A 60,948-nucleotide genomic window follows, 5' to 3' on the forward strand; every position below is an offset into this window, starting at 1 on the left:
TAAATTTTGACACGATAGATTAAAATATTTTTAAATATGTAATTTAACCGTTACATTTACAAATTTTGCGATTAAAATGGAAAGCCTGTCCGGCCAAGTCCTTATATTTCCCTCCACTACTGTATACTCTCGTAGAGCTCCTCAAAAGTCAAAACTCAGACCTTTCTCTCCCTCTCTTGCCTCAGAGAGTGCAGAGTCTCTTTGAAGCCATGGCTTTGGTAAAGCTCTCAGAAATCTCTCTCTTCTGCCCCCTTTTTTTTTTTTTTTTTTTTGAAAAATTTCCACTTCCAGTTTGCATTCTGATGCCCATTTAGATCTGCATTCGTGCTTATTTTGTTGGGTCTTTGTTGAATCCAATTGGGTTTTGTTTAATCGGTTTTTCTTTGATTCCTGTATATCTGATTGGCTAATGAGAAAATAATCAAAGAGAGGAAAATAATTGACTTTATGAATTGACCTTTGGATTCAAGTGTTGGGTTTTGTTTAGTTTTTTATTTTCTTCATATTTAGTCATGAATTTTTTTTGTTTGTACTGTTGTTTAGGTTTTAGATGGCAATGTGGAAATTTTGGATTGATAAATGGGGGAAGTGTATTTGGTTCAAATCTTTGGATTTCAATGTGATTAGTTTTCTTTGTATGATGAACTGCGAAATTGGAGACATGAAGTGGAAATCTAGGTTCATATCGGTTCATTTTTTGGATGAAGAAGAATTGAATCTAGATTCGAAGAGTAAACAAATACGTGATTGCGGGTTTTCTCTTTGTAATTGTTTTTACTTTATTTGTAAATGAAGGTTGTTAAGAACATGAATCAAACTGATGTAGATGTGACATTTATTAAGAGCCTTTAGTTTTAGATTCAAAGGATATGATATCCTTCGATCAAGCATTTGTTGTGAGGATACATGGTAATAATCAACATCAGAATTAACTTGAGTGCATGATGTAACTTCATGCTATAGAAATTGGTTTTATGTAATGTATATGTTTGGTTAACTTTAGGTCCTGCATGCGGGGAGCACCAACAAGTATGCTTTCAAGGCACTTATTGCTGCAGAGTATAGTGGAGTCAAAGTTGAATTGGTGAAGGATTTTGAAATGGGTGTATCAAACAAAACTCCTGAGTTTATGAAGATGAACCCAATTGGAAAGGTGGGCTTCTTTAGTATAGACAATGTCTTATACAAGCCATTTTTTTCTTGTGTTTCCTGAGAAAAGGTCTCTTGTTGTGTAGGTTCCTGTGCTCGAGACACCTGATGGTCCTGTATTTGAGAGTAATGCCATTGCACGCTATGGTAAGGCTATCTTCTAAACTACATTTGTTACAATTTGAAGGCTGTTTTAAGATTTGAATTTCATTGTTGGTTATTACTTTCTGCAGTGACACGCGTGAAGGCTGATAATCCTCTCTATGGCTCTTCACTGATTGAATATGTAAGTGGTGTGAGGATTGTCTGGGTATCAAAAGATTTGTTTGTTGCTTCCTATGTTCTCAAGTTTGCAGGGTTTAAAATCTTATGTTGGTATATAAATGGCTTGTTTGGTTCGGATATTTAAAGGTGATTAAATCTTAAAATTTGATTCAATTAGTTTTTCCCATCAAGATACTGCTTGGTAAACTCAAATACAGTATAGGATTGAAAGTTTTTAAAAGGAAAAGTAATAAGGACAAAGTTTCCCTACAAACTCCCACTAAAAAATTACTAAAAAATTAACTTGACTATTGTAATGACCCCACCCCAACTGTATAAATATTGTCTACTTTGGGGCCCATACGCCTCATGGTTTTGTTCTCCCCTAAAGCACATAGCAATGGGGGAGAAGGTAACTACTCAATAAAGGGAGATCACTCTTTATAAGCACATCAAAGGAATCAATATTTACACAATTAGGGTGGGGTCGTTACAGATGGAATCAAAGTGTGCTTATAAGAAGTGATCTTCTTTCAATGTGTAGAGGCCTTTTCCCCTACTGCTGTGTGCTTTGGGGGAAGAACAAAACCATGAGGGGGTATGTGCCCTGAAGCAAAAAATATTTACACAGTTGGGGTGGGGTCTCTATAGCTACATATTTTGAAAATTTAATCTTTAGATTACATATTCTCAATGTTCTTAACATACATGTCAAATTTTGTTTAAATCAGATGTTATTTACCATTCGATCCATAAACTTATTTTTTATTCATAATTTAAGACTAAAAAAACTTGAAAATTAAATATTTGATTGATGACATAACTATTGATCTTTATTTTTCTTGAAAATTTTCAAGTATGGAGGATATAATAAGAAAATGCAATCTAATAATGAATTTGTAAAAAGTCACATCCAATAAAAAGATATAGAGGGAGTTTGTAGCCATTGCCTACAAACTAGTAGCATTATAAGATAATTTTGTTCCATAAACTTTGTTCAATTAATAATTTCATTATAAGACAATTGTTTACTCAAAAATGAAAAAGTTTGTGGATTTGGATTCTAATTCTTATAAGAGCACCCATATCACACAACTAGATTCCCCCCCCCCCCCCCAAATATTATTGCTGTTGTTTTCATAACGCTACCATTCTTGTAAATTTTTTTATGTGCTTCCTGTTCAATGGAGACACTTTTGACATTTCTGTTTTGCAACCTTGTTTTGGCAGGCCCATATTGAACAGTGGATTGATTTTTCTTCAATGGAAATTGCTGCTAACATAGCGCGTTGGTATTACCCACGACGGGGTTTAATGGCGTACCTTCCACCGGTTAGTCAAGTTCTGCTTTTGCTTATTCTGTTCTCTTAACATACTTAAATATATTTTCATCTATCTGGAAATAGTGGAACTTTTTCATTTATAATTTAGCTCGTAAATTCCTGTTATCTGCATGAAGGCTGAAGAAGCTGCAATTGCTGCACTGAAGAGAGCACTAGATGCTTTGAATACGCATCTTGCTTCCAACACTTACCTTGTTGGACATTCTGTGACACTGGCTGATATCATTACGACTTGTAACTTGTATACCGGATTTGACCTGATCTTGACTAAGAGTTTTACCTCTGAATTCCCTCATGTAGAGAGGTACTTTTGGACCTTGGTTAATCAGCCAAATTTCCAGAAGATATTGGGTGAGGTGAAGCAAGTTGAATCTATTCCACCTGTTCAGTCCACAAAGAAGCCTTCACAGCCAAAAGAACCTGCAAAGCCTAAGGAGGTCAAGAAAGAAGCAGCACCACCTAAAGCAGAAGAGGCTGCTGAGGAGGAAGAGGCACCCAAGCCCAAAGCAAAGAATCCTCTTGATCTTTTGCCTCCTAGCAAGATGATTCTGGATGAATGGAAAAGGCTGTACTCGAACACAAAGACTAATTTCCGTGAAGTTGCAATTAAAGGTATGTCCCGTATATAAGCCTTTTTCCTGCCTGTGCATATAAGTGGATTCATTTTAATGTTAGTTCATGAATGTGGTTGCTTTTGGTAAGAATAGTTATGAGTGTGCTGGTGTGAAGTGGTTTGTCATTTCTCTTTTGTTTGTTTTGTTTTTTTGTTTTTTGTTTTTTCAATTTTCCTTTACTTGTTTTTTTATTCAGAGCTTTGTCTTATTAATTTTATTTTGGCTCTGTATTTGTAAAATTATACTTTCTTTGTCCCATGTTGTTTGTCCACCTTAGTAGATCACACTTTTTAAGGGGTATCATTTAATTCATATTGTTTATATTTAAAAATCATTAGTTTCCAATATTTCCCTTCTTAATATAAACTTAAATAAAGCATATAGAAAACAAATATTGATTTTCAACTAAAGCAAAGGGTAAGTTAGGAACATATTAGAGTAGCTGATTATTTGAATAAAATTGTGACTTGGCCAGAAGAATCTACTGCAGCCGTACCTTTATGAATTCTAACCCAACAAGCATGATAAGGCTGAATTTATTAGAACCTGTCATGCATGATATTAAGGAAAAAAAGTTTGGATGCATGTTTTTTAAGAGATGTAATGGAGGTTATGTAAGAAGGTTTAGTGGGTAGTCTCCTTGTGCACTTCCAAGTAGACCCCCAAATGAAATGCCGAAGTGGGATTTTGGTTGGGCTTCAATATCTAATATAAAATTTTAAAAGTTGACATTTTGGCTACTTGCAATGTTTTATTCCCAATTCAAAATTCCCCTATTATGATTTTTATGTAGTTTATGGTTCAGAGATGTTCATACTTCGTATCATGCAATTTCATTTTACTTATAAAAAGAAAAGGCATTTTATATCACTTGTGATTTGGAACTTCCATCAATCAATCTTGATCGTTTCTTGAACCTATATATATATATATATATATTCCTTTGTTCTAGCAGTTCTGCTTTTTCATACTTCCACTATAATTTATTCACCTGTTCTATAACTGTTCGCTTGGTTTATGCACTTCTGGGCCTTCTTGGTGTATGAGATTTAATAATTTAATCCTTTTTCAGTCTTGTTAGTTCGCATTTGTGTGTGTGTTAGAAGTTAGAACTCCGGTTATTTAGTGCTGTTAAGCAGTGCATGTGTCTGTGTGTGATATCTAATAATTGGGTTGCTGTACGTGTTTTTTCATCTCTGCTTCCTCCTGCAGGGTTTTGGGACATGTTTGATCCTGAAGGCTACTCCCTTTGGTTCTGTGATTACAAGTATAATGATGAGAATACTGTATCGTTTGTTACATTGAACAAGGTGGGTGGTTTCCTGCAACGTATGGATTTGGCTCGTAAGTATGCATTTGGGAAGATGCTGATTATTGGCTCAGAGCCTCCATTCAAGGTGCAGGGGTTGTGGCTCTTCCGCGGAACAGAAATTCCTCAATTCATTATTGATGAGTGTTATGATATGGAATTGTACGAATGGAAGAAGGTTGACATTAATGACGAAGCCCAGAAGGAGCGTGTCAGTCAAATGATTGAAGATTGTGAGCCTTTTGAGGGGGAGGCTTTACTAGATGCCAAGTGCTTCAAGTGATAAGGATATACTACTGAGTATTGAGAAGTAGATCTAATGTTATATGGTCCTCTTTATGACAAGCCTCAATTTCAATTTTCTAGGTTTTTTCTCCAGACAAAGTTGGTTCTTTTCTTCTATGTTTGCAGTAGTTGTTAAATGACACTAGTATCATCTTATGTTTTGGTCTGACAATGTAGTGGGATATCGATAGACGCATTGAATTATATTAGGTAATGGTGTTAGCTCATTGTAATAAGCTTAAAAGCATTAATGGTAAGCTGTGGATCAGAGCACACTGATCCAAGAGGTCTTACCAGTTCAACTCTAATTTTATGGGACTAGCACAACGCCCATCTTCTTTCTAATTCTAGCATTTGAAGTTATATTGCCTTTTTACATTTATATGTGTTTTTTTTTTTTTAGTTCATTTGGCAGTTACTATGTGTTAATGCATCTGGGAGAGCAAGCTCAGGTTCTTGTTCCTCCATTAATCATGCTGGAGCTTACGTTGCTTTCATATAATTGCATTGAGAGGGTGCAATGACAGTCACTGAGAATTCTGCACGAGGCACGCATATTTATGATTAAAAATGAGGCCTTTTTCTCTTTTATGTAATCGTTTTACATTTTTAATGTGGGTTTCTCATAGATACTATAGCAGTTCTTTGTGGTGCCTCTATGGTTGTTATGAATACAGGGTTACATTGCGAAATAACATTTGCAATGATTGAGATGCAGAGAGGATCGAACTTTATCTAACTAACTAAATAAAAATTAGAAATTTCTGCCTTTGTAAGAGATGCTTTCATTACAAAGTTTAAAATTTCAAATGAAACCCTACATTCTGCATTCCTAGTGAAGTTAAAGGTATCTATAAGAGCAACCATATCAGAAATTTTTCGTCTATTTTACACTAAAAGCCTACTTTTTCTATTTTACACTACCACATTCCCAAAACAACCACACTAGTTCATATATTTTACACGTCTATTCTAATTAAATAATATTGTTTATTGTTTTATTATTATTATTATTATTTATTAATACTCACTCTCTCACTGGTTCCTCTACCTTTATACTTTTTCAGCTCCCTCAATCTCACCCGTTCCTCTTCTTTCCTCATTCTCTCCCTCACAGCCGCCTCACCCAGCCCGCTGTTGCTGCCGATCCAGCTCATCGCCTCAGCCCTCCACCAATTTGGCCTCCCTCTTTCCTTCGTCCCTCCCTCTCTCCTCCACCACCGACCCTTCGCCTCCCACCCCCCAACCGACAACCCTTCGCCTTCCACCCCCAATCGACGACCCTTCGCCTCTTACCCCCAACTGACGACAGCAATGGAAGATCCGACAGCAGCAATGGAAGATCCGACGGCAGCAAATCAGGTGGCAGCAGTGGCAATAGATCGGGCGACAAATCCAACTTCGTTGGGCATTTCACATGAGTTTTCCGTTGAGTATGGTTTGGGCTTGGTTTTCTGATGGGTTTGGACTGTTTTTGGATTGGGTTTACCGGTGAGTTTTGATTTATTTTGAGTTGGGTTTTTAGTGGGTTTGTTTTGATTTTGAGTTGGATTTTCTAATTGCTTTTCTGTTGATTTTGGGTTAATTCTCTGTGCTAGGTTGTGGGTGTTTGGTGGTGGCGCTCGGTTTGGTGGTTATTCTGGCGTGTTGGGTTGTTGTAATGGTTGGGGAAGAGAAGTAGTCTAATAGATGAGAGAGAAAAAAAGAATTAAAAAATCGTTTAAATGTGAACAGTAACCGTGTATATATACACGGTTACTATTCATTTGCACAACCGGGTGTATATTTTGCACAATTTTACACCCACTGATGTGGGTGTTTTTTTAATCAAAATGTGTAAAAAGAGTTTTTTTTGCATTTTACTAGAGTATCCATGGACTGATGTGGATGCTCTAAGGCTTTTAAATGGTGCCCTACATGACGTTAAAGGAAACTCATAAGTTAGGCTAATGGATGTGAATACCTTCTATTTGTCCTTGATTATGCAGGATTTGAATAGGAGAATTGTTCTTGTACAGTTATATTCATTTAAGGAAAATGTTAACAAAAGCTGTGAAATGCTCATTAAGGTTGAGTTATTGTGAGATCTAGTTAATAAAAAATTGGCATGAATGAATGAGAGGGGCTAGAAACAGCTAAAGTGACAAGTTTGGAACTCAAAAGCATAATTTTAAAAACCAGACTGGCCAGTCTGATCGGTTTGGACACTAGTCTAGTTCGGTAAAAACCTCAAAACCAATGAAAATCGGTTATAAAAAAAAAAAAAACCAGTCAAAATTGGCCAAAACGGGGTTGAATCGGGAACCAAAGGCAAAAATAGTTTTGCTCCTGATAAGTTAATGTGTTATTCTTTGGACAAAGTTGCCTTTTGTAAGAGATGCTTTCATTACAAAGTTTAAAATTTTAAATGGTGCCCTACATTATGTGTTCTCATAAAACTTAAAGGCAACCCATAGCTTAGGCCAGTGGATGTGGGTTCCTCATCTTTGTCCTTGATTATGTCGGGATCAGAATCATCTAAAATTTCAAAAACAATTATTCTTGCGGAGTCCTATTCATTTAAATCCAACTTAAACAGTTTGAATATAACTATATCAACATCTATTTAAATTATTAATCACATAACCAAATCCAATAATTTATGTATTTTTCAATATAAAATAATGTTTAAAAAATGCAAGTCACAACTTGAGCTTTGAAAGCAAAGGAGTATGTATGCAATATAAATTCCAAATTTTTTTACCATTTATTGAAATAGGTGAAATATATATGGTTATTCTATTACCATAATTTTATTTACACAATAATAATAAAATAAATTAAACATCTATCCAAAATATACATATATATATATATATATATATAAATTATACAGGTAAATAATAACATATATTTACTCCTTAGATGCTGCCCACTAGCAAGTCAGATTCACATTGTTGGCAGCCAGGTAGAGTCAACATTGTAACGCCGAGATTCATCACGACTTTGCAGTTGCAGTTGTTGTGCATAACGTAAATGGGCACATAGGTCTTTTTCCTTTTTTAATTTTCTTTATTCCCAAACAGAGAAACAGAGAGAAACAGGGAGAGAAAGAGAATGATGAGCAGAATTCCAAGCCTAAGATCTCTGCAATCCCTCTTCCTCTTTTGCTTGATCTCTCTGCAATTCATTTCAGGTCTCTCTCTCTCTCTCTCTCTCTTTGTTATTATTATTTCAATGTCTGAATTTCACAACTTTGTTTCAAACATATTTTGTTTTGTTTTGTTTTGGTTTATGTTAAAAAAGACAAAACTGTACAAGAATTAGAAACCAAGGAACATAGAGAGTAGTGGGTGCTTTTATGTTGTTCTGTACAAGAATCTCTCAGTTGGGTCTCAGATCAATTTACTTTTAGCTTTGCGTTGGCCAATTGTTTTTGGGTTTCTTGGAATGAATAGAAAAAGTAGGAAATGCATGGTTATGGAATTGAAAAGTTTTGATTTTTTTTTTCTTCTTCTCTTATTAGTTCTATGTAATTAGCATGTTTAATTTCATTGCTTTTCTGCGCAAATTTGCTTGGGAAAACAGAAAAAAGTTAGCTCTAGAATTCGAACTAACTGATGCATAAAACTGCAAGATTTGGTTTTTCTTTTTCTACTTTTTCTTTGCAACCAAATATATAGGTGGGGTGTTTTGCATGTTATGGAACCTTGCCAATTATGGGCAATATAACTGGCTTTTTAGTTGTTTTTAATTTTGATTTTATTTCCTGATAGATATGATAGGATTTGAAACTTATGGTTCCATCCATGATTATTGCCTTTTATCATCAGGCCATGGACGAGATTCGAACCTAGTTCCTCATTCAATGATAACAGATGTTACTAGTTAAGCTAATTGGAACCAACTTTAGTTTGGGAAAATGAATGTAGACGTATTAGATATAAAATAAAATTCCAGTTCAATTATATTTTTGGTTCAGCTTATATCAGAATGGAACCAGTTCCGTGGTTTACCAGACATCACCTAATTGCTCATTTTAGATACAATTTACCTAGTAACATGACTTGGTTTCATTCTTTTACTCTATAGTTAGATGGGCTTGGTTCAGGTGATATGTATTGTTTGGAAATGAAAATTACATAAAAAGAAGTCTAATTTGAAACTCAAAGTTGTTTTCTTTGTTTTCAGTTTCATCAATATCTAAACAAAGGGTTTAATTTGTTATTTTGTGATTTATCTAACAATTTGTGTGTATTTGAAGGCTTTGCGAATGATTCTCCAAGTACAAAAGATGAAAATAATGCTGGGAGTCATGGTGCTTCGGGTAGTTCTGTAGGTATCAAGATAGTTATTGTATGCCTGGGTTTGGTGGCAGTTTTTGGTTTTGCTGTGTTTTTATTCAAGATATGGCAGAAAAAGAAGAGAGCAGAGCAGCATGCTCGTCTTCTAAAGCTGTTTGAGGATGATGATGAGCTTGAGGTTGAACTTGGTATTCGGGACTGAGATCCTTTCTCATTCATGTATTGACTGTAATCAAGAGGTGGGCCTCATGGCTTTTGTTTTTCCTTTCATTAGTAGCAATCACTGCTTTGTTGATATAGGTCGTTTGAAACTTTATATTTATAGCTTTTTCTGCATTATATCTTTATTGAATACTGGTTTGTAGATCTTATACTGATTATGCTTATAGGTGATCTATTCCAAGGGATTGTTGGTTTTTCCAAGAAATGAGTTTTGTTGTGAACTTAGATTTTTCAAGGCTTTGGCATTACAGTTCTACTAGCTCCTCCTCAACACCCCCCCCCCCTCCCCCCCTTTCTCATTCTATGTGTTAATGTCATTTTTGTATGTTATCATTTCCTGCCTCTAGTACATCTTACTGTGAAACAATGATGTTATTGCACCCCACATACTTGCACCATGATAGCAAATCAGCAAGGTCTATCATTTTATACTTATACAAATTAAAATACAATGTAAGAATATAAATGCACCACCTCTATCTAGCTTGTAAGAATAACCCATGAACTGTATATGGACATTGGACAAGGAGGGTAGAATTAGTTGTTGGAGAACACATTGGATACAATATAAACACCTTCCAAATTTACATCCCAGATAATGGATGATTTAACCCCTTTTCACTAATTGGTCAACTTCCAGATACATTTTCAGCATTTATAATGTAAGATATCCTCACCAAGCTTTTGGAATACATTGCATGATGATGATTTATAAGCAATTCTACTTTCAACTTGCATTTGAGAAGGAAATGGTATATTCTGTCATATGATTGAGAGTATTTAAGACTTTTTAAGGATTTTGATCATTATCTGTGGGGACCCTGAGTTTATATTATATCTATGAACATTGCCTTTGAAGCAGAATTGTGTTTTTGAAACAGATTTATGTGTGTAAAAATCTGGAGGTGACATGTTTGAGAACAAGATGATTGGAAGTTGTCTGAGATAGTTTGGCATGTATTAATTATTATGAAGAAAATGAATGTCATGGTTTAACTTGAATCAAACGCAAAGCCAAATAGGATGTGGGCCAAGTTGGTTAGAAACAATATGACAGTCTATGACTAAATGGAATAAAATAATGTTGATGGCACTGGTTGTTAATTGGTTGTGCTGTCTATGATTCCATGGAATAAGAGTGTTGCTGGAGTAGTTAGTTAGGTGCAATATCTATGTTTTGATGTGGAAATTAATATTTATTCTGATTAGGACATCCTTTCTCTTCCTGTTGGCATGATTAGTGATTTTGATGATGTTGGTGCCCCTTCACTATGTTAGTTTAAAACGTCAACTAGTTTCTTTCTCTTTGTTCTGCATTTAAATGGGGGTAAGCGGGTCTGGTCTTGCTGGGAAAAAAATAGAGAGATAGTATTAGACAAACAAGAAAAAGAGTAGTTATAGGAAAATCTGATGCATATTTTTTATTTTAAATTGGTTTAATGAGTGATGATGATGTTGGCAGTTTGCATTTTCATTTTGAAAGTTTAGGACTACCATAATGAGCTATATGGTTTGTCTTTGTTTTTTTATTCAGTTGGATGATACTATAGGAAAGTCAAATGAGTGTTTTGCTATATGTTCCGTAATTAAATTAAACGTAAATATAATTTTTTAGTCAGTGTGTTCAAGATCAAGTTGGAAGGCCTTTCAAATTATTGCTGCTGTAGCTGCACTAGAGCACTCCCGTGAGATGTAAATAGCCTCAATACATATTTTTAGAAGTCTGCATTTCATATCATTTTTACTCATTCTTAGGGAATTTTAGAAACTATTGACTGACCAATGGAGAGGACTATATACTTCAAGATCTAGCTCACCACAGTAAGAAGCTGCAGGGTCTGGTCTCCTGCCACTGGTTGTGTAAAGATCAACTTTAAAATTAGGCCCAAGAAATCAGTGAGTACATGGGAAGTCAGCCATTCTGATGCAGAAAATTGGTGGTTCATAAGCTACGTTGGAAACCCTGTGATTTCTGAGGGGAAAGCAACCTGTTATTAGCTTCCCTAAATGCAAGATTCTTTGCAGGCCTCTGAGATTAATCTCATGGAATATGTGAGTTTCAAGCAGATTCCCTCCTGGGAGGTTGTTTTATTCTCATCATAGATCAAGTAGGCTAGCCATTCATATTTTATATTAGTTTTTCAGGTTCTCTTCTAATGGACAGTCTGTTTAAAATGCATTCTGTAGTTCTCTAGAATTTGTAGCTATTACATTCTTCCAGCCAATGTTCATCCTAGGCTTACAAAAAGTCTTACCTTAATTACTTAGCTAAAAAATATGATATCCCTGGTTGAAGAGAGACTAAATTTTTCTTGTCAAGAAATGACATTGGGCAGAAACAACATGACGCTAGACATAAACTGAATCTTGTATGGCATGCTTTTCGGGGTAAAATTTGTCAAACAGTATAATTCTGAAAAAAATTTAGGCGAATAGCATGCATTCAAAGTTTATTAGTTAGTTAGACTCTTTTTTGAAAATCGAGTATAGCAAAATCGACTTCTAGACAAAATCAAGTTTAATATACTCGACTTCCAACCAAAAATCAGCTCTGAGGTGGATAAAAAAGAAAGTCGAGTATAGTAAACTCGATTTTGGCTGAGATTTTGGCTGAAAATCGATTTTGCTCTACTCAATTTTCAAAAAAGAGTCCAACTAACTAATAAACTTTGAATGCATACCATCCGCCTAAAATTTTTCCAGTATTATACTGTTTGGCAAATTTTGCATGCTTTTTGGAGTGAAAAATGACATTCAACAACAAACGCCGTGTTGAAGTTATGTTTTTCTCTTATTATTTTAAAAATGTCACGTTGCTTCATGCTTGCATTAAATGGTATATTTAAAAATGTCATGTTGTTTGCATAAAATAGTGTATGTCGTTTAACAAATAGGGAATGTTGATCTTGTCTTAAACTTACATGTTTAGCCCCATGCGTTTCTCAATTGATTTTCTGACACAAAAGAGGGATCTTAATATATTACTTAGAATCAACATGACAATTCAAAAATACTAGTCCACAAGCAAAGTCAAACACTTTGTTTAATCAAAGCTAGCCGTTGGAGTATACATTTTATGATATTAATGCCTTTAGGGAAAATTATTTCATATTAGATGAGCAATTTTTTATCCCTTCTTATAATCTATCAAAAATGAATATATTTTTTCTTATAGTAATGCACTCACTATTACGTGGGGGAGGATATATTACATTTAGTGTACTAAATAATTACTTCTAACTTAGTTATTAAATGAATTGATGAGTTCTACATTGGTATTGAGTCGATGAGTCACTGAGTCAACTGATTCACCACCAAATTGGGAGATGTTTAAGCATTAGAGTAGCAGCTTGGTAAGAACTATAGCGGACTAAGACCAAATTTTCATAGTTTCAGAACTCATACAAGCTCTCCATGATTCTAAAAAATTATGATCACCGTACTTTCAACAAATAAGCAAAAATTATTAAAGCACATCCAACCAAACTTTGGTATTTTAAGAGGAAAACTGGGGTTGAAAGTGATTCATTCAGGTTGAAGATGGCAAGTTTATTTTATGATTATTGAGCTAAATTGACAAATAAAATTATGATTAAGCAAATTGCGCCAAACAACTTTGATAGTTGAGATAGACTCACATACATATCTTTTTTTTGTTTGCTTCAAGAGGAAGTGGATATTTAAATAATAATGTCTTTGATTATATTGAGCATCAAAAACCAATCTATCATCAATTTGATTTAAATAGCCCAAATTTACTTTAAAACTATCAATCCTTTGCATTATCCATTTTTGTATTAATCGGTCTTTCAATTACTTTGGTATTATGAATTTTTGGAATCAAATAAAAAAAAAAGTATTTGAAGTTCTGGGTATATTACTCACAAATTAAATTTTACTAAAAAGACTAAAAGTGAGGTTTCTGTAAATTTAATAATTGATGATCTAATATAATAGCCAATAAGCCATACACTTGGCTTCAAAACTGTTCTAGCTTGAATGAATAGCATATTTTGTTTTACATGCAAGGTAGTATACTCTTGTGGTATATTTGGCATAGGAAACATGAAACCAATAAATTTCTTGTAATAAATACTCCAGCACATTTAGAGCTTGTCATTTTTTTTTTTTTTTGAGAAATAATTACAACATGCTGCTAGCTTTCCAGTTTGAACTCTTTCTTCCTTAGACCCTCAAATCATTTATTCATGAGGAGATGTCAATTCAGTTACGAAGCCTTTGGCGAGCTTGACATTTAAACTGAAACAAATGGTCATTTTCATAATAAACCAAGATAAACAAAGTGATGAGCCATCACATATTCACATGAGTTCCCACTCACATAAATTTCCTTATTTATGTGCTATGGAAATTTATGTGAGTCGGGAACTCATGTGAATATGTGATGGCTTATTTATGTGCTATGTACTATCTAAATTTGTAGAGTCTGACAATGAATAGCTACTGGTAGAAAGTACATCAAAATATCACTATTGGTGATAACATATGAATTTGATCTTGTATTTGTGAGTCACTGGACTTCATCCTATTGTAATGGAAAGTGTGGAAGAAAAAAAATTGATAGAGTGAGACAAGTGTTGGGAGATGAAATATGAAAGAAGGGGAAATATGTATTTTCATCTCATTAAAAAATTGTGAGGGCAGTTCAGCAATTTTGGCCAAACGTGCAGCAATGCATTCAGCCATTAATTTGTTAAGAATAATAATATAAAAAAAGAAGAAAAAAACGTCTTATCAATGTTTCCAATTTTCTATGTAAAAGTTAAGAGACTAAAGTCAAGTGACATAACATGTTTTTCTGACTCTAGACTCTAAGTTATAAATTAATGAAACATTTTAAAATAATTAATACATATGTATATAAAATTGTTTTTTGATAATTACAATAATTTGTTAAGAAAAAGGAAAAGAAAAAAAAAAGTGTCTTATCAATGTTTCTAATTTTCCACAAAAAGTGAAAAGAATAGAGTCAAGTGGCATCACGTGTTCTTCTAACTCTAACTTCTAGGTTCTAATGCTCCTTTTTCATTATTGTAATTAACAAAAAGCAGTCTCATATAAGAAGAAGCCATTACACCTACTTCATCATTGGGAGACTTGACAAAAACCTTTTAGAAAATAAATATTTATTTTTCATCCAAATAAGATATTTATTCATGTTCAAGGGTGGTTTTGTCATGTTAGAATTAACCATGATAATAATAGTTAAAGTTTTAATTATTTATTTTCTAAATAAGTTTGTAAACTTTGTATTAGGTTATTTGAAACAATATATATACACACAGAATTTTCAACCTTTGAGAATTGTAATTTTTGTGAGTGTAAAAACACTAAAATTTTATGACAATTGATGTGTAAATTTCATAGCAACTCAATAAGTCTTGATATGTAAATTTATGACTCTTGAATCGAAATTTTCCACCACTTTGTAAGTTATGGATTCCCATCATTGTCAATTGTCATGTTGATGTTAGGACCCACTCTACAAAGAAAGAAGAGCCGCTTTATTTTCATCACATGATGGTCACATCTCATGCAATCATAGATCAAGAAATATCAATTTCATAAGCTAAATTTACCACATAAAAAGATTTTTATATATATATATATATATATTAACCTTTGAATTTCTTAACTAAACTGATTTTATATTCAATTCTATAATTAATCACGATCTTATTATTTTTTACCATATTGAAGGTTCATGCACCTCAATTCAGAACCTCAATTTCACACTTATATATTTAATTAGTTTAAGGGAATATAAAAAATAGTGTGAAAATCCTCAAAATTTGTTCATCAAAAAAAAAAATCCTCAAAATTGTACATACACAAAATCCCAACCTCAAAATTCTTTCAATTCACATTATAGAGTAAATTTAAAGGAATTTACATCACCCAATGTTAAGAAGAAGCATGAGAGATAGAAAGATAGTGACAACTGACGATAAGAGAGTTTGACCACATAACCTAAATATAAAATCTTAAATATATAAGTTTTGGCCCAATTATATTATATTAAATTAAATCCTCATTTTTTTTAATAAAGAACATTTTAATTCAAACAATAGTACTATTACTATTACTGATTATTCAAATAAAGAAAACATGGGTTCTAATCCTAATTCAGGTGCATTTTGTAGACCCCCGAATTCATAAAATTTGTACCTAGTTTGCATTAAAAGAAAATGAGAATATCTCTCAAATTAATTGTATTCAAGTCCTATTAGACCATTCCACACGTTGCCAAACCTACATGGCCTTCATGAGAGCTTTGTCTCACTAGTTCTACCATAGGTCTATAATCTTATGACTTTATTTTTCACTTGACCAACTTATGCCCCACATAAGTGGCAGAAAATTTCAATTAGCCTATAGTCTCTATGACTCGAAAAGTTTTCCATATATAAGTGAATACTTGTCCATTAAGGCATTAACTAATGCATTTTGTCCCATTCCGTTATTTAAACGGCAACAATATTGGGGTTACAACTTTTATCATTATAATATTCATCCATATAGATTAGAGTAAATATTATTATGAATCAATATTGATGTTATTTGTATTCTATATCAATAAATCATGTCAGTGATTTTTTTTTTTTAAATTGTGTTTTTAGAAAATACTCCAAAAAAAAAAAACATAGTTAGAAAATACAAATATTTTCTTCAAAATAATTAAGTTTGTAAATTTCTCAACTTCCCAAGCATCCATATATATAATGCTCATACAATATTTCTCTTTACTATTATTATCTTTTTTTTTTCCCTTAACCTATTGAGAGGGAATAATCTTGGCCAAATCGTCTTAATTAATCATGTTGGATCGATCTCTACAATAATTTCTTTAATAAAAAATAAATGTCTTTTTGTTTTTTAATTTCTAGTAGTAGTAAAAATAACTAGAGGCCAAGAAATTTTTTTTTTTAATAGTTGTTTCCATTTACAAGTCTCATCTTTAGCTAAAACCAGGATTTCAATTCAACGTACAGTTCTAAAACCTGTAATAGTGCACTTAATATTTTCAACTAGTAACCTAATAGTCTATTTGGATTGAGATGAGGGAGGGGAGTAGAGTAAAATTAACCAAAAATGAGCTTATTTTCAATCAACTTTATTCTATTCCCCTTCACTTCCCCCTTCCTCCCGGCGCCTCAATCCAAACAGGCCCTAAGTTAGGCAAGCATGGTCTCCATTTTGTAGAATTGTGCAGATTTTTCTTAACCGGAGATTAGAGTCATTAGACCCTAGATATAATATGTCAGAAAATTGACAATAGCCATGGTGCTAAAAGTCTACAACCTATAGATTTATAATAATTACTCTACTATTAGGCCAAGACATTAATATATGTTTATTTTAGTATAGGACGTGATTTAATATGCTATCCCACAATAAAAATAAATGAATTTACTAGTTAAACTAGCAAAGAATTCATCTTCTCTTTGTAAAGCCAAGTGACCAAACCATTATTGATAGAACACAATTCTAAGAGTGTACAACACAAATTCAAAACCAAAATAAAACATAAATTCTAAGAGTGTAGAACTTGTGCCTTGATCGGTTTTAAATGATAAAATAAACCTACTTTGTAATCTATTTTTAATAATTTTTCCATTCTTGTTAATTTCTTTTACTAGGTCAAACCCTGCATTGACTATGAAAACGAAATACCAGCCACCAGGGAAAGCTCATATATATGCATGGCGCCAATTATGTGCCTAAACCATAGCATTTAGGCTCTATTAGTGACAAATACTAAATCTTGGTTAAGAAATAAAAAAGACACAAGATAAATATAAGAGTCCATACCCAACTTTTATTACCACAAAGGCTAGTGTCAAAAGAGTATTACTGAAGACTCAACAAATTTCATAATAATTGATATGTATTATTGTGATTGAAACATTACTTTCAAGTGGGTCCTTCAATATTAGTGACATTACTTTTACTTTGAATTAATCACATCACACTATGTTAGGTAATAATTGTGAATAATGAAAAACTTTTGTCTTTCGTATATTTCTTTTAACTAAGGGTCCGTTTGAGATCTACTTACTTTGTTGAAACTGAAAAATTTTTGCTAGTTATAAATAAAGGTAAATGTTAGCTGAAATAGTACAGTGGAATCCATGAATAGTACTAAAAAGTGCAGTGGGTCCCATAAATAATAGTAAAAATAAACTAAATAGTAAAATAAGTTGACAAAAATAATATTTGCTAAACAGACACTAAGACATAAACACCAATTCCTTTTCTTTTCTTTCCTCGTTTACAATGAACTCAAATTTGCATAACACTAATATGAAAGATTGGTATCACCAATCTTTATTCTTCCCTTTGCTTTATTATATAGAGACTTGCTTTTGGTGCTAGAAGAAACAAATATGTGCTTGAAGATTATTGAAGATGTTCAAACGTGGAATTCGTTAGTTTATTCTTATTTAAACTTACTGAATATTTTATTTTACTTTATATATTTATAGGTAAAATTACTGAATTTTTTTGTTGTAATATTATTTCATGATCATGAAATAATATTCCATACAATCAAGCCATCATTCAAGTAAATCATGTAAATTAGACTTTGGCAGTGTGGTTATGCTTAAATCATACCTTCTAATATTACTCCCTCAATTAGCATCAGATGATTAAATTGGTTTTTTTTTTCCCTCTAAACCATACCACATGAGCTATTCATTTTTTTATTAGAAAAATGAGCTATTCATTTTTCAAGGTAACATTGTGCCTAAGAACAACGTCCATATATGCAAGGAAAATGTGGCCCTAAACCATAGCATTTGAGCTCTATTATTGAGACATACTAAAATGTTGGTTAAAAAAAGAAAAAGTGATTAAATGCTAAATATAATATGCCAAACTTTTATCACCACCTCAAAACGCAAAAAATTTCATAATAATTGACATGTCCTATTATGATTGAAACATCATTTTTAACTGGGTCAGTCATTAATGATATTATTTTTATTTTGTATTAATCACATGGCACTATGTTAGTAGTAGTAGTAAAAAAAAATGATAAAAATCCTACAAACTTTATTACATAAATTAATGTGGTAATAAATTTGATTTGGGAATTTTGATAGCATAGTAAATTAAGAAAAATTCCAAAAATACGACATATTTTACTATATAACTTTGCAAATTATGTAACAATGAATTTAACTGGTAAATTTTCAAAAACATAAAAAATAAAGTATGAATAATTTTTTTGTGATTAATAACACGTACATAAATTTGTATAAATTATATAGTAAAATTAGTAACAATCTATCATCACACATATATGAATGTTTAAATTGCTATTTTTTAATTGCTGGGACATCAATCATTTTGTAAAAGTTAGATGATAAAATTTATAACATCCTTAATATCGGTGACAAAAATTTATATCCCTAGACTGATTGCCAATTGGCATCAAAATGATCATTTATGTTTCAATGGAAAACCTTGTGTAAAGATAATTTTCCTTATTTTCCAATGTTTGGTAGCATAAAAAAATATAAGTCAAAGAAAAACTATCTTCGGTCAATATAAAAAGTATGGCTTATTTTTAGAGATTGTTTTCCATTAAATTTTTTTAGAAAATAACTCTATCTCACAGCAAGCTAAATAAGGGAAGTTAAGAGGTTATTTTTCAACTTATTTAAAGTTGCTACCAAAAATTGAAAAATAAGATAATTTTTATAGAAAATATTTTTAAAAAAATGACTCAGTTTCTAGAAAACATCATTATTAAAACAAACAGAGCGATGTGTTTTTCTTTTCCTCGTTGACATCCTAGTGCACATATTAATGGACTGCACATGTCCTAATCTAATGCAGAAGATACATTTTTGTTTCCTTCACACATTATCAATCAGTCTCTCTCAGTCTCAGAGAGACAGACACCATCATATGCAATAAGGCATGCCTGAGACACATATAAAAGTTAGATTCATGAGATAGATTCTTGAAGGGCATGTTAGTCACTCACAAAATAAAAAAACAAAAATATTGGATAAGCTTTTGCCCTATTTGGTGCTCAATTGCACCTGCAAAAGCATCCGCACTTAGCACAAAAACTACTACGTCTTGTATGGAATTTTAGCAACTCACTATTCCCCACATCATTTTCTCTCTCTCTCTCTCTCTCTATAGGTAGACAAAGACAGAAAGAGCTATTAAAGGAGAAGAGAAGTAGTACTAGAGCTCTATGCAAAGTTTGTTTGGTATTAGAAAAAAATTCCAAAAACTAACTAGCAGGAGTGAGTTCCAAAGCCAGGTCTGTGTTTGCCTTGCCTACCTCATCACATCTCTTCTAGTTGTAGAATTTATTTCAAAGTAGGTGTAGTTTTGAATTCATCTCTTGGATCTGTTTTCAGACAAAAGAATATTTTGTACAAAGCCAGTGCTGTTTCTCAAGCTTATTTTCTTGCTTTTCCATGGCTTTTTATGGAAATGTTTTTTTTTTTATTCCTCAAAATGATTAATGAAAAATTTGCTTGATGTTACTGATTTTGTTCTTTTTATATATATATATTTGGCTTCTAGAACTCACTGTTTTATGTAATAAGTTCATGATGGTGCTTTATATTTCCGTGCTAGTTCTTAAGCCTATTTTCTAGTTTTTCTTTTTCTTTTTTTCCATAAAATGATTAATGAAAATTTTGCTTGATATTATTGATTTTTCTCTTTTTTATTTACTTTTTTTTTTGGGTTCTAGAACTCACGGTTTTATGTAATAAGTTCATGATGGTGCTTTATATTTCAGTGCTAGTTCTTAAGCCTATTTTCTAGTTTTTCTTTTTCTGTATTTTTTTTTCCACAAAATGATTAATGAAAAATTTGCTTGATATTATTGATTTTGCTCTTTTTTACGTACTTTTTTTTTTTTGGGTTCTAGAACTCACGGTTTTATGTAATAAGTTCATGATGGTGCTTTATCTTTCATTGCTGTTTCTTAAACTTATTTTCTAGCATCTCCTCGGCTTTGTAAGGAAATGTGTTTCTTTTAAGGAGATTTCCTTATTCTTCTGTTTTTTTTTTCCCTCAAATGATTAATGAAAAATATTAGGCCATTGGTTCAAGTCTCATGCCAAGTTTGAGTCCTAATATATATATTTCTGATTTTTACAACAAAAAATTCTCAATTTTCTTGAGCATGATTTTGACATTTTTCTAGTCTTTGAGCTTCTCAATCTCATGAAGATCATGGATTTGGTTAGTGTAACCATAAAACCCTAAAAACACACATAACACTTGCACAAAAAAGACACAAACACAAACAAAGAACATAAACAAAAATCTTAAGTCATTTTACTGTAGGATCTGGCTTTGTTATTAGGTCAAGTGCAAGTTTCAACAGTAGTTTATAGCCCTTAATTTATGCTTCTCCTTAATATGAAACCTACTGATTTTGCTAAAGAAAGTAACATATAACTACATGAAGTCACTTTCTAATGTGTTTAGGCCTCTCAAGTTGTGCAATGGGGAGAAGAAAGATTGAGATCAAGCGGATTGAGAACAATACAAAACGCCAAGTCTCCTTCTGCAAGAGGAGAAATGGGCTCTTAAAGAAAGCCTGTGAACTTTCTGTCCTATGCGACGCTGAAGTGGCTCTTCTCATCTTCTCCAGTCGTGGACGGCTTTATGAGTATGCAAGCAACAGGTAAATTAACCTCACATATCTTCAATTTCATTGTTTGTCATTTTTCTCTGCTCATTGGGTGAAAATAGCTAAATCCAAAGTATATATTTGTCTTGTGGGATCTCCTAATTCATCTATAGATCATGTACTTATTTATTTTTCTTATTTTGACATTGATACCATGGATCTTTATAATTTTATGTTTATTCGGTATTTCTACAAATAGAAAATTAATAAATTCTAAGTATATATATTTTATATGTGGAAATTATGGTCTTCTTTTGTGTCATGACTTGTGTAACGATCTAATTAAAGGAAGAGAGTGAGGGCAAAATATATTCAAAGTAGGTAAATGAAAGTGAAGATACAAAAATGGAGTTATAAGTACTATATTATGACATTTATGAGCTTACAGCAATTTTTGGAAGCCATTTTTTTAAAACGTGGCTAATATATATATATAGGGTTTTTTTTTGGGGGGGGGGGGAGAGGGAGGAGACTACCAATGATTTGTGCAAGTATCATTCATGCTGCTTCCTAGAAAAAAGGAACAACAAAAACAAAGACAAAGTTGCAGTTATCTCTTAAAACAATATATTAGAATTTTCATATGATATTCTTTGAATTGAAGTATTTTTTGAGAAATGTCTGCATTATTGTGTGCATATTAATATGGAAAAAGGGAGTTTCATATTTCATGAGATGATCTAGAAACAAGTATCTTTAATTTGGAAATACCTGCAGTGGAGTTGTGATGCCTATTATGCCGGGAACTTGGTTGACAATGTTTGAGTCTGTGTTGAACAATTGAGTTAGAATACACGGATATTTCATTTAGGATGCCGTACCCTTGTCATATTTATGTTGTACCTATGTTATACTAGTATCGTACCTGCCATTTCGTATTATAATTTTTCAAAAATTACTCATGTCTCTATATTGTACCTGTACCTGTATTTGTATCCGTGTCCATGTTCATGCATCCTAGCAATTGAGGCACAAACCTTTTTACTTCATCCACCACGATTAATAGTTTATAACTTGGAGAGCAAATAGACATTTTACATGCTCTCCTCATTCTCACTCTCACTCTCTCAGATTTGGCTTCGTCGTCTACAGGAAAAATGAGAGAGATCCTTCATTTTATATACTTAGCAATAAGGATTAAACTATACACGAAAACCAATTGGTTTTGCTAACAAAACAAGGAGAAAAATACATAAAAATGCAAGATATCCATCCAAGCATTGATGAAAATAATGCACTGCTGCATCTCACAGTGTGTTCATATGTACTCACAGTTGTTTTATAAGACTGAGATGCATGAAGAAAAGGCAACAAATTCCCAGATGCAGCTCTAGCAGCACTTTTGCATAAAAATACGTATGTTTACCAACAGTAGCCATAAGAAACAAATCATTGCTAGATGTCTTTTACACTTATTTGATTTCACTTTTTAGATTTGTGATCTTTGAGAATCTAGCAGTGTAAATAAAAAGGTTACTTGCAGAGGTTCTGATCCTTTTTCCTCTTCTGTTGTTTGCGGATCTCAGTTGAAGTAGTCTTCTACTTCCACCTTTAGCTCTCAAATCTTCCTATCATTTCTTTTATATTTATTGACTGACAGCCAATTGCTTGATATTTTGTACTCCGTGGACCGTGTGTGTACTGTACACTTTCGTTTGGTATACTTCACAGTGAAAGTTCTAAAAGTATTAGTGAAGTTTTTGGTCTCTCTTTCTTTTACCAATCCCATGCTAAGAGCTAATATGCCAAAAGTCACAGACTACGTTCTATTAGTTTTTAATGGTTGGCTCGTGGTCTACAAGTGCTTTAGGGTTTACCATTACTCTCTTCTCTAATAAAACAAGTGAAACACTATAGTGATTCTGAAAGTTTCTGATTTTCTGTGGCACATATCATAAGTTTCTGACATGAAATATCCACCTGTTTCTGAACCTTAAAAATTGGGTGTCCTTAGTTTCAATTTACTTTATTATCCATTTTGGTTCAACTAATCTCTCTCTCTCTCTCTCTCTCTCTCTCTCTCTCTCTCTCTCTTATATATTGGACTTTTGCATTTTAACATTTTAAAATAAGAAGAGATTGAAGTCAGGTTCAAACTTAATACTACTTGCTGGTTTAATATCATAAATAAATTATTAACTATTGACTATTGTTTTAAAAGGTTAAGTTATTAGAAAATTGTGGAATCAATTTTTCAATCATCAATCTGACACTTTATTCAGAAAAGGCAAGCTATTATGCGTGACAAAATTGTGTTGGCAACACAACCTTAACCATGATATAACTAAAGAGATTCAGCTACACCCTACACGTTATCATATAAAAGTTAAATAATAATAATAATAACAACAGTAAAAAGATCCTAATAATTAGGAGTCATAAAACTGACTTAACAAGCATAAGTGCTTCCCTATATGTTGTTTATACCATACAAGGTGTTAGAATAATTAGGTGGAAACCCCTTTGGGCGAAATAACTTATATTACTTGTATTTATGCACTAATTCCAACAGGTCCGGCCATTATTCCAATTTAGTTAAGCTTAACACCCTTTATCGCAAATAATAAACTTATGAAATTGTGAGGGGTTTATCACAAGTAATCAAAGTTGCTCAACGTATATCCCAACAACTAATGACAATAATTACAAGTCAAATAATAATGATGATAATACTAGTACTAACAAGAGAATTAAGCATCATCAAAGAAGGAAAATTAACTAAGTTCACCGAAATGACTGACCTATTTGGAAGAAATAAATAAATCTAGGGTGTCAGCTCTGATGGTCTGTTTGGATTAAGGGGGAGGGAGAGAGAGCGAGAGAGAGTAGAGTAGAGTGGAATTGGCCCAAAATTAGCCTATTTTTAGCTAACTCTAATCTACTCCCCTCCACTCTTCCTCCCCCTCCCTCAATCCAAACAGGCCCTAAATGTTCTCTAACTCCATATATGGCATACTGTGGTTGCTCTGAACTATCTTGCTGCCTCTCTTTCTCCCTATTTCACCTTTCTTTTTAGTGTTACTATAAATGAGAATCTTTGGCCTATTAGCACAGTATATGGAAAGGCTGTTTCTGAACCTTTCCTTTTCAGGATCTATTTTCTTTGGTTACCTTCTACCAATTCTAGCTTTGGAAATTCCATTCCCTCATCTTTTGTTTTCTTTCTTGAGTGAAAAGAATGTAAAACATATCTTTTCTTCTTCTTTTTTTGTCATCCATGAAGGGTTTAAGACTTGCAAAGAGTCTTTGGTCCTTTTACTTTCCATTAGTACTTTTTGGTATATAAGAGAATGACGCAGAAAAAGAAGACATAGTCAGAATATAATGTTCTTGTGATCGCACAAGGATAACCCTTTCTGATCCATCAAAATGTCACAAAGGAAACAAACTTGAGTGTCACTAGGACGGTATTGTAGCACTACTGTAAAAAATTTTGCAATTAGAAGATCGGGTAATGAATATTATTTGTGCTTTGGTGCTAAAATATACCATATTTTGCTATTTACAAGTCCGGATGTGAATGCTCTAAAGTGTTTTTTATCAATCTTCAAGTCACATCACTAAAGATAGCTAGCTCCACTAACATTTACTGCATTCAGCACCCATTACTTCCTTGATTCGTTGTTTCAAGTTTGTTTACATTTGACATTTGTTTCCTCACTTATGTCTTTACATGTGTTTAACTTAGAATTGCGTTTCAATTAACATTAGAAACTTGATTTGTTTTTAAAAAACAGTACAAAATCAACCATTGAAAGGTACAAGAATGCATGCTTGGACAGCTCAGAAACAAGCTCTATTGCAGAAACAAATACTCAAGTAAATGAAGTAAGCTATTTCTCTATATTTCCTTTTCCTTTCTTGTCTCTCTTTTTTTTTTTTCTAGGGAGTCATTTCTATGTATTCATTATAATGAGTTATGACATTTTTATACCTGAAAACAGAAATACCCTAAATATATTGGATTAAATGAGTACATATTGCGCGAACATGTTTTGAGTCACAAATCAAATGCATATTCGATCGATCTATACCATATAAATGATTGCGAGATTCTATTTGTAATTTGACTATTCTTTTTAGGACTTAGTGCTCTTTTTATATTAACAATTTTTTTGTTAGTTGTTACTTACTTTTAATCTTAATTATTCTTATTTGGCATATGTACTATAGAATTTATAAAAGTGACAAGGCTGACGTATGCTTCTTATATTATTTATGTTTTTGATTGAATGCAGTACTATCAACAAGAATCTGCAAAACTAAGGCTACTAATCCAAAATATGCAGGATTGTAACAGGTGATTTTCATTTGTCATTGTTTCTAAATGCAAATGGCAAAAGAATGATCAAAAAAAAAAAATTCAAATTTATTTTTCTTTATACTTAATTTATCAAAGACATTGAACATTTGTTTATTCCATGGCAACCAACCAAGAATGAAAATGAAAGAAAAGATAAAACATGCAAATAATTCTAGAATTTAATATTTTGAATTACAGTCGGAAATCTAAGTTTATTACTAAAAAGCAGCGGTCCCACAATTGGCAACCATAAAACCATTTAGGCAGTTAGGCATGAGTTATACTAAGGATATATGCAATATATATATATATATATATATATGGATGTTTATGTAAATGGGAGTTATATAAGAAGTTTCATACCATAGTTTTGTTTTTTCCACAAGAACTCAAATGAGTTAGATCAAGGGAATTCTTTTCAATAAATATGTTTAGCTTTATGCGGCGGTAATATGTTGGCTTTATAAACTGATGGATGGTGTAATAATATAAATAAGTTCAGTGACTAAAGGTACTTTGGAGGCTCTTAAAAATTGCCTCAAATTCTTATTTGGATTTGGTTTCCTTGGTGTTAAAAAAATTATTTTCCTTTGTATGAAAGGAAAGAGTTTTCCTTATTAAAAAAATAATATAGTATTCATTATTTATCAGGGAATATAATTGAAGATTTTAAATATGCATTATTGTAATTTGGTTGCTTTAAGTCTTAGGTGAGACTTTTGTCTAAAGTGGTCCTTTTGTGTAAGGAGTGGTGTGGTAATGTTCTTAGGGTTGAAAATACCAAACCATATGAGGGATTTTTTTAGCGTATTGAGACTTTTGGATTGTGAGTTGGTATGTATGAGATTTGTTTATTAGTTTATTTTTGTGAAAGCCTTTTGAGTGTAGTTTTTTTAGGTTTGGTGGGTGTGATTATTGTAAAACATATCATTGATAATGGATTTTGGTTGGTAACGACAATGACCATAAATTTGAAGTTGATAGAACCACAAAAAATATTATTATCTTATGTGAATACTTTTATTACTTAATTATATGAATGCATTTATGTTAGCCTAAAATTCATGAATCATAAAAAGAGATTATTATAATTTTCTTCTCTACTTGAAGGCACTTACTGGGTGAGGAAGTGAGTTCTCTAAATAGCAAAGATCTGGAGCAATTAGAGAGCAAGATTGTACAAGGGCTCATTAAAATCAAGTCAAAGAAGGTAGAAAATGTTAAGATGCATTCCAAGACACAATAGGAAGACCAGACACAACCACAGTTTGATATATCATTGATTTCTTAGCTTCTACAGCCCAATATCTTAAAACCCCCTTGTCTATCTCATTTTATTTTCCACTCATGTAATGTAATCTAATTCTCTTACTAGTTCACTGCTACAGCATGAAATGTTGCTGACCGAATCATATCTCACTCTGTTTATTCATTTCTATATTATTATTTGTCAAACTTTGTTAAAGGCTAATTGATATCCAAAATTTTCTCTAGGTGATGGAGCTCGAAAATGAAAATGCTTATCTTCAAGCAAAAGTATATTTCCTAAACTTCTTAGACTAGATTATAGAGCACTAAATATTGCACACTTGTTAATGTACACCATCTATACACGTCATAAACATGGATATGTTTAAAAAATGTAGATATCACATGTGAAATTATAAACATTGCGTGTACAATTTTCTACTTTTCACTTTTACATTTTTTTTCTACTTTTCAGGTAGCAGAAGTTGAAAGGCTTAAGCAAGCAAATTCAAATATGTCTGTACTAGATCTCAATGCATTCCAAGCATTATCTCTCAATTCATTTACTCCAATTGCAGTTGAGGGTAGCACTTCCTACTCACAACCAGAACAAAATATACTTCATCTATGGTGATTTATCTACTTCCATTTATTTCATCATTTTTAACATTTATATGTAGACTAATTAGTGCTACTTCTGTTTACTTATAAGATCCAATTGAAAACTTTGCAATCAACAAAATTTTAATACATCAGTAATTGTAAATACTTAGCTCTCTAAGCAACTACAAGCGCCTATAAGTGTTAACACAAGTAAAAATACACCATATGGTCCATATGTACTTTTGACTCAAATTTTTTGTCACAAACTATATGAATGTTGGCATTCAACATCTATCTTGGTATTCTTTAACTGACTTTTTAGAATTACTTTTTTTTCCTTAAAGTTTAATACCCTTTATTTATCAAATATGGGAACCTAAGATACTATTCTTATCAAGTTTAGCGATGCAAAATTTCTATATGTTTGACTTGATGATCACTGACACTTGAAAAGAGAAGGATACATGTTTTAACTTTAAATTCTTCATTTTATTTATGCAGGTAAATTGTTCAACTGCAATTATGCAAGTGGGGTCTTATATAATGCCTAAATAAAGATCTCATTGTCTACTATCTCATGAAGTTATTTAGTATTGAATCAATTTGGCTTGTTGTTATGTAGCATCCAACATTTCTTTCTATAAGGTCATCTTGCACTGGCATTTATCTCTGCCTAGTAGTATAAGATATTGGTGTGCTTTTATTAAGGAGTATAATATAAATGGCTATATTAATGCCAAGCGTATTTACTACTGTTTACTACCAGTGATCGCATATTAGTTTACTTTTGCATAATGTTTGTCAATCATTTTAAGGCAAAGACAATATGACACATACAATGCACAAGGCATGTATGTTATCCACAAGATAATTAAACCTGTGATCCTCATTTCCTTTACCTTCACTAGTTCACTTATGCTACCAGAGGTTCTATTGCTTAAGAGCCAGGCACATGATGATCATTTTTTTTATATATATAAGTAGTGGAATTAGTTTAAATTTAAGTTTCTTTTTGTTAGTCCAATGATATTGGGTATGCCAAGAGCATAATCTAGATAGTAAAGGTGACTTAAATTTAGTCTAAATTTAAGTTTCTTTTTTTTAGTCCAATGATATTGGGTATGCCAAGAGCATAATCTAGATAGTAAAGGTCACTTAAATTTAGTTTAAATTTAAGTTTCTTTTTGTGTAAAATTCTTGTGCAAACAACATTTTTCTTTTATCACTTATTAGAAGACCACAATGAATCACTTGTTAGAAGACCACAAAGCTTGTTAGAGGGGTCTTAAGGAGGAAAGCGGTGATATTGATATAAGTGGCAATGGGTTGCCATAGTGTGGTTTACTTTAACCATAAAATACTGACCACTTTCCTATCTCAAGTGAATTTTTTGAGTGGTAAACTGTTTTTGGTAATTTGGTTTTTGTAATAAGAAATGATTCTTAAAATTTTTTTTTTTTTTGTTTTGAATTGTGTCCGATTGGCAAGCAGGTTCCTTTAAATAGGCCTGCTTTTTATTTTTAACCAAACCACCTCCACAGCTAGTACTATCCCATTATCAATTTTGGCTAAAATTGCACAAAGATTTGCAACCATGGTCATGGAGTTTCACCATAGAGTGCAACATTAAGTGGTCGTTGTTGGATAAGACTGGGAGTCCATCTTTGTCCTTAGTTTTTTGCTAAACCAATAATTAATCACTCAATTATTTTTGAAGAGTAATTCTTAGGTACTCCCGGAGCATAGAGAATGGTGCTCCTTCCTCTCACATTTATGGTGGGGTCCGCTCATTAAATTCATGATGAGGTCCACCATGAATGTGAGAAGAGGGAGCATCATTTCACTATATATACTCCGGGACTACCTAAGAATTTTCCATTTTTGAATATTTCAATTAGTTACAATAATGAAAGATAGGTGATTTGAATTATGGTTCTCCTTAAAATATATATTAAAAAAAGAAAAGGAAAATGTCAATCACCGAACTAGGCTCTTAGCATTATTAACTCAATTTCAAACATGTCCAATTCAAGAAATTGACCTTGTAGAGTTACAATGTATTCATTACAATTGCCTATCTCAATGCCTTTTATTGAGACTAAGTTATACATGAAAAAGGCAATTCTCGGACTCCAATAAAATGCAGCATTTTCATTACTAGCTACTAGTAATTGTAATAAACCAACCAAGACATTTTATGGTGGCGGCAAGTAAGCTTGGAAAGCATGGAAGGATACTATATATAATAGTTGATAATGATAATTTATGATTTCTAAAATGCATCATTGTTTAATAATTAGATGAATTAAAAATACAATTTGATTATAGGTTTACATTGTACTATTAACGTAAATCTTACATTACTAGTACAATATATACTTAAAATTTTTCTAAAATTATTTGATCTGTTTGTATCACTCTTTTGCAATGAGTTTACTATAATAAACTCATTGTACATTTCTTATCAATAAAGTTTTCATTATATATCAAAAAAAAAATATTTCAAGGGGTATAAAGTTGGTATAAACATTAAATTATATATGAGGCCCACGAGAACAAGATATGCCAGAGAGAGTTGCCATTGTTGTTGTGCTGTGATTGTCAGACTATAACAGGACAAATAATGCTAGATTGCGATGCAGTCTTGCCATTTAAGGAAAAACAAATAGACCACATTGGCATCCTATAATAATGTATAAATGATAAACGATTGGTTGAAGTGTGCATTGGCCTTGTCACACGTTTTTTTTTGAATATTAAATATTTTTAAGAGAAGAGAAGATCTTAATCTTTTATTAATTTTTTTTGTTTATTATGATTGATATTTTATTTTTCTTGTAAAAACAATGTCAACTTTTGTACCTACCAAATATATAATAGGAGAAATGAAATGGAATAGGTGATAAATGAAATGTATACCTCGGCATCACCATATACTTCATGGTCCAATCTAGAATTAATACTAGATTTAGTAGGGTATAAAATACATTTTAGCTTCTTTTTTTTTTTTCTTTTTTTTTTTTTTTTGTTTATTGTGCTTGGTCGATAATAAGTTCAATTACAAAACATAATTTCATACATAGATTTTTATCCAAGGCAAATTACTAGTACACACCCTATTACACACTCTAATACAAAATTTCAGTACATTTCAAGCGTGTGTAATAGGGTGTGTATAATAAACACTACCCTTTTATCCAATGTTAATCTTTTGCTTTTATCCAATGTTAATCTTTTGCACTTCATAGGAGAGAGCGAGGTCAATCCAGAACTCAGTCCACATCACCTCAAAACCTTTGGCTAAAAAATGGTTATGAAAAGTGTTCCGGAATCTGAACCATGCTTTGGCAGGCAATCATAGAATAGAACCATTTTGTTATTGTAGATGAATCATGAAGCTACTGAAGCTCAAAAATAGTTGCTAGCAGTAGAAAATTCAAGTGCATGACTTATGGCACCCAAAGCCAAAAGGCCCTCCATGGTTGCATTATAATTCAAGGGTACCAGTATAGTTGAATGCTATAGGTTTCAGGGTTGAAGCTACAAAATTTTACTAGGCAATCAGGAATGTCTCAAAGCATCTGCAAGAGTCCATCAGTTGGTGGGATATGCAAAGGGCTGTAGTATAGGTCCTTTTTCCCCAGAACTAGGTAGGATAGTATTATGAAAGACTACGATTAGATTCAACTGGATAAGTTAAAAGGTCAATAAAACATATCTATATTATATATTCTTGTTTTGATTCTATGTAGGAATTGTAAACATATACATAGGGATCAAATCTTTTAATGATTAGATAAATTCGCTTAAGAAAACTCCACACAAAACAGAAAAGGGAGGAAAAAAATATATTCTTGATGATCTGAACTGCACAGCACATTTTCTTTATAATCTTTACCTCAAAGAATGGCACACCGATTCTCGCTGCGCTTACGGAGCTCCTCCTCCGCTTTCTCTAGATGTTCTCTGAGCTTACGAATTTCATCATTTGATTTCATTTGAGCTAAATGTGCTAGCTCTTCGGACCTCAGACGTGCAGCTTGCTCTTCTGCCAATTGTTGCTCAAGCCTACTAGTTGTCTCTCTAAGCTTTGTCTCGACCTACAGAACAATGGATCATTCATTACTAGACAGAATAAAGCAACAATCCAAAAGTAAGTTTCTAGGCAAAGCAAAATTTGAACCTGAAAACTAAACACACTACCGCAAGCCCAACCCACCTTACAGCTTACACTAACCATTTACCACCTAAATTAAGGTCCTGTGACACACATAAGTTGTGCAGAGCAGTTCGCTAAATACTTTAGATTACCACATCAGATACATGTAGTTACATATCTTTAAAAACATCTAGAAAATGGCTTCCAATATTCAAAATAAATAGGACAAAACCAATATACAGGGAGAGAGAGAGAGAGAGAGAGAGAGAGAGAGAGAGAGAGATCTTTCAACTACTCAGCTAACCAATTAATCCTTAAAGATAAAAGAACAAGAAAGGACAACCATAACCAAATAATAAGAGCATAAATTATAAGCTACTTGAGTGCATAAGAGAATGATATTAACTTATAAGCACTGATCCTTACTATTTTCTTTTATTAAAAATCATTGACATGGTAAAAACCATATACTATTTAAATGAAATCCTACACCAACTTCTATGTTAATATTAACAAGTCCACATTCTCCAGAGTTCCAAACACACCAACTCAAAATGCAATTTATTATTTGTGAAATCACTGAAGTTGACACCAACATCATTTCATCCATTTAATATTAATTGATAATAATAAATAATAATGCCCCGGATTGTTATTGAATTAATTGTGTTGTTGTGTGGACATGTGATGAGTCTCACATTGGGCTTATAAACAACTACAAGGAGCCTCAATTGTAACTAGACTATCCTTTAGAGGTATAGCGTAGATGTGTCTAGCACTTTACTTTGGGTCATTACCGATAATTGTCATCTTATGAAATTCTAGTAGGATATAACTGATAGACAGACAGATCCAATCAAGGTCCACTTCAGCAAATAAACCACAAGTCTAAAATGTGTATAACTAGCAGAAAAGAAGGGTAAAATTTTACTTGGAAAGCATGTGCCCAGTGCTGCAAAAGAGGCACTCAATCACAAAGGTATCATAGAGCATAGGTGCAAAGCATAAAGCAAAGGTGGGCCTGAACAAAGTGAAGCACATGTTTTGGTGAATTCATCTAAGTCCTATATTGGCTAGGGATGGATTCAGCAATTATTCTGTTATATACACCCCATGTACATACAATTTCTTTTTATTGGTGTCACGCTCAGCTTCAACCTAGCACTTATAAGGAGAGGATGTGCCAGCTGAGCAAGAGTTTAAGAAAAATCCAGAAACAGAAGTTACAAACAAGTTGTAACCTATATCAAAGGTCAATTTATTGAGTTGTGACCAAATCATGTAAAAAATGAAGGAAAAAATTATATTAACTTAAGCAGCTTCACACTCATGTCTAACAAGCAGATAAAGAACAAAATATTTTTCTGCATAATTTTTTTTTTTTTTGATAAGTATGTTTCTGCATAAATTAATCAAGCCTGATAAGACATTTTTGCTGAAGGTAAGATATGGGTTCTTAGAAAGTACAAAAAGAACCTTGCATTGACAAAGGGTGGTCTTCCACAGTCATGGATCAAGAGTGCAGCAGTGCACTCCTTACCCAGGTTCTTATTTTCACACATTGATGACAAAATTATACCAAGTGTAAGAAGAAATAGATGCAGGTGGCAAAAATATGTAAAATAGAGGAGCATTGAAGATACCATCTCAGTAATTCGTTTGAGCTGCTCCTCGTATGAACGATGCATATTATCCTTTAAATCTGATATTTCTCGTTTAGAGTAACCTTTCAGAGAATCAACCTGTTCCTGTTGATTGCGGAGTTTCATGGCCCCCTTCTGTTAAATGATCAAATTTGTTAGAATGATACTTTCATAGGAATTTTGATGAAACTGTGAGAAATAACTTAACAATGACCTTCAGTTCAGCAAATATCTCATCTGTATACGGTTGTCCACCATTTTGTGCTATAACCATGTTTACAAGCGAAAGAAGCGTCTGAACCTGTTCAACCCTCTTGCTTTCATCCTTAGTCTTGTTATCGAAAAGCACAACCCGATTTTTACATAAAACAAGGATTTCCTATATCAATGTTAAAATCAAACATACAATTAGCATGTGTAAGCCTTCTCATTCAAGACAGAAACGGTCAAGCAGAAGAGGCATAAAATTCTAAGGTGTTCAGCCAGAAAACATGTGTGCTAATTGATACAAACTAGTTACAGTAAGCTTAAGTATTTCATGAGTCTATCTACATTTCTCAAAAACAAAAACTCAACAAACAGGTAAGCCTAAGTTAAACCAAAGTTTAAGAAGTAAAGTTATCAACAGTTCTAAAAGTAACCTGTAAAGGCTTAGGGCATTCACGACCCAAATAATCTTCCAATGTCTCATCATTATCTTCAAGTTCATCCCCCCCAGTGAAGACTACAATCATGTAGTCAACAATTTTGCTTCCAAACAATGTTTGCAAGCTACGAAGTGCAGCTTCCTCTTCTTGTGAAAAGCGGGTCCTAACTGAATAAACTATTAGAACTGCATGGATCCCATCCTTTGCCAAGTCAATACATTTCACAATTTCTCTGCCAACAAATTCAGATTCGGCAGAAAAATCAAACAACCCTGCAATGACATTCACATTAGTCATTGTGTACCCCCAACATCAACAAATATGGAGAGGAAAGCTCAAATAACATAGCTCTTAAATACAGTAAACCATACGTTATTTAGTAATACAAATTGGTAAATTTATACCAGGAGTGTCAATGACATTAACAATCTGTCCATCTCTCAGTACAGTTCTCTGCAGTTCACAAGTGCTTGTAACACCAGAGGAGCTTGCCTTGGACTTGAAGGCCCTTTTCCCAATAATGCTATTCCCTGTTGCACTTTTGCCATTCCCTGTACGTCCAACTAAAACCACCGTTCGAACTCCATTGGATGGGGAGGTAAGCTCCCAGTCATCATCTATTACACTCCCACCCATTATATAAAATCAGAAAACCTGCAGGCAATTATTGATGTAAACTGTCATTGAGTTCTCTATTATATAAAATAAAATAAGAACATATATCATAATAGACATCACTTGCATCTATGCCAACAAGATTAAAACTCTAGACAACTGTATATTTATAGTATAGCATCTGTAACATTCTATGGCTGGTCCGCTCTCCATCTCCATCTCAGATTTCAGGAATATCTTATTATATATATATAGTTTTTTTTTGTTTGGGGAGGGGGGGGGGCAGCATAGACAAAGGCCGATTTGGGGACTAGTATTTCACTAAATTCCAGATTTGTTCAGTTCTAGGTGTATATCCCTTCCTTTATTTCTTCTTTGAGGAGGCAACATCTGCCATTAACTAACCTTTCCTACACCTCCTGCACTGATACTTTGTTAACAGACTTTATCTCAATCAGAAGTTATAAATTCCTTTTATGATAAACATGATAGGATTTGGGACCTATGGTGTCCACTCATGATAACTGCTCTTCAACTCACACTACTTCAAAACAATGCTAATAATAACTCTGATGATTACCATTGACTGCTCTTCCCCAATTTTTTTTATTTTTTTTATTTGAAGAGTTCATTAGTAGTATTGATTCTTGTATTCAATTTTGACAAACAAATTGGTAATTTATATTAGAAAGAAATTTGCTAAGAATTTCACTATGGAGATCATAACAGTTTAATGTTATTCTATGAAAGATTCTCATCAAGCATAACTTTGATTATCAATGCTAAAACTATTTTGTTGGTTCCTTTTGTACATAACTATAGAAACAAGACAACTTTTGTATAATCGTTAGACTTTAGAAAAATTTGTATGTTTTCCCACACATATATGTATGTATTAATACCATGATTCCTGTCTCCATCCCTAGTAAACAATGTAATATTAAAATGTACAATCAACATCAGTCAGAACATATTCGGGGTCAGCTGCACTGATGCAACTCTAGTTATCAATCGGTCATACAAGATACCAATCTTATGAACAATCACATTAAGTTTAAGCTCCTCCAATATACAATACTTGAATTCATTCAATCAAATTCATATATTCAATCAAAGCACAAAACCCTTTAGTTTTCCTTTCCCTTTATTTATTTATTTCTTTCTTTCTTTCTTGGGCTCATTATACAATTACTAAAACCTCACTCTCCTCCTAAAAATATCTTCTTTTTGCACCACCAAAATATCTTCTTTTTGCACCACCAAAATATCTTCAATGCATCAACAGGTAAATTTCAAATAATACAACTTTCAAGGACCAAATCCCACACTTTTAAAAAGCTAAGATTTCAATTAAATTAAGATCAGCCACAAGAAATCAAACCTTCCAAAAGAGTAACAAATACACACACAGAGAACAGTATTAATCACCAATAAATATCCACACATTTTCATAATTAGCCAATCAAATCAGATCAAACCCACAAAACCATACAGGAAATTCAATAGCCCTCTGTTTGGCTGCCGAGAAAACCAAGGAAAATAACCACCACCACCCCCCCCCCCCCCAAAAAAAAAACTAGTTTGAATAAATCAAAATAAATCTGAGACTCAAAACGCCCATTCTTTTGTTACAAAAATATCCAATTTTTCTCAATAAATTTAATGCAAAGAGAAATATCCAAAGTGTAGAATTTCTTACCTGAGAAATTAAAAGGACAAGGGACTCTGAAGCTAGAGAGAGAGAGAGAGAGAGAGAGAGAGAGGAAAGTGAATAATAATGGAAGGAGGAGTCTTGTAAAGTTGGATATGTAATTTTTATATAATGAAATTTCGTTGATACGACAAACATAGGACTCTGTTTGATCGTACGTGTGATTGTGTTGTGTTGTGTTGTGTTGTGTGGATAAGGTACGGTTTGGTAACTGGGAAGGCAGTGTTGGAGTGAAATATCAAATATGGAAGATTGATTTTTAGGTGGGACCTTAATTTACTTGTGGGCTAAGTTATGATGAACGGCTTAGCATTTTTCAACCAAGAAAATTAAAGGAATAATAAATAATAATAATAAGATAAGTAAAGAATTTTTATTTATTTTAAAACTAAGTTATTCTTTTCTTCTTTGTTTTTTTTGTTTTTTTTTAAGATTAGAAAAGTTATCTTCATTATTGAGCAAATATCATTTGGAGTTTAAAATTAATAAATACTCTTTTTATTTTTTTTCTAAAGAATAGTACTCCTTTTTACTTTCTTTTTTTTTCCCTTTTCACTTTCTTCTATGTATGGTGCATTATTTTTTTTTTTAAAAGTGTATATTAGAATGATCTCATAATTTAATATCAATTTTAAAAGTTTTTTTTTTTTTAATAGTTGGGGTGGGAGGATTTGAAACTTGAATATTTCTGTTAACTTCTAAGAGGTGTCAGTTAGTCAAACTACAAAACTATTGGCTTAAACTTTAGTCAAAAAAATGTTTGGAGAATGTTAAGAATTTGTTCCCATGACTTAAGGACAATATTTGTGAATTAACCGTCCCAAAACCGAATGAGTAAATTATAAATACTCATTGCGATGCAACAAGAACTTGATCTATTCAATTAAATGCAATTAAGTTGTTACCTAATATATTTGCTTGCAATTTTATTAATTTATTGTGATTATTGACATAATGTTATTGATTGAAGTATTATCAAATTCAGTTGACAGAAGTATAAAAAAAAAAAATAATCAATAAACAAAGAGGTGATGGATCTAAACCAATCCATAATTTGAGCTTTAAATTGGAAGTCTTTTTTTAAATTTTGAGAATAATGTAAATAAAATTTGAAGTTGAAAGTTGAAACATTATGATCAAATTAATTAGATATGGATAGAGAATAATGATTTTTGTTGTAGTCCAACTCTATATCATAAGATTCGATTCTTCTATTATTTATACATCTATAATCGGGGGTGGGAATATAAAATCCTAGATTTTTTCGCTTATAACACTGGAAGCTTTATATTTATTAGTAAAAAGCTAGATAGCTGTATATGTATATGTATATATTTATTATCACTTGTACTATGCTTGGGAGACTACAAATTTATAATAGTTATATACAATAATATCTAATTAAATATAAATACTAAACCAGAGAAGGCCCAAATTGACTTAGCATAATGGTTATGTCCCTGACTTTCAATAATATTAAAATAATTTGGCTTTAAAAAAAAAATTTTTGATTCAACCATATTTCTGACGTTCTTTTGTGACACGTTTGGGTGGTGGATTTAATAAATTTAAATAACATATTATAAATCTAAATATCTTAAATTTTATATACCACACTATTTGGTTCTTAAGATTTTCTAATTGTCTCATAAAAATCCACTCAATAAAGGTTGAAACATCAACACATGACTTAATCATTTTCAATCAAATAAAGTTCAAACCTTAATTTTAAATAATATTTTGGTCATTCAATTTGGCCCCCCTATCTATAATATCAATTTCTTGATTCAGTTTCATCAATCACCGTTCATTTTAAAATTAATAATTGAACAATCAAATGAAATTTGACCTATTAATTAAAGTACCAAATTAATAATTTGTTTCAAAAAACTTAAAAAAATAAATAAATAAAAGAAAAGTAAAAAAAAAAAAAAAACTTCATGGGCCTTCACAGCTTTAGCCCAAGTCAGGCCCACCCAAAGCCATATTGCCATCATTCTTTTCTTTCAGTCTCCTCACTCGTACACCAACAAATCCAATCCCAAAAAAATTCCCCAAAACTAACCAAACTTTTCTTTCTTTCTTTCTTTAGAAAGAGAAAGCGACCAAAACACAAACACACACACACAGAGAGAAAAAAGAAAACAGAGAGAGAGAGAGAGAGAGAGAGAGATTTGGGGGCGAAATCGATGAAAGAGCCATCGGAGAAGACGAAGGTGGTGGTACGGCACCTCCCTCCATCGCTCACGCACTCCGATCTCTCCATCAACATAGACGAAAAATTCTCCGGCCGCTATAACTGGTTCTTTTTCCGTCCCGGAAAATACAGGTTTTCAATTTTTTTTATTAATATATATTTTTTTCTATTTATCTCAACGCTCTGTTTGGTAGTATCTTGAATAAATAAACAAGGATTTGATTTATGTTTTTTTTTTTTTTTTTTGTAATTTGTGCTTTTTTTAATGGTAGAATGTATTTGGTTATCGTTTTGAGATAGCGATTTTTCTGAAAGTATTTATTAATTGCTTTCAAAGCAAGAAAAACAGTTATAAATTGCCAAACGGAGCTTATAAGTAAATTGAATTAAAGGTCTAGCTAAGGCTTTGTTTGGTAGAGGATAAAAATTGAGTAATTGAAAAGCTCGGCGAATCTAGTTATTTGATAAGTTGATAGAAAACTTAGATTAGGTTCAATATGTAAAGTGTGTTTGGTTGCTTATTATTTAAAAAGGAAGAAAAAAAAAAAGAACTTGAATTGAATTAAGCCTTTGTTTGGTGTGAGAGAAATTAGGGAAAAAGCGAGCTGATATTATGAGTAATGAGGTTTGTTGAAGATTGGTTTTTTAGAAATTGAAAATCTCCGCTTAGTTATAAGTTGATAGAAAAATTAGGTCTGGTTCAATAGTTAAACTTTGTTTGGTTGCTTATATAAAAAAATCCATCAAAAGTATAGTTCTTGTTGCAATATTTAATGTTAATGCAAACACATCTCTTTGGACCGTTGGTGTTCATAGAGTTAATGAAATTTAGTTATAGCGTGTATTAAAATCAACATTTTTGATTGAGTTATTTTACATTTGATCTACCAAAGTTCTTGCAAATTTATAATTTGACTTTTTTTTTTTTTTTAAATAAAAATATTATATGTGATTTATAGAATGAAACCTAGATTGTTAGGTACTTCAGCAATCAGGATTACAGACTTGTTTTCAACCAGGAAGCCATGTAGAGTTATGGTGTGTTTTCAAAATGTTCTAGCTTTTTTGCGATGAAAAAATATGCGCATGCACATGTGGCAATACTAATCTGTTGAGGATCGATAGCCGATCCCAAAAAATTTGGGACTAAGGCTTTGTTGCTGTATGCACTTCACGGTTGCTGATAGAGTATTCAGGGACAATAAAAGAATCAGATTGTTGAATATTAGATTAATTTTTACTTTCTGTGACTTAAAGAAACTAGAGAGACCACTTTTCTAAGCTCACTATAACTTAATGGCTTAATTGTTTATATTATTTTATTTTCTTCTATTTTTAGGCACTTATTCATGGGTTAATGGTTTTTCTAACTTGAAGAATTTTTGTTAAACAAATTTGCAGCCTGAAGAATCAGAGGTATTCTCGAGCCTACATAGACTTCAAGAGGCCTGAAGATGTTTTCGAGTTTGCAGAGTTTTTTGATGGACATGTTTTTGTTAATGAGAAGGGTAACTAATAATGACATGCCTTATTCTTTACATTATAAGTTTACAAACAGATGTGTTTTATGTTGTTGAAGTGGTTTGATTCAGTGAATATCATTGTATGAATTAATTAAAGTTAAGATTTGAGTTCCCTAGCTAGTTATGCTCTTGTATAAGCAATACTGTAATATCGTGTTTATATGATTGTGGGGAGACTTGATAATGGTAAAAATTGTAATGTCTATATCGTAGTCATCTTACTTTAGAATCTATAGTATTTTTTGCCAAAGTTTAAACTGTGCCATTCATCTCAGGTGCTCAGTATAAGGTTTTAGTTGAATATGCTCCTTCACAGAAGGCTCCAAAGTCAGCTACTAAGAAGGATGGTCGTGAAGGGACCATATACAAAGGTGTCTGTTCAGTTTGCATTCGCATTTACTTAGAATACCATTGTACTAGATTTTGTTATTAATACCTACCTTTTTCTTTTATGAAAGTAGATCCTGATTATCTAGAGTTCCTCAAAATTATTGCAAAGCCGGCTGAGCATCTACCTAGTGCAGAAATACAGTTGGAAAGAAAAGAAGCAGAGCAAGCTGGTTTGTAATTATTTTTAATGACTTTGCATGTGTGTGTGTGTGTGTATTAGTTAGATAATCTCATATCGGAATATAGACGTGTATAATTTTGGCCCAAAATTATAACTTTGTTGCACCCAAGCTCCCTTTATTTATTAATTTTTTAGGCCACCATGATGCCTATTGCATGTAATGATTTGATTTTCCTATTTTGATGCCACCCTGGTGCCACATAAGGTTGTGTCCAAATGTTGTGGAGTAAATTTGTGTGTTTGGTGATAACGAATAGTGGACACAACTAATTATTTGTGTTTAAGAGACATGTTTTTCCTATAGATTTATTTGTTTCTCCATACTTATTTCTAGGTGCTGCAAAAGAAGCTCCTATTGTTACGCCACTTATGGAATATATTCGTCAGAAACGAGCCATTGAGAGTGGAGTCCAGGTAATGTGTTATATATTTTCGTATCTTCTCCTCATTACCTTGACTGTCTATCTTAAAGAAAAATGTTCTTTTATTGCGGTTTAGTTCAACAGAGTTGTTTGTTACTGATTTTGTGATGTAATTAGATTATTATTGTTGTTCTTTTATGACAATCTCTATCTTTGAAAAAAGAAAGATTAAATACGTGGATGGTTAAATTTATAGGTGAATTGGACTATACTATCTTTAATTTATGTTAGACAAGTTTCTTATAAGCCCTAGCTTACTGAAAACAATATTTTTTTCCCAAAAAAAAAAAAAAAAATCTTTTAGGAACTTGGTGGTATGAAGAATATTACAAAATTTGAGAGATTTCCATTAAGGTTAGAGGTTCAAGCCTCCTTATTATGCAATTATGCAAGTATATGGGAAGCAGTCTCTCATTGCATTATGTGGTGCCTATGGCATGAACAAAATCCTAGAAGCTTTGAGGACCAAGAAAGAACTATTCCAGAACTGAAGATGTTTTTTCTTCTCTTTTTGCTTGGCTGCCTTCTTTGGGTTTTTATTCTTTTTCTTCTCTTTTAGATTTCATTGATCATTGTACTCTACACCATGATTGATGGTCTCTAGTATACGTCCTATATACGTTGTGTTTTTTTTTTCAATGAATTACGTTATTTTTCAAAAAAAAATTATGAAAAATTTGAGAGATTTCCATCGAGGTTGAGTACTTGTGTTTAATGTGGTACTACAAAAAGAAAAGAATATTACTATTTCTTGAGGCCTTGAGACAATTCTATTAATGTAAGCTATTTAGCATATACTTTTTTAAGATCCTTTTTTTTAATATATATTAATAATGGAATATTTTTATTTTTGTATTAGGAGTATATATATATATATATGTAGCTATCCTTGTTATAAAGTAGATTTTATCATTTTGAATCTATGAGTTCATGTTTTGTTTTGAATTTTGTGATCGTTGATAGGGTTCATCAGTTGGTGGCAAGATTAGGAGAAGAACTGGGGCTGCATCCACGAGCAAGCCTGGCTCATCTAATACCAAACGAAGCTCTGAGAAGAAAAAGGTTTCCCCCCCTCATACTCTTGGCATGTTTGTGTGAGAAACGTAAAAATTCTCAATTAGATATTTAACATTTTTTAATCTCTCATGAAAGTGTTTCATTTTCCTACTTTTGATGTGTTTGTTACTTTCATCACTTCGAGTGCAACCAACTTGTCTGTATTGTTCCCAGTGTGTCAAAAATATAAGGATAAGCTGTATTTCTCATCCAAACTCTTATAGTTAGTCATCATTCATATTGTGTGGCTGGGTGTGATCTTTTGTTTTTGTTGGAGTATCTCTAGCTTAGCATGTAGAGGCTTTATTTTTTATTCCTATATATATACCAATGAATAATTGAAGTAGAACACTGGATTGTTATGCAATCTCCTTGTATCTCATCATTCATACTGTGCTAATAAAAGTATTCTTTTATTGCTTGAAGCTGATTAAGAAAAGTTTGAGCCAGTATTCCATTTAAAGCTGGTACATCATCATGAACTCCTGAGGTGATATCCCCACTAGGATCCTGCTCAAATTCCCCCCCCCCCCCCCCACTAGAATATTGTCCCTAATCTCGCCTGTATCTTAGGATGCTTGCTTATGCAATCTTTGCTTTCCAGTAGCAGTACCAGTAAACTAGCTAGCTTGTGCATCCTTTCAACAGTGACAAGTTTCAGCGTGCAATGTGTGTCACAGCAGCATTGTTTTCAATATCTTGAGTACAGTCCTTTGATTATTTCCATTGCCTCCTTATTCCTTAATTTAATTGCAAGGTTCTACAGACTCTCAGCAGAAACAAAAAAAAAAAATCCTCTTGTTTAGCATTAGTCAAGTCTTCCTTTTGAGTCCCCATGTTGCATTCTGCTATCTTTCCTAAGCTCTTGTCATGGAATTCATGCAGGTCAGACCTGAAGTGATGCTGGAAAGCTTCTTAAAATAGTAAACTGCTTGCTTTTGACAGAAAATTATGATACACTAGGCGAAAGTTAGGAAACGAGTTGTAAGAGATTGATGTAAAAATGGAAGATTTAAGTAAACAAGCAATAGCAAAATTGCAGAGGCAAAGATAAGGAAGAAGGAAAAGATAGTCTATAGGTGTTGCATCCCATTAAAACTAAATGGTCTGCTTTGATCATTACTTCTAGTAAAATAATGCTAATTTTTATCCCATTCTTATTTCTGATATGATATTATTTGGGTTATTTTTTGGTAAATTTTATTTTTCTATCGTTTATGTTTTCTGTATACTTTTGAGCAGGGTGAAGTCTTCACTGGTTTAAGTAAGTTATCTCCAATTGTTAGGGTTGGAAGTTGCTTATCTTAATTGAAAGATTTAGCACAAATACATTCTGGAAAAATCAATAATATCTCTATGTTTGATAATCTTATTGTTATCATTTACCCCCTTCTGTTTGGAACTTGTCTTTTAGTGATTTTCTTTTCGATAATGTCAGTTTCTAGCAGCTGTGTCAATTATTTCAATATTGTGGTTGCTGTCCTTATGTTTCCCAATGCTTTCATGTTACTCTGTGCACATGCACTATCTTTATTCTTGAACTGAAAGACATGGTTAATTTGCTCACTTTTTCTCTTTGATTAACAGTATATATTGAAGGAAAGTGCCAAGAATACCACTCAAAAGGACAAGTCAAATTTCATTGTAGTGGCTAGGCGAGAGGATCAAGCAACTACTTCAAGTGGGAAAGAAATATATGATGTGACAGGTAAATTTTTCCTTTCCCTGCCAATAATGAATCTTTCTAAGCGCGAATTGTTCAGTCAGTGTGCCGTTTTTATCTGTTGCCAAATATATATAAATTTTCTACTTCCAACTTCAGTGCAAGACAATAGGCCGCACTAAACAAGTACCGAAAAAGACCTGCTTACATTCCTTTCAATGTTTTCCTGCTTCTATGGACATGTTAAGTGATTACTGATGTGTTTGCCAAGCTACTGAATTTTTATAGATGCTGGTACTGGCTGTCACAGTAGTGGGCCAAGGGGGGCTATAGGCTGCCTGGGTTTTCCTTCCCTGTTTTTAGGTCCATTGTGATTTTACTTTATCATGTGTGTTTTTCGGAGTGTGTACATTGGAGCATGTGTAATACAAGCATAGATATTTCTGGAGCATGTCTGGGGTGCAAGCATTCATATTTATGCTTGTATATATCAAAAAGTGTATGTAGGTTGATTAATTCAAACTGGGAATAGGTTACCATTTTTCATTGGATGCAAACATGTGATGTTGCTGATATATTTCAGAATATTTCAGCAAAAAAAAAAAAAAGAATATATATTTGTTTCTGTCATATTTCACATTTGTTAACTGGATTTTGGCTCTCACCCATTGAAGGTTCTGTTTCTGGAATCCCTTTGACTGCTGACTCTGTAAAGAAGAAGTATCTGCTTCTAAAAGGGAAAGACCGAGGAGTATCTAATGTAATGTTTTTCTCCTCTGTTCTTTATTTCTTTGTACTTTACTGGTCATCGCCATCATCTATGTTGTAAATTTCTTTTACAATTTCAAAATCTTGTTACTGATTATCTTAATATTACATGTTTTAATTGTCCAATGTATTTTATGACACTTCTCAGGTTCCCGAGGGTTTGTTACAACAGGGTGTAACATCGCCGGCTGGTAATTCTCCATCTTCAACTGCGCCAAAAGAGAATCAGAGGCGGGAGGCTGGTGGGAGGTTGATTAGAAACATACTTTCAAATAGTGATGCTCGTCATAGTCAATCTTCAACAGCAGTTCAGCCTCATCAGAAAATTCAAATCTTGAATTCAGAAAGTGGTAAGCGACCACCACGGCCAGTCAATGCACGCTTAGGGCCGAATGGTCTTGTAGCTAAAAATGAAACAAACTCCTTTGGTTCTGAAGGGGAAACAAAAAGGACTGCAGACGATAAGTTTACAAAAAAGGACTTGCAAGGTTTGGGTAATGTCAGTGAGAAGCAAGAAAAACGTACAAGAAACAGGGATAGACCTGATCGTGGTGTTTGGACTCCTCTTCGTCGATCTGATGTTTCACATGCGAGTGATGAGAACTTGTCATCCTCCATGTTGCATCCTACTCAATCACAATGTGATTCAGTTGAAGGTACTACTAATCTTTGTGCTTGGATTTTTGAGTGCCATAATATACTGGTGCTATGCTGGGGAACCATGACTAGTATCAAATCATTCATCACAAATGTAGCTGTTAGGACTTAAGCAGGGAATACCAGGAACTGACTGTTTGCCTTTGGTTTTCCAGTTTCCCGTGGAGAAATGAAAGATATGTCTTATGGAAGTAGGAATGCAGAGGCTACAGCCACTATGAGTGGACGTAATAATTCTGTTGAGAATGGTTAGTTTTTTATTCAAGGACTGAAATGTGGTGTGAGCTCCTCTCTCTCTCCCCCTCCCCCACTTTTCTTTTTAAACTAATGCTATTCTGCTACCCAATGTTTGAATTTTCCTAGGATCCCAAAGACATTTTGGCCGTCGTGGAGCTGCCCACATAACGAAGGATGATGGCTCTGTTAATATGAGTGAGGGGAAATCTTCTAGAAGAGGTGTTAGTGGCCATAGTGCTCATGAGGTCTGCATAGTTTTTGCCAAATCAACTGTAACATAATCTTTTGTGTTACTTCACTTTATTTTGAGTTGTTGTTAAGTTTCTTCCCTTGTCTTTACAGAAACAAGTTTGGGTGCAGAAGTCATCTTCAGGTTCTTAGAATATACTAAAATTTGGTTAGTCTTTCCCTTTATTTGCCTTTTTTTTTTGTTGGGGGGGGGGGGGGGGGTCATTCTCTCTTGCTCGAAAAGATTCTTCTTCTAATTATCTCAAATCTCAGAGAAACTCAGAAACCGTGATCATAATTTCAAGAAATATGATCAAATGCACCATGATTTATAACTGTGTAAGATGCTTTATTTATGTCATGTAAACATTGATCATAGTTGTTGTAATGGTTTAGAAATTGATGACTGTTAAACAGGTGTGTGGCATTCTGTAAGAGCAATAATTCATCATGTGTCCAAGGACCGTATCTGTTACCACAGGCTGAGGCCTCCATTGAAGACATCGTATAGACGACATTCCAGAAAGATGATTATATGGTTTTGCCAATTGTAGGGTACGTGTATATATATGCCTTGAGATATTTAGTTGGAAAGTTTTTAGATGTGGAATGCATTCTGACAATAAGAAATTTCTTTGATTGTAGACCAATTATGCTTGTGGAAATTTCTTACGGTACAGGGACCTGATTTGCGCCCCCAACGGGAAAAGTACAGCATGCTCATTCAGAAAAATGCCGAGTTAACATATCCAAGTGACGCAATACCCAAGTTGGAGAAGGATTTGATTTCTTCACTATGTAATTTTCATTATTCTGACGCATATCTCAAAGGCAAAGTAATAGTGTGTGGTATGAAAGAAGAAAAATTGTGGTATTTTGACCCAGACGGTATGTCAGAACTGTCTTCACCTTAATGTATCATATGATGATACTAACCAAAGAACTTGGATGGATTATGAAGGTGTTGTATTGACTCATTTTGGTATGGAAATATGACAAGCATGTTCTAATGTACAATTTGATTTTGCGGGTGATTTACAACCTATTTGCATTATCAGTCAAATGTCTGTGCAATTGTTCATAAGTAAATTTGGAAAAAAAAAAAATACTATGTTAATAATTTTTAATTGGCACTGTTCTGAAGTTATTTGGAAATTTAATATATATATATATATATATATATATATATATATATATATATTCTCAAAATCATGTTTTCAAGACTTGAAATAGTGGTTTCTCAACAAAAAAAAAAAGACTTGAAATAGTGTTTCATTTTACTTAAGTTGCCACCATTTTATGTGAAATCTTTGTTTTTAAATTAGGATTCTGAATGCCGAATTTTAAAGTAACTTAAAAACAATACTAATTTAAACGCCGATTATTAAAATAATATTATCTTGCACATTTTGCGTAAAGTTATAAGCTGTGCTTAAGATTTTTTTTGAACATAGTCGGACTTATTTTTCTATAACACATTAGATGGATACCGTTCAGATTTGTGAACTATTGACTCAGACGCATGCGCTAAAACCCAGCATTGTGTAGATATTGAAGAGCATATATGCAGAACTGGCATACATGTTTGCAGGACAGGTAAAATTGTTGAGCAGAGACCATACACAATTTCCTCCTTTCCTTTTTGCTTCAGGCAAGAAAGGGATACCGGCAATTCATCGGATATCATTCAATCGAGTAAAGCCCGGAGACTCATGAGTGATGGTCTCATTTTCACAAATTGCAGCCAAACCCATTTCGAACCACATTTAACATGACATTCCATTTGTCTGGAAAAATAAGCTAATACGTTTTTACCTCCATCCATATTTCAAAATGGTAAAAGCAGAATATAGCAATAAACAGGGCCCCTATGATCTACATAACAATGGCTTTCCAATTGTGAAGTCATGTAATTAATTAACTACTTTTGCATTCTGTAAGAACTAAGAAGTGGGGGGGGGAAGGAAAAGAAGAAAAGAAACATTTCCTGATAATTAAGTTAAGGAATTTTCGCAATTTCAACCAAAATTTTGTGCAGTGATTGTGGCTTTGAGAAGAATGGGCAGTGGTCACTGCCTTTTATCTTGTAAACTCCTTCTGGTGGGTTTTCTCTCACTAGCTTCTCTTGAACATCTGGTGAAAGTGCACGATCATCCAAAGTCTGAATATAGTACCGCCGGCCTTTTCCATAGTTTTCAGGGGATAATGACAGCTTCTCCATGATAGGACCAAGTGGGGTGGGTCTCATGGAAACCATGGCCAATGCAACATCCTGGAGTGAATCAGTCCATTGTGAAATTTATCTTGTATATTATCGATAGGATATATTTAACTAAAAAGAGAAACAAAATAATGAAAACAGAAATTTCTCTTATGTGTGTTTAGTAGGGAATACTTCTAATTGACTACCAAGTAAGAAAACCAATTTTTTTTCTCTGACAAGAAAGAATTACTAAGTAGGATCAAACTTCATATACAACTTTCACTACTTTTCACAATATATAAGAAACACCTTGTCTAAAAGATTTAATAGATTGCACAATCCAGTATGAATATATGAGCCAAGACATAGTCTCAGGTGAGTCCCTTGTATAAAAAAATTGCCTTAAATTTGTGTAAAAATTAAGCAGAGAATGACTTTGTCTTAATTGATTTAGAGAAGATATATATTACAGTAAATATAGAGTTGAAAAAAAAGGCACAAACAGAGGAAGAAAACAGTTCCAAGCAAATGCCTAGACAACTCACAAAGGAAAATGGACTCAGAAAATTAACTTGTGAGAAGATTAAAAGCTTTTTGAGAAAAAAATTGTCCGAAATTGGCTCTGAATGAAACAAGAACTCAATTAAAATGAGGCAGCCAACTATATATACTCAAGGGCAAGACTTAAGAAAGGACATTCACTGGACTAGGTCTCCTAAGCTTTAAAAGTCACAATAAATGGGATCAAAACAGGAAACAAAACATGAACTTGACCACATATCAAAGTGCACGTAGAACTGATGAACAGAAGACATACATACAAATTTCAGAATAAATCAGTAAGTGTGAATATATTGAGAAAGATGCTGTCCAGATCATTTGCTAGGTTGTACAAGTAGAAATGTGCTTCAAAGTGTTCTGTGATCTTTGGTACCAACAAACCAATCAGTAGAAGAATAATTCAGCTATTCTTTGGACTACAAATAAATAAGTTTTCAGGAAAGAAAATTATTGAGAGGTCTATTCAGAATAATTAGGAAGCCAAGTAAATTTTCCTTAGTAAAACTCTAATGAATTCAGCCACTGGAGATTTGAGTAAAATGACCATGCTATAGCTAAAAGAAGGGAAAAGAGTAGGACAAATGAAATAGTATACAATAGATCAAAATAGATTTCTAACCTTAAATTTTCATAGAGTACATCAGTTTTGAAATGATAAAGCAGAAATCACAGCTACAAAACAATGTGGATGATAATTTATTTTTTTTTAAAATTTATAATAAGAAGTCGGGCCTTGGTGCGCTAGCAAGTGTCTTTCACCAAAAGCGATAGGTTGTGGGTCTGAGAATCAGCCTCCAAAAAAAGGAAAAAAAGAAGGGGAGTAAGGCTGAATATCATGACCTCTCTTAGGCCCCACAAAAGTGTAAGCTTTGTGCATTGGGTACGGCCTTTTTAAAAAAATACATACACACACACACACACACACACACATATATATATATATAGTGTGTGTGTGTGTGAGAGAGAGAGAGAGAGAGATTGAAGGTTTTGGATGAAATGATATGTTTGAATTGTACCATACCTTCGTTGGAGACTGATTGAAATATAACCCTTTCATTTGCTCTTTCTCAAACATGAATCCCGTAGGAGGTTTGTCTTTTCCATTTCCATAAATTAAAAACTTTGATTCTTTCATAAAAAGTTCTGCAGAGCCAAGCTGTAATACAAATATCTTATGTTAGAGCAATGATACCTGCCTGAAAGAACTGCAACACATAGCTCAGAGACATAAACTGCCTTGACCTTTTTTTTAGGATGTTGAGAGGGGTGGGGGGGTGGGGGGGGGGAATCCTTTGGACATAGTTTTATTTATTGCAGTCAACAGTTACGGTATAAACTGAGCCCATGACTCCACTGCTCACTTTCCAAACCCATGCCAGCACCACCAAGTGGCAAGGTGGAACTCCTGAGACCTCCTCCTCCGAGGGGTAGGGATTTCATTTCATTTCTTAACCAAATCAATCGGGTAAGGATTTCATTTCATTTCTTAACCAAATCAATTTGAGTTGATGAAAACATCACTTCTCACAATAATAGGAAAAGATGGAACTGTATTGTGTTATAAGAAGAAAGGCACATGAATTATTGCCTTATAGCTGTTCAACATAGGTTACACAAAAAATGTGCTTGCATGTATACACATATATACTTAAACATGCATGTATACAAACACTGTTGACACATGACTTGAATTGGGTGTGAGGGTGCATAGGACATCATGGAACAAATGCTTATAATTCTTTAACAACATTAATAATGAATTCAGATGACAAAACTCATATTAGTTATATGGGATCCTAAGTGGTGGCATAAATTTGATTCATCATAGTTTCCTTACAGGATCAACAATTCTTCATAGTTCTGTTTTTTACCACTAAAACATAATAAGTTAATTAATTATATTGATTACATACCTCTTCAGCAAACACATCAAAAGGCCTCTGGCCATTAGATACCATTGTAGCGCAAATGAAAATTGCTTTTGATATCTTCTGCGGAAAATGTTCCAATGCATAAGAAATACATGCACCACCACTACTATGACCAACCAGAATGACCTGCAAAAGGACCACATAGATCCTTAAATACGGCGAAACAAAAGCCAGCAAAGTGCTTCAAAATGATAAAATTATGTATACTCACCTTTTCATCCTCGGAAAGGTCCTGTAGATAATCAATCAATGGCTTTGAATACTCTGCCAATGTGGCAACACAATTTGTATCAGTCAGATCAATACCAGAACCCGTGAGATCCAAGGCAGTAGGAAGCAATCCTGATTCCTCCAGCAGAGAAATAGTTTTATACCAACACCATGCTCCAAAGCCTTCTCCATTTATTAGAATAAATTTTTTTGTTTGAATGTTCTCTAGGATTTCTGGCAACTGTGAAGGATATGAAATACAATTAAATATAGCTTCATGTTAACCTGTTTGGGGCAAGAGAGAGGGAAAAAAGGAGGGGGTGTATAAGCAGAAAAAAAAAAAAGGAAATTGAGGAGCCCTTGTATAAAAACCTGAATGATGCAAAGGTTCAGCATTTTTAAATTAGAAAAAAATGGTGATAATGACCAAGTTTTGTTCCATAAGACACAGACCCAGTCAAGGTCAAGGTTAACAACACTCAAGAAGAAAACACATTATATTAAGCACACTTTCAAGAATATGGTTATTCTACGATACATCAACAGCAAAAGGGGACCCAAATCAAAGCAAATAGATGAAAGTATGACCACGACTCATGGCAATTCCACCGTCTTTTGCCATAATGTTCAAAAAAAAGTCCCGTTTAACATATATTGCAAAGTTCATCAGCTCCAGAGACAAATCTAAATCCTGCTTTGCCCTCTATCAACAGCTTTTTAATATCACTGTTGCAGAACTTTCAAATTGGATGATTGGAATGACGATTATACATAGGATGATTGGAATTAACTTCAAGTTCAAGATTTACAACATCTCAATCACGATTTCCACTTCCCTCCACAGCTTTGGCAGACTTCCTATTCCTTGTGCCATTAATAAAATTTAAATGCATAAAAAAAAGTGAATTGCTAATCACTTTACCAAGTTTCTCGGACCACCATCCCCATCCTAATTGCCATGTCACAATCCAATTAAAATACTACAAAACTCAGTGTGAACGAGAACTCAATCCTTAATAAAGCAAGCATGGATCATAATAAAAAGTGAGTCTTGGAGCATCACTTTTCTTCTGGGAGTAAACATAAGTATATTAAAGCTAAAAAAGACTGCCCTGGTATTAAAAAATTGCTACTCATACTTTTCCAGATGCACTTTTTAATTATTCAAGTGAATAATAGATCAAGTTCTTTCTTTTCTTCCACCTTTTCCCAACAAAACACACAGCTTTTCCTACTTGGACCATTGACTGCTGCTATTTCAAGGCACAATTAAGCACTTTTTCACTTTAACCTATAGCTTACAGATCTTAATCATGAAAACCCACTTTTCTTCAAGGCTCCAATCATCCAAAAACTGTAACTAACAGAATGATTACGCACAAAAATACATAGACAGACAAAAAAAAAATAGAAAAAGAAAAGTAGCAAAATCAGTTCTTTCCTTTTTATGCTTCAATCAAATTAAAGTCCTACCTGTTTTCCATTTGAGAATGATTCATCACCGAGATTGCGTCTCTTACTGGTGGACCCGATTCTCCTTGACATGGATCCCTCAAACCTCTGAGACAACTGATGCTGATGAAGAGCCATGGACAAAGCTTGCTTGTGCAAGAACTCCTCCTCAGCCAATAGTTTCCTCTGAGACCTGCCAATTCGTTTGCTTCTGGATCCATTTTCTTTCACATCCTTCTTTGTCATGCAAATAAACCGATTACCCATAATCCAAAAACTTGTTTCAGACAAAACCCAGAAAAGTTTTTAGCCAATTTTGACCAAAGTGTCAGAAAGTCACAAACTTTGCCTGGAAAACGGGGTGTTTTTTAACATTTGTATGCGCATTGCTCACTCTGTTGTGCCAAAGATGAGAGTTGTTGAGATAGAGGGAGAGAGTAGGTGAAAGGGAGAGAGAAAACTAGAAAGAAACAAGTGCTAGTTTTAAACGCAAAAGAAAAAGAATAAATAGAAATTCTAGTAGTAATAACAGACTGTGATTGTGAACAACCAAAGCCAACTGATTCTGAGGGCCTTATTTAATGCTTAGATTCAAAGTTTCAACGGTTCTGGAAGACCTTCAATGCTCTCTCTCTCTCTCTCTCTCTCACTCTCTCTCTCACACACACACTCTCTCTCTCTCTCTCTCTCACTCTCTCTCTCACACACACACAGAGACAAGTCTTCAGGTCTGTATGTAGTTTTGTCTCTCTGTTGTTTTACTGCTGGTGTTTGAGGATGTAAGTATTTAAATGATGTCAACTCCAAACAACGTGAAAAAAAAAAAAAAAAAACTGAATAGAGTTCGTGGGATACTTGGGAACAATTGTTTAGGACAGTTTTTTTGTTTAATTTTTTTATTCGAGGGATAAAATACAAACGAGCTATGTTTAATAAAGCTACTATATTTGTTTATGAAATTTTTTAAAGATATTTTTTATTAAAACAAAGAAAGAAAAAAATAATTAATTTTTTATATTTCTCATAAAAATAATATTAATACTTTTTTAAAATAATTTATTATCAAATGACGTAACGACACCTATTAACAAAACATAATTTTATTTCACACTCGTTGCATGTAATGACATCCATGCACTGAACTTCACTAATGAATACAAATTTTTTATACTATTTTTTGTGTTCCACTTTATATTCTACTAATTACAATTTGTCATGTATTTATTTAATTTTCTTTAAAAAATAGTCAAAATTTAAAATAAAAAAATAAATAAACACATAACAAATTGTGATTAGTAAAATATAAAATAAAATACAAAATGTAGTGCAAATGATTTGTACTTCTCAATACAATACAAAATTGACATATAGTCCACTTAACACTTATTGTTTTAAGTACACTGTTCAATGCTTCTTTGGATAGCCTACTATAATTACGTCTTATTATCAATAGATTTTTATTTTTTGAAAAAAAATTATAAATTATTATCAATAAAATAGATGATGGATAGTCAATTCGCCACAATAAGTCTCAAAGGATTTTTTTTTAATTTTTTTATTTAGAATCCATACTTTTGCATTTGATCGTCCCTTTTAAGGCTCTTTCTCTCATTTCATGTGATTTTCTCAGATTTATAAATGGGAAATCAGAAATTGATTTTGCATCTATCAAAAATTCATATTAATCAAGTTCAACTTTAGATCAATATTGATTTCACAATTGAATAAAACAAAAATTATCAATGTAATGTGTTTTGAATGAAATTAATTGAATAATGCTATAGCCACATATTATTTTATAATATTTTTACAAAATATTAATGTAATCAACATCTTATTCGTTTTCATTTAGGTCCACCATTAATATCAATTTTTCATTTGTCGATAATCACTCACCAAATTAGCATTTTGTAAAATAGTTTGTATCTCTAGCAATTTTAACTTAATTTTAACAATTTATTTTATTTATGGAAAAAGCTAACGGAAATTTATTTGTGGTGGCTCAGTAGACATGACAAACCGGGTCAGAATTTTCTGACGCAACCCGAACCCGATTTTTTGACTCAAAACAAAAAACTAGTTGACCCGTGACCTGATTCGTGTTTTTTGCAAGTCAACCTGACCCGACCCGAACCTTTTTTTAAAAAAAAAATTTGGGTAAAAAAAGAGAGTAAAATTAAGACAATATTAGTTTAATTGTTTATTGTGAACTTTAAGGAAACAATTGATACATTTGCATAATTGAATGCAAATTAATTGAAAGATAAATGGTTGAGTATTTTGTAATGAGTAAAAAATTTTAAATATCAAATAGTAAAGTACATGCCAAGATAATCTGGTTACAGTAGAGTTAAAAACATAGATTTAAAATTATAGACATGTATGAGAAACTTTCACAAGTGTGAAAATAATGAAGCCAAAGTATCAAATTAACATAAATTATGAATGCTTAGGCCTATTTTTTAACAATTTATGTAAAAAATAAACGGTTTTTCAAAATAAATTATGATATTTTTTAGAGTGTGTGTTGCTTAACAATGATATGATATTCATAAAAGATACCATGTATAAATAAGTAAGCAATCAAACTTTAATGTATATCTCAAATTGAAATAGAGTGTCAACCACAATTGATAATAAATTATAAAATTAATTTTCAAAATTGTAAATTTCTTATATGTTTTTATTCCTTATCAATAAGTTATCCAATAAGTCATTTGTAATTTTTTTTTATAAATATTTTGGAATGTTGATATTGTGTAGAAATAAAATTTGTGTATTTGTTTTACTTATCTTTGTGTTATTTTGTTTTAGATAGCAATATTAGGATTTGTATAATTTTAAAATTATTGAATAAGTATTAGTAAGTTTAACTGAGTTCATTCTTGATATAAGCGATGAATTCAAAATAATGCATTTTACATCAACTAATTTGTTGCATAACTTTCCAAATAGCAAATACATGTTGTTTTATTTATAAAAATAAAAAATAAATTCATGTGAAAAATACGGGTCGACCTGACCTGACCCGCAACCCGATTGACCTGAACCTATTTTTAACCCGCTTAAAATGACCCGTTTTTGACCCGTGACCCGTTTGACCCACAACCCGATTGACCCTATCCGACCTGCTCGTTTTGCCATGTCTATGGCTTAGCCCAATGGGATGAAGGTTTTGGGCTGAGGTCCCCAATTTACTTGTATTGTACGTCAAAAACATCCAACAATGGGAGACCTTAAAGATGGCAATGCAAATTCTTGTAGGAGACAAATGAAGGTTTTTCTTTATGTCTGGCTTCCGTTCTCATATTCCTACCCTCCTCGAAATGGTCACAGTGTAACTAATCCCTCTTTATGAAATTCGGATTGAACTTCTTTCTCCTTAGGATGTATATCTTTTCGCTACTCTCTTGCTTCTCTCCCCAATTTTCCCAACCCCTTGCCCCCTACCTATCGGTCTTTATTTATAGACTCCCCTTAGTGGGGTCGTCATGATGAGGGGGTTATTCCTAATGTTGGTGGGCCCATCTGTACTATATTCCTGACCAGATGGGACCTGCCACTCGTGATTGATATGACCCTTTTGGAACTTGCACCAGGCGCCGGTTGATACTTAGCGGGTAGATTCCCCAAGGCATTGTCTCATAATCTTGATATAATAAAAGATGTTTGGTTAGGCCGTGAGCTTGGACTAGGCCCGTTTAGGGAATGGGCTAGGTGCTCGGTTAGTAAGTAGGGCGGGATGGGCCCATCTAGGGAACGTATCACGAGCTTGGTACATGCCAATAGTTGTGGCATGTACAGTATTGGTTTAAAACTATTTTTAGTATGAACTATTTTTATAAATTTTTATTGAAAAAGAAAAAAATAATTGACTTTTTGACAACCTTTTTTTATATTCCCTATGAAAGTAATATTAATATTTTCCTAAAATGATCATAAACAAATGCACTTAGGAGCTAGGGTATCCGCTAACAAGGCCATTTATTTATTAGGTTAAAATGTACAATTCTGCTTTAAAATATGAGATGTTTTAAGAAATTATACATTCTATTTTAAGGTGATTCTTTTTTAAAAAAGTTATACATTCTACTTAGTGTATTACTATTCGTAGGAGTTGTAAGTGCACAAGTGCACCTGGCCCCAAGAACAGTTATGGGCCCAGGCCCAATGAGCCTTAAACAATATGAATTTGTAGAGTGTGGGCTTGAAACCCAGGTTAGAAGTGTGTGGGGATTAAATGACAAACTAAAGATAGCAAAAACTTGGAAACAATAAGGGATATTGTTAATCGGCCTCCTCGGACGTAAGCCGAGAGCTGTTCTTATATTATATCTTTCTCCTTGTCTTTTTTCTTTTTTAGGTTACAAAAAGTCCGTCCATGTTTCTATTCCAGGTTCCTCCTTAAATACTCATTTTTTTAATACTCTGTACACGTGTTGCCCCAACTCCTCCCTTAGCCTAGATATATCTTTTCTTAGTGCCTTTGAACAGTAACTAGAAGTTTCCCTTCCACTGTTTAAGTGTCACTTCCCCATTAATGCGGCCAGGGTGGTAGGTGCAGGGTCTTTAATATGGAGGTAGCAGCCTTTATCTTTGACATTTTTTCAACATCGGTGCTTCTAGGACATTCAAGGGTTCACCCCCTTTAACCATTGGTCTTGTCCGTGTCCTTTACTAACCTTTACCATGAAGTCCCGGGTTCTTCGGTGTCAGTCCGAAGGGAAAAATCATCCTCGGCTGGACCCTCGGACCCTCGGCGTATGGGCCGACCCGTAGTACTAACAAGTCCTAAACCCAAGAGCAGGTCGGCCTTCCTCAGCATGACCCAACGGCCCATATTCCTATCAAGGTCTTTTTACTCCCCACAGGAGTTATGAGCTAAATTTTTTTTTTTTTTTAAAAAAAACTCTAAATAATTGGTTGATTAATTTGCCTTCTGTTTGGGTTCAAAATGGCTCAAGTTTAAATTTGAATCTACTTTTAAAAAGAAAAAGAAAAAAGAAAAAAGAGAGAGAAACATAAAGATAAATTAACTCTTTTTTTTTATGACAACTCCATTGAATTACGAGTTTTATAAATGCCTTCAAACAAGGCTACTGAATACTGATACCTAGCTAAAGCTTCTTTTTTTTTTTAGTCTTTTGTTCCGGATTTTATTTTTCGAAAAAATTTAAAAATTCATCATCTATTAAATTTATAAATAAATAAAAATGTTTTGATTTCATTTGTTGCTGTACCACGAGATTTACCTCACTTGTCAAAAAGTCTAGAAGATTTCAATTGCAATAGCTCAAATTAAAGCCTCTAAACAATTATCCTTATCTCTTAATGCCCTTTGTCATGCCACTTTTAAGCATTTGGATATGTGACTGTGAAGGCTCTGGAAATCCCAATCAATATTTGTAGAGGTGCACAACTTTTTTATTATAAATATTAATAAAAAAATAAATTGTCCCTGAGGTCCAAAGGCTGACAAGTAAGAACCTCCTTATTCTCCACATAAAACGTTTGGAATGACATAGTTCAATGTTTTTTGTTTTTATTTTATTTTTTTGTTTATTTATTTATTTATTTATTTTTGATGGAGACATAGTTCAAAGGTTGACAACTAGTGAGGATGTCCTTCTCCTGCTTCATAAGGGTATTAAACCCTCAAACCATAATTTCTGATTTTCTATCTAAATTTTGGATGCAACCATTTTGAATAAATTTACTAATTTTGGCTGATCTTAGGAAATATAATAATAATAAACATGTAATTCAGGTGTTAACTTGCAAATATTTAATAGTCTTTAAACTTTATATATGTCATTTTGTGTGTAAATTGTATGGAATTAAAAAGGGAATAAAAGTCAATAATTAACCTTGTAACTTAATTAGTTAACTAGTTAACACCTCTTAACGTGTTCATGACATTTATGGTTTAACATTTCAAATTCCCTACTTATTGAATTATCCACACACACACACACAAAAATAAATAAAAAGCACGTTATTGTGCATACCCTATGAGGTTGCTAAATGAAATTTTATGTTTATATTATTATATAGACTAGTTATTAACTCACGCTATGAAAAGAATAATTTTTTAAAATAATATTCACGTCAAATGCATATGAAATTAATAAGTAAAAATAAATAGAAAGTCAAATTAGAAAATTTGTAGAAAATAACTTACCTAATACAATTAGAATTTGCATTTCAAAAAATAATAATAATTACAATTTATTTAGAGAAGAAAAAAAATCTAATTTAATTGGAATTCTATAATTGTTGGAGTTTCTTTTATCTAAAAAGATGACGAGTTCTAATTATTTTAAACTAACATTTAGTTTAGCATTATTTCAGAATAGAAAATGCTAACGGATACCCTTAGGACACTGATTAACAATTCATTTAAAGAAATTTTTTATGGGAAAAGAAAAAAAAAATTAATATTTTGAGAGATTTTTTCAGTTTACTACTATTTAAGAGGCTTCCCCTATTTGGACCGGATTTTTTTTGTTCCAAAATATCCCTACAGACTACATTTAAGTATGGGCAAAACTTGAGAATAACTTAGTAAAAATATATCTCTAACTCTCACCTAAGATATTTTCTACAAAATAAGATCACTCTTCCACTAACCCACTTCTTCAAAACAACTATACGTTTGTTGTTATTTCTTTTTTCCTTTAAAAAAAATATCCTCACATTATCTTCAAATCAATTTTTTTTTTAAAACATCCTCAAGTTTATCCCAAAAAAGAAGAAGATATATATTACAATTTATTTAAACTGTTTTAAACTTCTTTTTAAAAATTAAAAACAAAAAACCTAATGAAAAAAAAAACCATGTTTCTATCAAAAAGGTTATCTATTATTCCTCATATTGATGACATTCAGTTTAGCTCTACATCCTCTTCTTTCTTCTTCTTCTACTTTCAGATTTGGTTTCTAAACAATTTAAATAGACTTTGTTAGAGGCTCCTTCTTATACTTTTAGATTTGGTTTCTAACAAATTTAAACGGATATGGTCAAAGGCTCTAACAACTTTGCAGATTCTATCTTTTGTAAGTTCTCTTTTCTTTTCCTTTTTTTTTCTTCTTTATCATTGACTTTCTTTGAGTTTTTACCTGCCATGGCTGTCAAGTATTCAAAGTTTGAGACGTACTTACCCGTGGGTGAATGCGATTTTTTTTATATAGGAATTTGAGGTTGTTTTGATGCTTGCTTATTATCCATGGCTGACTTCAAAATTTCAATCAAGAGGGTTTGTGCTTGAGAAAGGATACTGGTAAGGATTATTTCTATTTGTAGTTTGCACTAACGTGTTTCCAAACATTTGCTTTTTATTTTTTATTTTATAATGAATTCTTTCTTTATTTTTTAAATGACTAACATTGGATTTTTTTTTTTTTAAGTATAAACCTTTCTCTCAAACACAAACTCTTTTTTAGTTTTTTTTAATAGGAATTTACGTTACTTTGGTTTCCTAATTTAATTATGTTTTGATTTTTTAAAAATAATGATAACCTAAAAAAATAAAAAAAATAAAAACTTCAACGTGTTTGTGAACCACTTTCCCATCATTGTTTATCAATTCAAAGTCATTCAACATGTTTGTGAACCAAAAAAGTCATTCAGGGTCATTCAACGTGGTTATCAATAAAAAAAAGTCATTCAACGTCATTCCATTTATAAAGATTGCTTCTTTTTTTTCTTTTCTTTTTTTCAATTTTAAAATACTTGATTTATTCAAAATAATGATAATCTTAGATTCATCTATTTTCTCTTCGAGGCTGATATATGCACAAATTTCTCAAATTGCATTTAGGATGCATTGGAATGGAATATTAGATAAATTCGGATGAGAGATTTTGTAAGAGTTACTGTATGATTCAAATCTCACATGAAGTGGTTGTTATTTAAGAAATTGTTGTAAAAAAATTTCTTTTGTAAAAGAAATTATATATATCATTTGTATAATTCTATGTGTGATTCAATTTATAGTTTTTTTGATAAGGATAAGAAAAGGATAATGGTTTTTTTTAAAATTATTTCACTACACATAATACTCATCACACCCCTAGGTTTTTTTTTGTACTTGAAAAATATAGTAATTTCAAATTATAATAAATGTTATAAATTAACTTTTATCCAAAAAATAGAAGAGCCTCTTAGCACGTGCTCATTGGCTAGTTTTTCATAAAAATAATGTTAAAATTTTCTTAAAATGAATTATTAACCTAAGGGTAACTTTAGCATGACGCTTTAAAAATGATAATGGATAAAAGGACGAGCTTTCAAAAGCTCATATGGCAACGTTATAATAAATTAACAATAGTCAAATGCTTTATATATATATATATATATATATATATATATATATATATATATATATATATATATAGCTTCTAAGCCACACAACGCACGCGAAGTTCAACAAAAAAATATTTATATATGATGCATAATTAGTTAATAAGCATCAATAAATAAAAATTCAAATATGTTAAGATCATCTTCTAGAAAATTTAGCAATATTAGTAACTCTAAAGATTAATATATATTAAAATGATAGATACCGAAAATTGTGGAATTTTAAAAACTTGTGTGGCAACATTAGAACAAATTAACAAAAGTCATAGGCTTTCATCTGTATATATTAAAGAGGATTCAGAAAGTTAGTTATTGCTTTTTTCTTGTCAAAAATACCCCTAAATTAATTAACCAACAACTTAAAAATGAGGTTAAAATAGTAAATTGGCAAAAGAATATTTATATATTAAGAAGATTCAGAAAGTTAATTATTGCTTTTTTTCCTATAAAAAATACTCTTAAATTAATTAACCAACAACTTAAAAATGAGGTTAAAATAGTAAATTGGCAAAAGAAAGTTAGTTATTGCTTTTTTTACTGTAAAAAATACCCCTACCTAAAACTTAAAAATGGGGTTAAAATAGTAAATTGACAAAAATAATAAATTCCTACTTCTACGTTGAAATGTCTTCCTGCTTCTAATAAACTCTTACTTTTATGTTGATTTAAATTCCTATTTCTACTCACTAACTTCCTACAAAATAGGATCACTATTTTGTTAGTTTTAAAATTCCTCCAATCTACAAAATTCACCTCACGTATTCATTTTTTTTTACTTCATCACGATGTATTTGTTTCTTCTGTCCCCCTT

The 60,948-nt window shown here is 32.4% G+C and overlaps 5 protein-coding genes across 12 annotated transcripts; 3 read left to right on the forward strand and 2 right to left on the reverse strand.

Annotated features, from left to right (window-relative positions):
* The first annotated feature begins 192 nt into the window (after positions 1 to 192).
* Positions 193 to 5,338, forward strand: LOC142618724 (elongation factor 1-gamma 2-like). The gene is made up of 7 exons (XM_075791715.1): positions 193 to 218; positions 1,004 to 1,153; positions 1,236 to 1,296; positions 1,383 to 1,435; positions 2,644 to 2,745; positions 2,873 to 3,368; positions 4,583 to 5,338. The coding sequence occupies exons 1-7, from the start codon at positions 210 to 212 to the stop codon at positions 4,960 to 4,962; spliced, it is 1,251 nt and encodes a 416-aa protein (XP_075647830.1). The 5' UTR covers positions 193 to 209; the 3' UTR covers positions 4,963 to 5,338.
* Positions 5,339 to 19,636: 14,298 nt separating this feature from the next.
* Positions 19,637 to 28,087, forward strand: LOC142621097 (agamous-like MADS-box protein AGL11). 5 transcript variants are annotated; one of them, XM_075794411.1, is made up of 8 exons: positions 19,637 to 19,775; positions 20,963 to 21,161; positions 24,905 to 24,995; positions 25,406 to 25,467; positions 26,581 to 26,680; positions 26,965 to 27,006; positions 27,194 to 27,348; positions 27,823 to 28,073. In XM_075794411.1, exons 2-8 carry the CDS (start codon positions 20,980 to 20,982, stop codon positions 27,824 to 27,826), a joined length of 636 nt encoding a protein of 211 aa, XP_075650526.1. In that variant the 5' UTR covers positions 19,637 to 19,775; positions 20,963 to 20,979; the 3' UTR covers positions 27,827 to 28,073. The 5 variants fall into 5 exon arrangements, with proteins under 5 accessions (XP_075650526.1, XP_075650527.1, XP_075650529.1 ...); XM_075794412.1 differs by lacking the exon at positions 19,637 to 19,775 and adding an exon at positions 20,593 to 20,713 and having other exon boundaries at positions 27,823 to 28,074; XM_075794410.1 differs by lacking the exon at positions 19,637 to 19,775 and having other exon boundaries at positions 20,838 to 21,161; positions 24,926 to 24,995; positions 27,823 to 28,086.
* A 2,930-nt stretch (positions 28,088 to 31,017) lies between these two features.
* LOC142619833 (immune-associated nucleotide-binding protein 9) lies at positions 31,018 to 36,272 on the reverse strand. The gene is made up of 6 exons (XM_075793137.1): positions 36,085 to 36,272; positions 34,175 to 34,424; positions 33,765 to 34,042; positions 33,338 to 33,502; positions 33,124 to 33,258; positions 31,018 to 31,421 (listed from the first exon to the last, which is right to left on the reverse strand). Exons 2-6 carry the CDS (start codon positions 34,404 to 34,406, stop codon positions 31,221 to 31,223), a joined length of 1,011 nt encoding a protein of 336 aa, XP_075649252.1. The 5' UTR covers positions 34,407 to 34,424; positions 36,085 to 36,272; the 3' UTR covers positions 31,018 to 31,220.
* A 1,855-nt stretch (positions 36,273 to 38,127) lies between these two features.
* On the forward strand, positions 38,128 to 46,443 carry LOC142619829 (regulator of nonsense transcripts UPF3). 4 transcript variants are annotated; one of them, XM_075793131.1, is made up of 15 exons: positions 38,138 to 38,425; positions 39,695 to 39,801; positions 40,092 to 40,187; positions 40,275 to 40,376; positions 40,722 to 40,801; positions 41,773 to 41,871; positions 43,453 to 43,573; positions 44,203 to 44,288; positions 44,445 to 44,646; positions 44,734 to 44,952; positions 45,109 to 45,201; positions 45,317 to 45,435; positions 45,533 to 45,587; positions 45,836 to 45,973; positions 46,064 to 46,443. In XM_075793131.1, exons 1-13 carry the CDS (start codon positions 38,286 to 38,288, stop codon positions 45,569 to 45,571), a joined length of 1,503 nt encoding a protein of 500 aa, XP_075649246.1. In that variant the 5' UTR covers positions 38,138 to 38,285; the 3' UTR covers positions 45,572 to 45,587; positions 45,836 to 45,973; positions 46,064 to 46,443. The 4 variants fall into 4 exon arrangements, with proteins under 4 accessions (XP_075649245.1, XP_075649246.1, XP_075649243.1 ...); XM_075793130.1 differs by having other exon boundaries at positions 38,128 to 38,425; positions 40,278 to 40,376; positions 44,445 to 44,952; XM_075793128.1 differs by having other exon boundaries at positions 44,445 to 44,952.
* A 757-nt stretch (positions 46,444 to 47,200) lies between these two features.
* Positions 47,201 to 52,479, reverse strand: LOC142618675 (putative methylesterase 12, chloroplastic). The gene is made up of 5 exons (XM_075791660.1): positions 51,797 to 52,479; positions 50,325 to 50,564; positions 50,096 to 50,239; positions 49,204 to 49,338; positions 47,201 to 47,690 (listed from the first exon to the last, which is right to left on the reverse strand). Exons 1-5 carry the CDS (start codon positions 52,040 to 52,042, stop codon positions 47,418 to 47,420), a joined length of 1,038 nt encoding a protein of 345 aa, XP_075647775.1. The 5' UTR covers positions 52,043 to 52,479; the 3' UTR covers positions 47,201 to 47,417.
* Between the last annotated feature and the right edge of the window lie 8,469 nt (positions 52,480 to 60,948).

The sequence above is a fragment of the Castanea sativa genome, chromosome 12 (genome assembly GCF_040712315.1).
Source record: "Castanea sativa cultivar Marrone di Chiusa Pesio chromosome 12, ASM4071231v1".
In the NCBI taxonomy this organism is placed as follows: Eukaryota; Viridiplantae; Streptophyta; class Magnoliopsida; order Fagales; family Fagaceae; genus Castanea; species Castanea sativa.

Coding starts and splice junctions, on each gene's coding strand:
- LOC142618724 (XM_075791715.1), top strand. Junction 1,297..1,382: donor TAATGCCATTGCACGCTATG/GTAAGGCTATCT, acceptor TACTTTCTGCAG/TGACACGCGTGAAGGCTGAT. Junction 2,746..2,872: donor TAATGGCGTACCTTCCACCG/GTTAGTCAAGTT, acceptor ATCTGCATGAAG/GCTGAAGAAGCTGCAATTGC.
- LOC142621097 (XM_075794409.1), top strand. CDS start 20,953: ATGTGTTTAGGCCTCTCAAGTTGTGCAATGGGGAGAAGAAAGATTGAG. Junction 21,162..24,904: donor TATGAGTATGCAAGCAACAG/GTAAATTAACCT, acceptor TTTAAAAAACAG/TACAAAATCAACCATTGAAA. Junction 24,996..25,405: donor CAAATACTCAAGTAAATGAA/GTAAGCTATTTC, acceptor GATTGAATGCAG/TACTATCAACAAGAATCTGC.
- LOC142619833 (XM_075793137.1), bottom strand. CDS start 34,406: ATGGGTGGGAGTGTAATAGATGATGACTGGGAGCTTACCTCCCCATCC. Junction 34,043..34,174: donor TAATGTCATTGACACTCCTG/GTATAAATTTAC, acceptor ATGTCATTGCAG/GGTTGTTTGATTTTTCTGCC. Junction 33,259..33,337: donor AGATATTTGCTGAACTGAAG/GTCATTGTTAAG, acceptor ATCATTTAACAG/AAGGGGGCCATGAAACTCCG.
- LOC142619829 (XM_075793128.1), top strand. CDS start 38,286: ATGAAAGAGCCATCGGAGAAGACGAAGGTGGTGGTACGGCACCTCCCT. Junction 39,802..40,091: donor TGTTTTTGTTAATGAGAAGG/GTAACTAATAAT, acceptor CATTCATCTCAG/GTGCTCAGTATAAGGTTTTA. Junction 45,436..45,532: donor GTGGCCATAGTGCTCATGAG/GTCTGCATAGTT, acceptor TTGTCTTTACAG/AAACAAGTTTGGGTGCAGAA.
- LOC142618675 (XM_075791660.1), bottom strand. CDS start 52,042: ATGGGTAATCGGTTTATTTGCATGACAAAGAAGGATGTGAAAGAAAAT. Junction 50,240..50,324: donor ACCTTTCCGAGGATGAAAAG/GTGAGTATACAT, acceptor GTCCTTTTGCAG/GTCATTCTGGTTGGTCATAG. Junction 49,339..50,095: donor TTGATGTGTTTGCTGAAGAG/GTATGTAATCAA, acceptor TTTGTATTACAG/CTTGGCTCTGCAGAACTTTT.